General features: G+C 41.2%; 1 protein-coding gene across 1 annotated transcript; it reads right to left on the bottom strand.

Annotated features, from left to right (window-relative positions):
• Positions 1-28,499: 28,499 nt before the first annotated feature.
• On the bottom strand, positions 28,500-70,806 carry Slc17a6 (solute carrier family 17 member 6). Its single transcript, XM_057756160.1, has 12 exons — positions 70,025-70,806; positions 67,150-67,402; positions 65,657-65,775; positions 48,550-48,664; positions 47,421-47,508; positions 46,238-46,324; positions 42,742-42,884; positions 38,122-38,271; positions 33,565-33,697; positions 32,161-32,271; positions 31,475-31,602; positions 28,500-30,615 (listed from the first exon to the last, which is right to left on the bottom strand). The coding sequence occupies exons 1-12, from the start codon at positions 70,108-70,110 to the stop codon at positions 30,280-30,282; spliced, it is 1,749 nt and encodes a 582-aa protein (XP_057612143.1). The 5' UTR covers positions 70,111-70,806; the 3' UTR covers positions 28,500-30,279.
• Positions 70,807-72,089: the final 1,283 nt, after the last annotated feature.

Below are 72,089 nucleotides of genomic sequence, written 5' to 3'. Positions count from 1 at the left end.
ATTATATGCCATTAAGAATCAAAAGCTCAAACTCTGAGCAGGCAAGCTTGGTTTGATTTCCTGGTTTCTCATTTGTGATATATGTGTGTAAAGGGTATATCTTCTTCATCTGTGATGTAGAAGTAGTAACTTTCTCATTGTTACCCAACTGGATACTATGTATAGAGCTTTGTATTTTCTATAGAGTAGCCCTCATACTTCATCAGTATTATAAAGAACCATGAATAGGAATCTTTCTGCCTTGTGCACCCCTTCCAGAAACTACCTCCACCATGAATCTTGACAGGGCTATTGTGTGGGCATGGTATGATCTCAGTCTTTGGCCATGGTTAGTGGGACAAGGATGGACACCTGATTGGTCCTCTTCTGAGACTTTTGGTACTACAGTTGACAAAGGAAAACTCTCTTTGAGTTAATTCTCTTCAAAGATGCAAAGCACAGAGCAAGCTCTTCAGAGAAAGGATCGTCCTGTCCTGGGAGTATAAAGCTAGTGTTCCATGGGAGAAGAGAACGATGCCTTCTTGTACACAGATGTAAAATGAGAAGTAGTGATGCTCAGTTTGTACTTGGATGTCTACTTTCCTTTGGTGCAGACTTGGCCACATCCCTAAATTTCTTCTCCCTTTACACCCTACATTGCTTTCAACAACTTCCCAACACAAAGCCTCGTACACTAAGACTGGATTGGAGTGCTAGGGATTTGAACATCACCCTAACATAGTAAAGCCATAATTGACAGAGGCATCTCTCAGCCCTCATCTTTTCTTGTGTTAGTCGTTTGTCTGATAATTTCTGTGCATGTTTTTTTATCTGCCTATTAGTCATTTGTAAACTCTTTCTTTTTTTGTTTTTTTTAAATATTTATTTATTATGTATACAATATTCTGTCTATATGTATGTCTGCAGGCCAGTGTAAACTCTTTCTTGAGGTATCTATTTAGCTCTTTTTGTTTCTTGCTTGATTTCTCTCCATTGTTCTGGTTGAGCTTCTTGTGGCCTTCAGTTACTTGTGGACAAATTCTATTGCTTATCAGGTGCCATGTTTGAAAATGCTCCCCCCTGCCATAGATTGTCTCTTTTCTCTCCCAGTTCCTTCCTGGGATGCTTAGTTGTTTTTAGTATGATATAATGATCTGCTTGTATGTGTTTTGTGAACTATGAGATTAGAATCATGACAGAAAGAGCCCCCTACCTCAACCAGTGACACAAACTGTTCTGTTCTCTACAATTTTTCAAAACTTATTTTAAGTCTTTAATACATGTTGTGTTGAATTTTGCATATAATGTGAGACACTGGCATGACTTTGGCTCCTGCGTGTGGATATATTTTTTTTTATAACATTATTCATCAAAGAGACTTTCTTTCTCGTCTTCTAAGTCTTGGCATATTTGTTGAAACTCAGTTGACCGCAAATTCATGAACTTTCTATTCTGGGCCTCTTCTACTCTGTTATGTCCTCTTTGATGTCTACAGTTTCACTGGATTTAGAAGTAACACTGTGTGTTGCCTCCGGCTTTATTCTTTTTGCTCTGCAAGGCCTTGACTTTTCAGGATCTTTTATAGCTCCACATACAATTTAAAAATTAGTGTCTTTCTATTTCTGTGATAAATTATTTTCAGATTGCCATAGACTACTTGCATTGAATTTGTAAGTTGCTTTACAAGATGTGTCCATAGTGTTACACAAGACATACTCTTTTTTTTTTTTCATTTCTGTGTGTCTTAGACCTATTTCATTACAAATTTACTATCAGCATTCAGTTTTTTAAGTATTTATTGACCATGGTGGGTGAAATTATTGTATTGATTTCTTTCAGGGGTGGGTTATTCGAGTGTATTCATTAAATGCTGACTTTTGTATGTAGACATTGTATTCTGTAATTTTCCTGAATTTATTAGTTTTAACATTACCCTTTCATGGAGCTATTGGGATTTTGACATAAAGCTATGTCACCCATAAACAAATGGTTCAGATTCTTCCTCTGGCTGTTTAGATACCTTTGACTTCTTCACTGCGTTAAGTAGAAGTGAGAATAATGAACATCTGTGTTACATTGCTGATCTTGGATTATTTTCCATTTTTGCCTTCAAATTTGATACTAAACATGGCCTAATAACAGTCAAATTTTATTACTATCTCTTTTATACCCAACTTACCTAGGGTTTATTTTTCTTTTTCTCATGAACAAATGTTGAGGTTTTTAAAATATGCCTTTCATAGTCTATTGATATAAGCAATTGTTGGCTTTCTTCCTGTGATTTTGAAAGTATTGAACCATCTTTTCATTCCAATGATAAATTCTATCTGATCATGGTAAATAATCCTCTTCAGCTTACTTGTATTTTCTTACTATTTATTTTTTTACATGTGTTTACATCTGGGATATTGACTATTCTTGTATATTTTTATTCAGCTTTTATATAAAGGCAATATCAGTCTCCAGTAATATCTTTATCTGCATTATCTCAAATCTCTGGAAGGGGTTAAATGTTTGGTATCACATAGCACAGAAATCATCTGACACTTGCCTTTTCTAGATGGAGTACTTTTTATACAGTTGATTCAGTCTCTTTGCTCATTGTTGATCTGTTCATTTTTTGTTTACTCTTAATAGATCATGATAGACTGTGTGTGTAGCCATTTGTGTATTTCTTCTAGGTTACACATTTAGCAAGGACTTCTCATCATCCTTTCTTTTGCAATGTTTTCTTTTACGTATTTGATTTTATTTGAGCCTTTTAAGTTTTTTCTTTGTTAGAACATCTTTTCAAAGTGTAATTATTAATTTAATTGACCTTTTCTTTTTTTAGCCTCCATTTTGTTTATTTCTGGTGTTCTCTTTATTATTTCTGATTTTCTAATACTTTTTGACTTAGCTCTTCTCCTTTTTTCTAGTTCTTTGAACCGAAGTGACAGATTGTGTATTTGAAAGTGTACTTGTTTAGGATGAAGGTATTCATCATCATAAGCATCCCTCCCAGAACTGCTCCAGATGCTTCCTAACATAGTTTGTATCCATTCTGCCTTGAATTATTTCTTAGTTTCTTCTTGTGTTTTCCCTTTAGCTTACTGTCCAGGTGCCCTGTGTCCATATAATTACAGGTTTTCTAAAATTATGTTCCTAATTTCTTGTTCCCTCTTCTTGTAACCAAGGGAAAAGTAAGATAATTTAAATCTTTCTAGCTATAGTGTCTGTGTTCTTGTACATGATCTATCTTGGAAAGTGGTTGCTGTGCTTTGTTGAAGTGTATGTGTTCTACTGCTGTTAAATGATGTCATATATGTGTGTCTGTGGGTCTCTGGTTTGAGGATATGTTGAGGCCAATGTTTCCTTATTAGTTTTCTATTGGGTGATTTGTGCATTGATATAAATAGACCACTACTCTCTTTTTCTCTCTCTTTCTCTCTCTCTGCTCTTTCAGTCCCTCTAATGGACTACTGCTCTCTCTCTCTCTCTCTCTCTCTCTCTCCCTCTTTCTTTAATTTTTTTCATATTTTAGGCATTTCCATGCTGTGTACACATGTATTTATAGTAGTTCCATCTTGAGGAAAGATTGACCTCCTTATTACAGAATGGTCTTCTTCATCTCCATTTGCCGATATTAGTTCAGTGTATTTGATCTGAGAGTTGTTAATTCTCTTTTTGTTTCCACTTGTGTGGAAAATCTTTTTCATTCCTTCACCAGTTTCTATCTAGAGGCATAGTGTGTTTCTCATAGGCAACATATTAGGAGATGCATCTTAATATGTTCATTCACCTTATAGTCTTTGATTAAAAATTGAATCCACTTGCATGTAAAGCAATTTTTGATGGACGATGACTTCCTGCCACTGATTTGTTAATTGCTTTCAGCTTGTTTGTAGATACTTCCTGCTTCTCGTTCGCTCATGCTTATCTTTGGATTACATGTTTTCTCTGGCGATGTGCTTTGATTTCTTTCTTTCTTTCTTTTGTGTAGTTTCTATAGCTTTTGCTCTTCTACATGGCTCATATAAAACATGGTACTGTGGTGTCATTCTCTTTAATCCAAAGATACCTTGACCATGACCACATTACAAAACACAACACCTTTTCTCCACTTTGTTGCTTCACTTTCATGCTTTTGATTTTGTTATTTATAGATACTTGTTCTGTATACTGGTAAGCAATTAAAATGGCTTTTAACATTTTGAAGAGTTTTGTCTTTTGTCATCCATGTGAAACATATAAATGTTTTATGTATCTCATCAATGGAATATTGTGCATTTGACAAGTAATTACTTTTACCCATAAGTTCATTTACTTTAAGAAAATTAATTTTTAATGAACATAGTTTCCACCTAATTAAATTTTATCCCCAGAAAATTCCTCTAGCAAAAGTATAAACTCTGAAATCTATAGTTTTTTTTTTTTTTTAAAAAAAAAAACAGGTATGGAGCTTTTGTATGTATGTGTTTAATTTGGTGCATCTCACCTCTCGGCTGGATTTTGAAAAAGATAGAAATATATACCTTTTTTATCTGAAGACCATAGTGAAATGCTTTTGAATTACAAGATTTCTGGTAAAATGTGCCAATTTCAGACAGGACACTGTTCTGAAGCTGTGAGTCTGTCACCATCCTCATTAAAAAAAAAAATCTGAAAAAATCAAATCATCATGCAGTTTTGGACCAGAAATTTTCAAACAGCTGCTGAGCAGCGAGGGGTCTACTTTGTGGCCAACAGCTTCCCAAGTTGCTCTTTGAAAGCATTGTCTCCCTGGAAAATACAGAAAATAAGAGCTCTTCAGCACCGCCCAGGAGAAGGCTTTTAGGGCACTGCAGTGTGGCTGGGGAACACTGGGCTATCGCCTTTCCTTGTGGGGAGCTGGCAGAATAGGGAAACTACAGAAGCTTAGAGAATTAGCATAACAAACCAAGGCCAGATGATTGGAAATTGAATTTGATCAAGGAAACCTAACCCTCCATCTCAGCCAGCTTTATTTCTGCAGGAAGATTCTTAGACCCTCAAGTTTGCAGGACTTGCATAGGACATCTTCCCACGCTGTTTTCACCATTCACTAGCCACTTTCTTTCTTAAAACAAAAAACAGAAAAACACGAAATCTCTATTTTTAAACTTTGATGCATTCAAAAAATCTGGTCAAGTGTAGCTTTTCATTTGCTGTGTCTAACAAGAAAATGGTTAGTTATTTTAAACATACAGTTTATCTCAAAGGTGCTAACTACAAGGGCTAAATTGAATGGATGCATGTATTTATTACCATGAGGATGAAAAGAGGTGCCTGGAAATAAGCTGCAAACCTGCTCCCCAATCAACAGCAAGTGAAAATCAATAATTCATCTTCCTGTGTCTGCCTGCCCTTGGCTGGCAATGCAGACAAAATTAACAGCAAGCCTGACAGCTGGAAGGAATGACTCCACTGTGCTGCATTCCCTGGGGCGGGGTGGGAGCACCGTTCCCATCCCAGCAGCACAGTCCCCCATTTATCATACTCTTTATTCTGGGTATGAATGACTCAGACATTCTGTCTGGCTAAGCTTAATCTATAGCCTGGGCAGCTACTGTTTCTTTTTGCAAGACTAGGTCATCACTTAAATATACCTGTACCAAAATTCAATAAAACCGAACCAGAAAAGACCAATAATGAGCTATGAGAAAAACGTATAAATACTTTGCAGGATCCATGGGCTATTGTAGAGGACCACTTGAGTATTATAATTACACATCATTTTGTTGTTGGGAACTAAACACTTTGAAAATAGTTTTGGTAAGGCTAGAGATGCAGTCTTACAAGTATTCAAGGAAAGAAATGATCTGTATAGGGCTGGAGAGATGGATCAGTGCCTAAGGCACTCAATGCTCATGCAGAGGACTTAGATTCAGATCTCCACATCTACTTGGTGTCTCACAGGCATCTATAGCTCCAGGGGTTCAACACCCTCTCTGGTCTCTGAACACACACACACACACACACACGTAAATAATAAAATATTTAAAAAAGAAAAAAAATATGATGTGTAGGTATTCTCTGCAGTGAAGTAATGTTATAAAAAGTTGGAAAATTGTGTTGTTCCATCTCATCCCCAGAGAAGAATGAGCCTCCTATTCAAAATTTGGTTCAGAAATTTAGACTGCTAATACTTTAGGCACACGCCAAAAGATGATGAAAACATTTGGTCACAAAATAAGACTTTTCAGTAGTAAGGCAGGCTCTTCCATTAGCATTTCCAGAATGGCTTGAGGAAGCAGAGGAGTGGTTTATCATGATTGGGTGGGGCTGAGATGATGTTCTCTTCCTCAGCTGGAGACTTGCCGGGTCTGAACTAACTCCCAGTGTCCACAGCATGGGAAGCCGGGTTTTGTTGTCAGCTTGCTTCGATGAGCAGCTAAAAATGAAAGGGTGGATGTGGGGTTTGAAAGCTGTCAGCATCTGATCCTCCCAGCATGGCTATACTTTCACACAGCCTTTCTCTCTAATGTGGACCAAGTACTCTGGAATATTGGATTATCTCTGTGTATTGTTTTCTGTTTATGTGTAGAAGACACAAATGCCTGTAGGTCTCTTATTTCTGCTATCCCTCAGGGCAGTGTATTCACTCTGCTTACGTCTGTTTAAGTAGGCAATGTCATATGATTCAAATACAGAGGCAAAGTCATGGCCTTTCTTTCTAAAGTGGTTGAGGTCACATCCAGTAAAGGCGAAGAAAATAAGACATCAGAACAACTAAATAAGATCCAAGAACACACATCTCTGAAGGCAGAAGTGCGGTAATGCTGCAGTGGGGATTCAGGGTGCACAGACCTTGGAAACAGACGCAGGAATTAGCAAATTTAGCATCTCAAAATAAAACACAAAGGGGAAAACTGATTGAATAAGCTAATATTTTTCAAAATGATAAATAAGAAGACATGCTGTCTACGGGCAGCATCTTGGAGTTATTTTTCAAAGATTTGCAGTTGGATTTTGTCAGAGTTAGAGGGAGCAGTGAAGATAGGATAGGAAGGAAGCTTCCATGGTAAAGACTCCTCCCTGCACCCTTTCCAGCTACAGAGTAGAACAACTGAACCTCTTCACCAAAGCCAGGCTTCCGTCAGATGATCCTTCTAACTGGACCTCCTCCCACAATCTCAGTGGAAGCTACTGACTGGAGATGATATCCCCTCATCTCGCACAGGTGTAGTGATGGTAACAACTTCTCTGGTCACTAAGGCTACTAACTCAAAAGTGCCTCACTATTTCTCTGTAGCTTCATTCTTGAGAATATATTGGTTGCTCCCATTGTCCCCATTTGATTACCTGGCTCTGTGTATCCACATATAAAGATGTCCTTTGAATACCTTTGCTTAGTAAAGGCAAATGTAGTTTGCTTTCTACACTGAGTGGAATCAACAAAAATCAGTCAATAGTAGTGAAGTGCTTTCTGATATAGCCAAGTGACAATTTTGGAAGCATCCCCGTACTTAGCTCTTACATCTAAGGAGTTAATTCGTAGGATGTAAAGTGGAAATTTGGTAAATCAGCATTACTGTTCTGAACACTGAAAATGCTTGATTCTTGATTTTTTTCCATCCCTATGCGACCACACACAAGATATCTGATTGATGAAGTTTCCATTTGTTATTAAACACTTTTCCCACAAACATAAAGAAGATATATCTTAATAAATGGCATAATATCTCACTGGGAATGCTGGGAAGAAAATACTGAGAAAATGAGAGACAAGGAGAGTGAAGATCACTGTCCTACAAGGAGAGTGAAGGTCACCATCCCAAAAGGAGAGTGAAGACCACAGTCCTATAAGAAGAGTGAGGATCACAGTTCCACAAGGAGAGTGAAGACCACAGTCCCAAAGAAGAGTGAAGATCACAGTTCTACAAGGAGAGTGAAGATCTCCATCTTACAAGGAGAGTGAAGATCACAGTTCTACAAGGAGAGTGAAGATCACAGTCCACAAGGAGAGTGAAGATCTCCATCTTACAAGGAGAGTGAAGATCACAGTCCACAAGGAGAGTGAAGATCTCTATCCTAAGGAGAATGAAGATCACAATCCTACTCAGACTTGGCTTTTGTCTTCAGAGCAGTTGTTTGACAAGGTCTTCCCCATTAAACTTCCTTAATTTTTATGCTATATGCCTAATAGGGTTCATGTGCCACTTTTTTTTTTTATCAAATCCTGTTTCTGAATTCTATATTCTCATTCATATTCAGCTGGTCAGTTTTGAAATTTCTATGGAATAATGTTTTCAACCTTTTGCCTTTGGCTTCATGTCTAGTTTTCTGGACCCCCAGAGACCATCAAGGGCAAGAAACTATTTTGTTACTGCTCTATCCTCCAAACATAGCTCTATTTTACTTTATTTTTATTTATTTATTTATTTTTGGTTTTTCGAGACAGGGTTTCTCTGTGGTTTTGGAGCCTGTCCTGGAACTAGCTCTTGTAGACCAGGCTGGTCTCGAACTCACAGAGATCCACCTGCCTCTGCCTCCCGAGTGCTGGGATTAAAGGCGTGCGCCACCACCGCCCGGCTGCACTGGCTTTTTAGACATGTTCTTACACTTCATTCCCACAACCCCCAAGCTGGTCTTCTTAGTACTCCAAAATCTCAGATATGGGTTTTTGAGACACCAGAAAGATTCTTTGTTTAGGCTACACACTTTGTACCCGGTCTAGTAAGGGAACATAGATGTTGACATGGGGGATTGAACACTTAAGCCTGGGCTCACCTTGCAGTAACTAGAGGATATACAAAGTATATTTGGTTAGTGCATAAATTCAAACAACAATTACCATGTCTCCCTAAAAAGCAGTTAGGGACAATGCTAGGGAACAAAATCTTCTCTTTCTGCAGCATCTGGATTTTTTTCATTTTAGCTTTGTTTGTTTAGAAAAGACAAGACAATCCATGAGATAAAGGACTAATCATGAGATTTCTCTTGAGTTTGACTTTACAAGGAATATCATTCACAGCAAGTGGACTTGAAAAATGGATGAACTTTAAATCATCCATCTTAATCACACCTTTAAGAACAGAATCTTCGGCATTTAAACAGAGCATATCACTGAGGCTGTACACTTATTAAAAGGTCACACTGAGATGAATTCTATGAGAGAGGAGGCAATGACATAGGAAAGGAGTAAGCATTTGTTCCGGAGGATAGCAGCAGGCTGAAGGCATTTCTTGGTGAGAGCCAGGCAGGGCTGATGAATATAAAGAAAGTAATCCAGTTCTTATAAATATCCATGTTAGCAGAAGTGAAAAGGGAAGATTCTAGGAGATTCTATGCCCAACCCCTCCAACTGAAGACCTTCTGAAAGACCCACCTGTAGCAGCCTGAATCTTCCTGTTTGGTCTGACAATACCTCCTCCACAAGCAACTGCTTCTCACTGGATAGAAGGTCTGGAGCAGAAAGCAGAGGCTGGGGAGCCATGGTCCTGGTGTGGGAAACCTCTAACACCACGAGTGGAAATTGGAGTTCCCTTCATCACAGTGTCTCTATCAGACATTCGTCACAGAGGTTGAAAGCTGACAAACATCACTAATGAAAAAAAAAAGTTTGTTGAGAGAATCCTTGAAGTGGAAAATTAGGAAAAGTGCCCAAGAAAGTATTAAAATAGTGAGTAAAACGCTCAAATAGGGCCAGGATAGACAGGACAAACCCCAAAGCTGGGAGAGTTCTCCATTCCAAGACTATAGAGCATCTGCCGTGGCATCCTTTAAGCATAGCTGGGCAACTTCCAATGGAAACTGCAAACCCTAAGCTATCAGACAAACAATGCATGCTGCATCCATTTCTGTGAGAGCTAGGTTTATCTGGGGGAGGGCCAAAACCAAAGAAAATGTACAGAGTGATCTAGCTCAACTAGAGCAAAGATTGGGTATCAAGCTGGCAAGAACAGCAGAAATTCTGAGGGACAGGTTGGGAAATGCTACCCAAGAAAGAGGAGTGAGAGGGATACAAGATAGGATAATGGTGGGTGGAAACACATACAGTCCATTGTATGAATGCAACAAATTATCAAAAATAAATTTTAAAAAGCATTTAACAGAAAGAAAATTTAAAAATTGAATAAGTTTATAAATGTTGAGTCATCTTGATCATGAAGAATTGACAAAAATGTCTGAGCTCTATGAGTATTTATTTGACATTATTTCTGTACAGGGCCCTCATTAAAGAGGTATAACAATCCTTTGAAGTAACTTTCTTTTTAATTCATTGGAGTATTTCCTACAGAAGATGCATAAGTATACCAAAGTCAAATTATAGATTTCCTTTTATTTCTTTTATTTTTTAACTTTTCTTTCTTTCTTTCCTTCTTTCTTCCTTTTTTTGTTTGTTTTTTCCCCTAGGAAAAGTTTCTCTACCGTATCCTTGGCGATCTTGGAACTCCTTCTATAGACCATGCTGTCTTCGAACTTATAGAGATCTACCTGCCTCTGCCTTCTGAGCACTGAAATTAAAGATGTGAGCTGCCACTGTCTGGATTAAAATTTTTATATTTATGCATTAATTGCATACATGTGCATGCAACTATACACAAGTGGGAGCCAGAGGACAACATGTGGTAGTCAGTCCTCTTCTTCCACCATGTGGGCTATGGGCATCCACCCCAGGTAGACAGGCTTGGCAGGCAGTGCCTTAACTAGCTGAGCCATCACTGGGTCTCCTTTGCTTTCCTAAGTAAAAAAACCACCACCAACAACAAAAACCTCCACCCACCCAACCCCCACCTTATCAAAATGAAAAGGATTCAGTAAAGCAAAATATATTACCTTGCTATTTCAGTGCCCATGAACTTTAAAAAATATATGCATGTTTTGCTTGTGTGGATGTATGTGTAACACACATGTGCCTGGTACCCTCAGAAGTCAAAATAGGGCATCAGATTCTCTGGAACTGGAGTTACAGATAACTGGGAGCAGCCATGTGGGTTTGGAAACTAAATTCCAGTCCTCTAAAAGAGCATCCAGCATCATTAACTGCTGGATCATGTTACCTGTCCAGAGTTTTCTTCCTGTACAGATTCTAGATGATCCCAAAGTAGCTCATAATCTCTTATGACGTACACATTGATAGGACTGGTAGAAATTTATAAAATTTTCAGGACAATTAATCTTTTTCTTTTTTATTGTCATCACTGAACATTTATCTGAAGTTTCAGTATAATATGAAATGAATGTATGTGTGGGACAATTTTATTCTGTTAATTATATTTTACATAAATGCTGATTGGTCGATAGCCGGCAGGAAGTATAGGTGGGACAATAAGACAGGAAATAGAGGCAGGTCAAGGAGAACAGGAGTATTCTGGGAAGAAGGAAGCTTTTTCTACAGTTATGAGCCAGCCACAGAAGAAACAGATGTGACTGCCATGCTGAAAAAGATACTGAGCCATGTGGCTAACATATACTAGAGTAATGGGCTAATGTAAGTTATAAGAGTTAACAAGAAGCCTGAAATACAAGGCCAATCCGTTTATAACTAATGTAGACCTCTGTGTGATTTCTTTGGGACTTAATGATTACAAGGACTGGGCAGGACAGAAAACCTTGGCAACAAATGTAAATATCTAATGACTTAAAGATTTAGTAACATGAAAATTTTTAGGAAAGTTAAATATATATGCTTGTGAGCAGTGACCTCAAAACAACTAATTCCCCAAACTGTACAGTGCTTTGATGTTGCTGTTGTTTAATTGTCCTGATGAAGTGCATAATTCCTTCTACAGTTTAAATAGGTCTCTTGCGGGTATTAGGAGTGAATTCAAAAAGCATTGTGTAACTACTCGTTTTTGATTCCTGGCCACTACCAATACATCAGAATACTGCTGCTTATGATAAGCGATGGTGTATTCAGATTCACAATAAGATTCCCCCAGTTGGATAACGGTTTGAAACACCACCACACAAATTAGCCAGTTTTACAAACAGAAAGAGATCTGTCCACTTCTTGGGTTCTATGTATTTTATTCTATTGATTGGCATAGGCTTTGTCCAGTGGGTACTTATCTCCTGTCCGGTCCATAAAAACTCAAAAGGAGGAGGGTGGTGAAGGGTTCAAGGTCTGCATTGTTTGACACGAGAAACTGAGTCTGTGCACGTAGAATGCAATGCTTGTTATCTGTCCCCATCAGGCCTGGGTTCTGATCTGGGACTCATGGATCCAAGAAAACAGGTGGGCAGGCGTATGAACAGTCTCGTGTTCTTTTATTTTAAATAACAGGGATGATGGTGGAGAGAAAGGGCTGGCTGTGGGAAAGGGTGTGTCCTGTATGAACAGCAACAGCTCAAGAGAAGGATTCCCGTAGAGTGTCCTTGTCAAGCATATAACTCTGGTGGATCAACACTGATTTATTTTGTAATTCCTCAACTGAGCCTCTGAAGAGCAGCTATCAGGGACTGTGGACACAGTTTATGGTAGAATGCCTGCCTAGCAAGTACAAATAAGTGAGGTGGGTGTGTCTTATCTTCTGGAACATGGCATTTTCAAAAGAAAGCATTGTGGTCTAGCATTGTGATTTCGATGCTTTAGAGGGTTTCATCTGAAATCTTACCAGGCTGCTACTTTCCATCCTTAGGACACCCAGACCCATGCTTGGATCTGGCTAAGAAGGCCTTGCCTGCAGTCTTTAGGGTCTTTCTGATTTAGGTTTATTTATTTTTTAAGGTTCAGGATTTATAAGCTTGTTAATTGTTTCCAAGTCCATGTTTATGTTGGATGAGTACAGAACTACCTTATCCCTCCTCCTCCTCCTCCTCCTCCTCCTCCTCCTCCTCCTCCTCCTCCCTCTCTCTCTCTGTCTCTCTCTGTCTCTCTCTCTGTCTCTCTCTCTCTCTCCTTTTATTGAAAATAGATTCTTTTCTCATACAATATATCTTGATTGCACTTTCCCCTCCCTCTATTGCCCATCTCCTCTCCACATCCACTCTCTGTCTGTCTCTCATTAGAAGAGAATGAGCTTCTATAAGATGACTTCTATTGCACAGCACACAGTCGTTTTTGTGACCCTTTTGTGGTAAGCCATTTCTCATTTTGAGGGTCTATTTTACTTTTATGTATGTGTATCTGTTTATGTATGTGAATGACTGTGCCAGTGCCCGCAGGGCTGGATTGCAGGTGGTTATGAGTCACCCAGTGTGAGAGTTAGGAACTGAAATCCAGCCCTCAACAAGAGCAGAAGCATGGATAACTGCCTAGCCATCAACCCTGCCCCTTTGCCAGATTCTTGGAAAATCACACAGTGGGTCATTTACTGCTGCAGGTTCAGACACTAAAACCAGTGTCACAAAAGCTGTGGCGCTTAAGTGCTAAACTCTCTGACGTGCGAATGCAAATCTGTGTGGATGCTGGGTAGACGTGCATATTTGAATAGTGTTTCTTTTTTTTTTCATTTTTTCTTTTATTCTTTTTTAATTAATATTTCCACCTGCTCCCCGTTTCCCATTTCCCTCCCCTCCTCCCAAATATTGCCCCCTCCCCCTATCCCCACTCCTCTTCTCCACCCCCCACACCATTCCCCCTCCCTTTCGATACTGAAGAGCAGTCCAAATTCTCTGCCCTGCGGGAAGACCAAGGTCTTCTATCTACATCCAGGAAGGTGAGCGTCTAAACAGGCTAAGCTCCCACAAAGCCAGTTCATGTATTAGGATCGAAACCTAGTGCCATTGTCCTTGGCTTCTCATCAGCCTTCATTGTCCGCCATGCTCAGAGAGTCCAGTTTCAACCCATGCTTATTCAGTCCCAGACGAGCTGGCCTTGGTGGGCTCCCAATAAATCAGATCCACTGTCACAGTGGGTGGGTGCATCCCTCCTGGTCCTGATTTCCTTGCTCATGTTCTCCCTCCTTCTGCTCCTCATTTGGACCTTAAGAGCTCAGACCGTTGCTCCAAATTGAGTCTCTGTCTCTACCTCGATCCATCGCCAGATGAAGGTTCTAAGCTGGTACCTTGGGCAACTGAGGAGAGGGATCCTGAAATGACCCTATCCTATACTGATGAATGTCTTACATATCACCTTAGAATAGTGTTTCTTATAGAAGAGTTTCATTCTCAAGTTTGGATTTAGATGCGTGTTAGTCTCTTTCCTGTTGCTGTAAGATAATACTCTGACAGAAAAACAGCTTAAGGGAGAAAAGCTTTTATTTGCGCTTACAGATCCAGAGGGAAAGAGTCCAGTATAGCTGGGAATGGAAGGCACGGTGGTGAGTGTGAAAAGCTGGCTGTGACCCGGCAAGGGAAGATGGCTATTGGAGTTCAAAGCCCACCCTATTTGTGTACTTCCGCCATCAAAGAGGCTCTGTCTCCTAAAGGACCAGCCTAGGACCAAGAATTCAGACAGGAGCTGATAGGGGGTGTTTCACATTCAAGCCGAAAGTGGTACACCCCCACACTTACAGTCTTGTGTGACACTATAAGCTTCTTCTGGACTACTTTTTCATGAGAGGAACAATGATTTAGGTCATTGACATAAACACACTGTAAAATCCAAGCATTGGCTTCTGCCTTCCTCCAAACAACCTCCAACAGCATCAGAAAAAGTCTTTTTCCAGAAATAACTCCAGTTTCTGAATAAACTAGGAAGCCATGGACTGACAGTTATGGAACACTATGCAGTGTGGCTTAAATAAGTAGGGTGTGTTGCACTTAACAAATGAGGAAAGTTGAAGAGTCACATAAACTAGACAGAGATAGTGTTAGACCTTAGTAGTAGTCCCATTGATGGGCTCCAACATCTACAAATGAGCTTCTTTCAAAAGTGTGCTGGTAATAGCTACAAAGTAGCTTATAATAACTTCTAGGGAAAACTGTTTCCTCTCTGTATTGGCCTTTTTTGTGTGTGTGTATGTGTGTGTGTGTGTGTGTGTCAACTTGACACAAACTAGAGTCATCAGAGGAAGGAGACTCAGTTGAGGAAATGCATCCATGACATCCAGTTGTAAAGCATTTTCTCAGTTAGTGATCAATGGGAGCAGGGGCAGCCCACGGTGGGTGGTGCCATCCCTGGGATGCTAGTTCTGGGTTCTGTAAAAATGTGAACTGAGCAAGCCATTTGAAGCAAGCCAGTAAGCAGCTCTCCTTCACGGCCTCTGCATTATCTCCTGCCTCTGGGATCCTGCACTGTTTGAGTTCCTGTCCTGAGTTCCTTCTGTGATGAACAGCAATGCTGAAGTGCCTAACAAACCCTTTCCTTCCCAACTTGCTTTTTGGTCAAGGTGTTTCGTGGCAGCAATAGAAACCTTAGCCAAGACACTCTCTGACAATCAGCAAGAAGAATGACTTTTGTTTGACAAAGGAAAGTTAGTTGCTAGTTTCACATTGATTGGTGCAGGCTAGAGTGGTATCCTATTCTTAAGAGAATCAAAGCATGAGAGCCAAGGCTACAAAGTGAAGTATTCATAATCAAGAACAAGTTCATACTAATTGGGGCCCTTCCTGGAGTTGGAAGGACCACATTCACTTTTTCAGCTCCCATACCAGGAAGAGGGGACAAAAAGCAAGACACACAGTCAGGTGTCAGGTCTGCCCACTACCGTCCCATCCACCTTTTTCTTGTATCCATGACTGGTTCCTTTCTTCTGTCTAAGCTGTGCTGAGTCCTAGATTTTCATCCCTTTTCTCTAAATACCCTGGCAAGTTTCTCTATCTCCCATGACCCTAAACGTTATCAACTGGAATGTGATTCTCAAAATAATTTCCATGTTTTTGATCTCACCACCAAGATTCAGGCTCAGTTAGCCAGTTTGTTAAGCAACGTATTCACTTCTATGTCTGATAGCAAATATCCCTTAGTTAGTACAATTTATCATCCCCACATTTGAATCCCGCCCCTGTATTCTTTATTAACCCAAAATTTTAAACAGTAGTGTCATCTCCACACGTTCCAAAATCCAAGAGTTTACCCCTGATTCCTTTCCCTTCATTGCCTCACAATAAAATATATCATGAAACTTGGTCAGCATTTTCTTCAAAGGATTTTATAACTCGCCAATATTTCATGTTTTTGTTGTTGTTTGCTTGTTTGTTTTTGTTTGGTTGGTTTTTTTGGAGGGGAGTACAATTTCCTTGGACCAAAAACTAAAGAAGATCGTCTCCTGTGTCTATTCCTTCTTCAAGTGCATTCTCTTCCCTGGGAGAACCTTAAGTGAGTTCTCACCCTGAAATTTAAGCCATTTATCAATTTGGTCTGTTCAAAAGCTGCCAATGGTCTCACCCAAACCTTGAAAATTCAAATAGTCCCTGACTTTCTCCACACTCTTTCAGGCATGATTCACCCCGCATTCACTTCCCACCCGGTTTTACTAATTCAGCTGGTTTTTATTCTTGAAAGGCTCTTCCTGCTGCTACTGGCTCAGCTGGCTCTTTCTTCCTTGAAATGTCACCCATGCTATTAGTCAGGTTCTCTAGAGGAAGGGCATAGATGATTGGATTACATGGTCAGAGCCTGCAGGGTCTCACAGTAACTATCTACACCTTAGAAAGCCAAGAAAAACAAACAGTGCTTGGAGAATTCAAGCCCCAGAACAAGAGGGACCAATGCTACAGCCTCAGGATGGAGGCGTGGGCTCCTCAACAGTCGCTGATGTTAGGTCTCAAATGGGGTGGGGGAGGTGGGGAGGGGTGCAGCAACTGGCTAACTGAGGTGTTTATGTATCGTATCAAATAGAACTGGCCACCAAGTTCTCCAAGCATCCCTCAGTCCCTACCTGTTACAGGTATGATTGGCATACCCTACCCTCTACCCTGAAATTTCCAGCCCAGGATCTGGGCTGCCCTCTCCTCTGTGGTTCTTCTTTACATAACCCAGCCATTCGGGCTACCCTTCCTGCTCTCCCCATTTTTTCCTGCCTTTTTGTCTTTTTTTACCCTTTACTCTTCTGGCCTTTTGGATCCTGGCTCTCACCCTCCCTTCCTCCTTACATGGCCTGATTCAGGGCCATGTTCTCTGTAGGCTTGCCCAGATGTCTCTGCCTCTGGCTTTGCTGTCTCTCGTATCTACAATAAGCTTTCTCCTCCACCATGCCTAGGAACAGTCATGTTCTCCCGTTTTATCTCTTTTTTTCATTCACCTGATATGGGCCATGTTGAAAGGCTGAAGAACTTGGAGTGTGCTGTCCATCATTCTATCCATGATGGAGACATGCATCCCCTAAATTACTGTCCCACATGCCAAGTCTCTCTGGGAGCCCTCACAAACTCAGACAGTGTTTCACTAATCCCAGCCCTGGGCTCAAGTCTAGCCAACACTCCCTCTTGTGGGAGTGTCTGTTTCCCTGACCAGATCCTCTTAACTCTGTGGGTTTGCCTGTCTCTGGCTGCTAGGCACACTGGCTCATCCCTCACAGCCTCTGCCTTTCCCAGAGACTTGGCCTCCACCTCGAGAGGTGGTACGTTTTCCTGCAATAACACACTGGAAGGAAGCAACAAAAGGCCAGCCCTCTTGTTTCAAGCTGGGACTACATGGTGAAACTCATTTTTTTTTTTTAGAGCTACTGGTGATGATACTAGCCCGAAAGGACCTGCACTGGGGACCAAACGCCTCCATTTGCCTTCATTTTTCCTTGTTAACTTTCCCTGAGAGCATCCCTCAACTCATTCAAAACTCACATTGGGCTCTACTTACCCCAATTAAGATTCCTGTCAAACCATTTTGGAAATCAGTGTGGCGGTTTCTCAGAAAAATTGGGATCAACCTACCCCTGGACCCAGCAATACCACTCTTGGGAATATACCCAAGAGATGCCCTATCATATGACAAAAGCATTTGTTCAACTATGTTCATAGCAGCATTATTTGTAATAGCCAGAACATGGAAGCAACCTAGATGTCCTTCAATGGAAGAATGGATGAAGAAAGTGTGGAATATATACACATTAGAGTACTACTCTGCGGTAAAAAACAATGACTTCTCGAATTTTGCATGCAAATGGATGGAAATAGAAAATACTATCCTGAGTGAGGTAACCCAGACCCAAAAAGAAGATCATGGGATGTACTCACTCATAATTGGTTTCTAGCCATGGATAGGGGCCACTGAGTCTATAATTTGTGATCCTAAAGAAGCTAAACAAGAGAGTAAACCCAAGGAAAAACATATAGTTATCCTCCTGGCTATGGGAAATAGACAAGATTGCCGGGCAATAAATTGGAATCTTGGGGGTGGGGTGGTATGGGGGTGAGGGGAGATGGGGAGAGAAAAGTGTGAAGGAGAGGATGAGGGGAACTGGGGGAATCGGGGTGATTGGGGATAAAGGAAGTTTGGATAGGGGAGCAGGGAAACTCACATCTTAGTTAAGGGAGCCACCTAAGGGTTGGCAAGAGACTTGAACTTGGAATGGCTACCAGGTGCCCAGGGTAATGTCCCCAGTTAGCTCATTGGGGCACCTGAGGATAGGGAACCTGAAATGAACCTATCCTATAACCATACTGATGAATATCTTGCATATCACCATAGAACCTTCACCTAGCGATGGATGGAGATAGAGACAGAGACCCACACTGGAGCACCGGACTGAGCTCCCAAGGTCCTAATGAGGAGCAGAAGGAGGGAGAACATGAACAAGGAAGTCAGGACCATGAGGGGTGCACCCACCCACTGAGACAGTGGGGCCGATCTATTGGGAGCTCACCAAGGCCAGCTGGACTGTGACTGAAAAAGCATGGGATAAAACCGGACTCTTTGAACATGGAGGACAATGAGAGCTGATGAGAGGCCAAGGAGAATGGCATGGGGTTTTGATCCTACTTCATGTTCTGGCTTTGTGGGAGCCTAGACAGTTTGGATGCTCACCTTCCTAGACCTGGATGGAGTGGGGAGGACCTTGGACTTTCCACAGGGCAGGGAACCCTGACTGCTCTTGGGACTGGAAAGGGAGGAGAAGAGGAGTGGGGGGATGGGGAGAGGGGTGGGAGGAAGAGGAGGGAAATGGGAGGCGGGGAGGAAGCGGGAAATTTTTTTTTCAATAAAAAAAAAATTAAAAAAAAAAAAGATTCCTGTCAAAGGTTAGAGAGATGGCTCAGAGAGTAAGAGCACCACTTGTTGCTCTTGCAGAGGACCCAGATGTGATTCCTAGCACATGATAGCTCACAACCTTCTATAATTCCCATTCCAAAGGATCTGGGATAAGAACTGAGAGCGAGGGTCACACTCATGCTCTCTGGGACTGTGAGGGCTTGGAGTTCCCCTTAACTCTTGAGGAAGATGTTTAAGTGTAGCAGTGGAGAGCCAGTTCTCCCTCAGGATTGGAGGAGTGGATGGAGGTATGATACTGGACTTCTTCTGTTTTGAAATCACTGTGCACAGATTTTATTTAATAAGAGGTAAAACAGTCTTCAGGATGCCCACTTTAAATATGACCATGCTCCACAGGGTGTGTGAACAACACAAAACGAACTTGGTATTTTTTTTTTCCTTTCTTCTTTTTTTCTAGGAGGAGGTCTCAAGGGTGATGGTGGGGTAGACCTGGGAGGACTGGGAAGCGAGAGTGATTAGGGTGCATTACATGAAATTTAATCAATAAAATGCTATGTTGGATTTAAAAAAAAAAACACGAAGAGGTTCTGTTTGTGCTGTGCAGGTTAGGGTTTCTGTTTGTAGTTAAAGAATAAGTTCCTGTTTGTCCTGTGTTAAGTAAGTCCTTGCAAGTTAAGGTGTCTATTTGCAATTAGGAATAAGTTCCTTAGCTAGGCAGTGGTGGCCCATGCACACCTGTAATCCCAGCACTCAAGAGGCAGAGGCAGGAGGATCTCTGTGAGTTCAAGGCCAGCCTTGTCTACAAAGCAAATCCAGGACAGCCAGGGCTGTTACACAGGGAAATCATGTCAAAAAAAAAAAAAAAAAAAAAAAAAAAAAGAAGAAAGAAAGAAAGAAAAAGAAAAAGACAAAAAGGCAGTTTCTGTTTCTTAGACCTGTTTTAAACTGTGAAACATGTTTCTCAAGTGACACTAAACTTGTGACCCCATTCACATGGTGCATAGCCTTACCTTTGTTCCTTCCCTGTCACTGTGTCACTGTATCTTTCTAACAGTGTAAGCAACCTCGCCCCTGTGAACGCCTTATCCCTCCTATAAAGAAGACTTCAAAAGGCCTGCAGGGACTGCTCTCTCAGATCTAGACTTAGGTTAGATAGTCCTAGGTGCACCCCAAAATACAGCTTGCTTTCGTTGGACAGTAGTGAATTTGATCTTTTCTTCTTGCAGTTCTCAGGTTTAACAGTGCCAGGCATGCAGACAATACACTTACACACATGCCAGCAACACAGTCATACACATAAAATAGTAAATAAGAACATTTTAAGATTGTTCTCAAAAGGCTCCATCACAAACCTGCTCTAACCAGGTCCTTAGTCCTCTGTCCAGTTTTAAGCTATAATTTCTTTCATTTTGGTTCTAATAGGCCATAACGAAATTATCTTTTTTAATTTCCTTTTTAAAAATTTTGTCTTCTAGACTTCAGACAAACCCCACAGAGTGCACACCCACCCACATTTGCCCACAGACAGATTGGGTAGACTGGGGCGCAGTTTTAGACTGATAGGAAGTGTCCAAGCCTTCTCTCTGTATGTGGTTTTCTCAGAATTGCTTCCTCAAGTGGGGAGGTTTTATTCTTAATAAGACAACCAATAAGAGGAGCAGGTGACCCACGCCCCAGGGAGTCAGCCCCGAATCTCACCATAAAATCTGACTGACATTTATAAGAGATGCCTGAAGGAAGCCTGACAATGGAGCCCTTAAAATAATCAACCAAGATATTTCCAAGTGCTGACCTGAGTAAGGACTTGTCCTTGAGGCATTAGTTCATCTTGTGCTAAGTTTTTTTTCCCCCCATTGGGTGCCAATACAAAAAGGATGGCAAATGTCACACAAGTAACTCACTTTGGGGTCTCTGGGGGAAATAATTAAAAGTCAGTATCTAGCACACATGGCTATGATCTACTAGGACCAAGGAGCTGCATGCTGTTTCATCTGAGTGTGGGCTTTCCTCATGGCTACACACTCCACCAAGGCTTCTTTTGTGCAGTACACTTGGTTTCTGTAAACCTTCGAGTCTCTAATCCCCAAGAAAAAGGTGGGAGTTGCTTATATATCTGGATGCTTTCTGTAAAGACTGTTTTCCTTAGTTAGGGTTACTGTGATGAAACACCTTAGCTAAAAGCAACTTGAAGAGGAAAGGGTTTATTTTACTTATGGTTCCATATAATAGTTCATTCTCAAAAACAGTAAGGGCATGAATACGTGCAAGGCAGAAACTGGAGGCAGGAGTTGATGTGGAGGCCATGGAGGAATGCTGCTTACTGACTTGCTCATGGCTTACTCAACCTGCTTTCTGACAGAACCCAGGACCACCAGCCCAGGGATGGCACCACTCTCAGTGGCCTGGGCCTTCTGCCATCAATCCCTAATTTTAAAAGTTTCCCTCTAGGTTTGTTTACAGTCAATATTAGAAAGGTAATTTCTCAACTGAAGTTTGCTCCTTTCAGATAACTCTAGCTTGTGCCAAGTTGACATGAAACTTGCCAGTCTGCCTTTGTAAGAGCTTTAGCTTGTCTAGAGCTCTGCTGTAACTGAAGATTATCTCAAATATCACCATACATGTGTGCGAAGTGAGCCCTATGCAAAAACCAAGAAGGCTGAACCCCACGTAGAACTCTGTGTGCTGAACAGCGTGGCCTAGAATAAAGCAGCTTCAGTCAGAAGGCAAGTTATCCTCATCCACCTTCATCTGCCTCTTTGTAACCCCCTGGCCACTGGTACCATGTAGAAACTGTGTTGGTGGGTGAAGACAACAAAGCCCAGAGCATCATGGGAGATTGGCTGAGTTCCTGCTGTGACTTTAAACAGTGGAACAGGCAGTGGATCAGCTCTCTGGCACCTAACAGGGCAGATGCACAGAGAATGGTGGGTGGATTGTGGTTTGACTTGATTTTCAATTTTCTACACTTTGCTGATCTCAGATAGGGGTGTGTATGTATGATTGTTTATTTCTTAAATAAAACAACACTCCAAATAACCACCGCAGCATCAGCAATATCCAAAGTTGCTAATCACACTGAATGGCCTCCTTGAATTCTTTAAGTACATTAAATATAGTAACAGTCACTGAATCCTGGAAAGCAGGCTCTTGAGTGATTTGGGATTCAAGTCATACTTCCAAGATTTGTTTCATGCTTTGTCTGCCACGCTCATCTTATTGCTTGCCCTTTGACTCCGAATTTCTGCCAGCTGATCCTTGAGGGAATCCACAGCATGCTTTTCAGGCAGCTTCTTGCCAGCCAGACCTCAGCTAGGCGTCTCTGTGATGTCTTCCTTTCTATGTGGCACCTGCGTTCACTTGCCATTGCTGACTGGCACTCCACATGCCCTGTTCTGGCGTTCGAATGGTGGGGTCAGATGGTCACATTCCTTCACATCTTGGAAGCAGTGTTGGGAGACCAATGCCTGTGTTTAACCAAGTCTGACTGTGTTGGCCAAGAATCTCTTTGTCCTTAATAAAAGGAAGTGAAAGATTGACATTAAGAGTAGATGCTGTGGGATTGGCGAGATGGCTCAGTAGGTAATAATGCACACTGTTCTTTCAGAGGACTGGAGTTCAGTTCCTGTACACATGTGGGGGGCTTACAACTGCTTATACCTCCAGCTCCATGGGGTACAGTGCCCTCTTTTGGTCACTTGGACTTGTATTCATGTACCCACACAAATACACATATTTTGAAATGAAAATTTTTAAAAATATTTTTAAAAACAAAATAGCTATAATTTGACTAACATATAATGATGATGATGATGATGGTGATGATGATAATTTTAAAACTGAGACTTGGTTATCTTTGAGACCAGAGGGAAGTTGTTATAAGTTAAATGTGTTAAATTATGTCTTCCAGAAATGTTTATGTTGAAGAATTACTGCTTTAGAATGGAGATGATGGTCAATTGCAGAAAATAATTGCTGATATGAGGTCATGGTAGTTGTTAGAGATCATAATCAAATATGATTTTTATCTCTATGAAAAGAAAGCCATGTGTAGAGATAGAAACACTCACAGGGAGAATTCTGCATCAAGACTAGAGTTATGGGGACTGAGGAGATGGCTCAGTTGTTAAAAGATTTGCCATGAACATGAAAGAATCAGAGTTCAGGCCACCAGAAACCACATAAATGCTGGGTGGACTTTGCAGCCTACCTCTAATTCCAGACACAGATGGCAGAATCAAGGGATTCCCCAGAGCAAACTGACTAACATAACTAGCTTTATATTTGATTGGGAAATCCTTCCTCAATGAATAAAGTGGAAGAGTGACCCAGAATGACTCTTGAGATCAACCTTAGGCCTTTGCATGCATGTGTACAGAGGTGCACACACAGCGAAAGCATGAGCACACACACACACACACACACACACACACACACACAAAGTGTAAAAAGGGTTAGAGTTCCATTACTTCAAGCAAAGAAACTGCCGGAAGGTAGGAGCCAGGCCTAGAACAGGGCCTTCCCTTGAACCTGCTAATACCTCCATTCCAAAGCACGCTGTCCACAACTACAAGCCAACTGTCTGCTGTTCTGAGATATCTAATTTGTGGTGCATTGGGAGTTGTAGGAAACCCACATAATGACCATCTGGGTTATAGATTTTGAATCGTACATTACTCCATTCTTGTCAATTGTGAATTTTTTTTTTTTTGGTTGGAAAATAAGAAGAGACATAGATGTAATTTCTGCCTTCACAACTTTGCTGATCAACATAGCTAGTTGATATTTGTCTTGGGGTTCATTTAATGATAGTAAAACTCAAATGCAAACCTCAAATGCAAATACTGGGTTCTAGTTACAGCCAGGACAGATTTCTAAAAAGTATAGCAAAGAGAGAGAGAGAGAGAGAGAGAGAGAGAGAGAGAGAGAGAGAGGGGTGTTGAGCTTGTGAGCTTTCTGTGGTGTGTAGTTTCCATATATGTGTCTACCCTGATCATAAGGAGCCATGCCCTCTCCAGAGCAAAGAAAGCACTCTGCTGAGAAAGCCTGACACACCTGGGAGGAGCCACACTAGACACCATATGCTCTCTTCTCTTCTTGGTTGCTTTTTTAAAAATAAGCAACAACAACAAAACTTACTCATAGCCTGTGTATAGCCCTTTCCCAGATCTGACCATCTCAGCCCTATTTAAAACGATTTTAATATATATATTTTAATTATGAATCCTACACTTAAGGGAACGCCTGACAGGCTCATCCTGTCCAGCTTACCTGCTCCCAAGAGCATTTGTACTGAGACTGTTCTTCAAACATACTGGAGTTCCCTCACTTACACCATGGGTTCCTTGCTCTTGCCCTGTCCTCTGTCTATGAGGTTTTCAGGGACTTGCCCCACCTTCAAATTCAGCTCTGCACCATCTCTGTATCTTCCTAAGGCCTCTTCAGGGACGCAAATCCACTGTTCAGGTAGCCAGGCTGGCCCTACGTATTCTGAGTAAGTTAGTCTGGCTGCACATCCTTCCTTTCATTAATATTTGTTGAGCCCCTGGTCTATATCTAGCCTCCCATGTGGTACCACTGACAAACTGTATCTTTTGCATGTTGTGGGAGATAAAGCTCATTCATAGCTGTTTTAAAGAGAATAGAAAAGGTAGAAAGTGTGTAACAGCCTAGCTGTTTCAGAAATGTTAATAGCTGTCCAAGGTGTGAAGAGTTCGCTGTCCAAGATTACTAGTTTGCAACGCTCCCTCTGCTTGCTCTGACAGATCCTATTAACTTAACTGTGTGTAGTTTCTTCTCCTATATTAGACTTCTTAATAGCTGAGAACGCATCTCATTCATTCTCCCTTTTCATATTTCCAATGCAACTCTATACAGCAATGCTCCAAGAGAAGGAGGGCAATAATAGATGAAAATCACAGACATATGTGAGTTTTCTATATTAAACCTTAGTAGGTCTGATTTTTCTCCTAATTAAATAATACCCACCACCACCACCACACACCCATAATTTGTGTAGTTTTAACATTGGGAAGGTTAACATGCACACCCATCCTTTCCACCTCGTGTCCTTTGCACCTGACTATCACTCCCTTGCTGTTACTCCACACCAAGCTAATTTGCTCACTTGGAGGGGAATGGCGCCTATCACATCTGCAAGTTACTTTCTCGAGCATTCTCTTCCCCCTTCTCCCTTCAAGTCCCCATCTCCTTCCTGTTCCCTTTAAGTTTAATAGGCCACTAGAACGTTCTACCTTTCACGGTTATCTGTGATTTGTCATTAGAACTCACACCTGTGTCGTGGCATGAGCACATTCCCACTGCAGGACCTCAGTTAGCAAACGGCTTCGTGAGTTCTACAATGCAACGCTGTAGAACAATAAACGATTTCCTCAGCAGAATTAGAAATAAGAACCCCAGAAAGAAGCCGGGCAGGACAAAAAGGGCCTTCTCTGTTTTAACTACCTTTCCAGAGATGAAGAATAGGTGCTAATGTTTTTAAGGTAAAGGAATGCAGACAGAAAACAAGCATCCATCTCTCATGGAATTCTGAGAATAATTTTAACAGTCAACTTGAGGACCTCAGTAATTTACCAGAAAGGCCAAGATAAAATCAGAAAACATTGGAGATGAGAATAATTTATAAACCATCTTGCAACATTTTTAGATGCCATTAAGACCGTCCAACTCTTTTATAGTACAAGCTGGGACACTCAAGACCAAGCAACGAGGCCTGGCTTATACTGGAGTCTGTAAAACAAGAAGCGTATTTAGGTTCAAACCCAAACTGTTTTCATTTCCTCTGCTAATCCATTGCAATTAGAACTGAGAGCCATTGTGTTTTCACATTGATGATGATGGCCTAATTTGATTTGTTGTTTTATTACAAGACAAGTCTCACTGTGTAACCCCTATTGGCCTGGAACTCAAATATCTGCCTGCCTTTGCCTCTTAGGTGCCGGGATCAAATTTGTACTAATTTGTACACTGTGGTCTGGAGGTAGACATGGGCTCCATAATATCATCATAATTGCCCCTTTATGTTCAAGTATTTGCAAGCAAACCTCAGACATGATGAGGTCTCTCACAAAGACTGGCCTCACCAATGACGTTGTCTCATGCCTGCCTTGGTCGCCTTTGTGCCGAAGAATTTTGGAAATGTGTTCAATCTCTCTTTTGTCTTGACTTTATAAACCAGAAGCATTTCCCAGAACTGATTACACTGAATTTTTTAGATTTATAAAAGTGTCAAATGTCCTTGTAGAACACTGTGTCTCCATTGGCAACTCAGAGTGAAAAATAAGTAAGGAAAAAGACGGAGAGAAATCGGGCTTGTTTTCATGGGGAAATGATATATCTAGCTTGATAATTCTTGCTTATAAAACTACTAGTCAAAAAAAATGTAATTAAAAATTGTATGTGAATTTTCAGACCAAATACTGACACTGTCATATTTCCTGGAGTTCTAATAAAAATGCCAAACATGAAATTTGATTTATGCCCTGTTTTCCTTCTCTGCAAATGCCACTCTGAATATCTACAAGTCACATCTTTGTCTTCTTCCTGTACCTTGTGAAGATGGCTTAATGAATATTTATTATCTGGCATCAGTCATATTGTTCGGTTTATATATTTGCACATATGGGGAGATGAGAGAAAAATTTGAGGGAATCAGTTTTATCCTGTTGGGAGGCTCCTTGTGTGGGACGGAGACAGTTTGTGGACTCGGTTCAGAGAGCTAGGGCTTCAGGTTTGAAGCAATCCTCTTGTCTTGTGTTCCCAAGAGCTGGGATTTACAGGCTCGAGAAATTGCTTTGAATAATAACTGTTATGTTATAGTAAAAATGGTAATAAAGGGACTTTGAAGTTAAAGAGAAATTCTTGCAGTGGCCCCAGTCTAAACTCTTGTATAGAATCTTCAAAAAGTTAAGTATCATCATAAGCACAATTTCTTACTTAAAAAATAGAAACACTAACAACAGAAAGATCCTTTCCAATTTCAGAATGAATGGGAATGAAATGAGGGAAAGGGTGGGAAAGGAGGTCAGATATGCAGAATGTGTATCATGATGATGAGTAAAATACAGAAAAGAATGGGTGACGAGGAGAAAGGAAGTGACGGGCTTCCTGACCAAGAGGAGAGAAATAAAGGCATCACAGGTGACACTTGCTTGGAGACAGCAGTAGAACCATATTATTAAAGATAATATAAAGCTTGTGTCATGAAATTGGGCTAATGTAGGTGCTAGAGTTGAGACATTGCTGTCTTCGAGGTATAAAGAGATGGTGTGTGAGCCTCCATAAGCATCAGGCTAGATCTGGTGTCTGTTTCCTCATGCAGATGATGCCGGGAGGGAAATCTATATTCCATCGCTTCTAACGCCCACACACTCAGAGTTGGTGGGCTTATGGTTAGCATTTGAACTGACAAATACTGATTTAACTAATCTGTGCAATAAAAAATGGCTAAAATATACCATATTCAATTATAATTTATTTCAAAACATAAGACTTCTAGCAATATCTACGCTGCCCTGACCAAGTCTGATCTTCCTTGCAGACTCTAGTGTCCTCATCTATTAAACAAGGAAATGTCAGCTAACAAATCACACAAGTCCTTTAAGAAGTACAGCATCAGAAGTCCGATTATATGTTCATTTTACACGCATCTTAAAAATTTAATTGAAATTTGGGGTCTGTGTGTGTGTGTGCCCGCGCGTGTGCGTGCGCAAGTGCACATGCACAGCCATTCTGACATGTGAGTGCAGTGCCTATAGATTCCAGAAGAGGGTGCCACAGCCCCTAGATGGAGCTTAAGTTCCAGGCAATTGTGAGACACCCAACATGGGTGCCTAGAACAATACTGGCCTTCTGGAAGAGCAGGAGGTACTCTTAGGCACTGAACCATCTCTCCAGTTCCCCCAGCTTCAACCCATCTCTACCAGGTTGCCTATAGGTTACAAATCAGAGCACAGGTTTCTGTTTTCACAGCCGTGAAACACAGACTTTGAGCTCTGACTGCGTTTCCAGTGATAGATACATTCCATCACTGTCCTGCTTACCACTAAATAGTTTGACTGACACATTTAATGTCATTGCTTTATTTTATTTTGGCAAAGTTGGGCTTTCCAAGCTTCTTTTTAAAAAATTTCCAGACCTAGAATAAGTGGAGACCTGCTTTAGAGAGTGACTGTGGGTTTACATAACGTCAGTGACAGGCACTATAAATGACGGGCAGTGTCTAGCCCAGGCCATGTGAGCAATGGAAAGGAGATGGCAGTGTGGAGCTGACAAGCGGAAGTTTATTTCCAAACTTTGCTTTAAATTTTGCAGCAGTTGTGATGACACAGTCTTGAAAAGAGTTTGACTCAGAGACTTATTTTTCAGCTTTCACTCTCTCTATAGAATCAGGTCAATCAGGTCTTCCCATCTAAGGAAGAATGTTGAATTAATCCCAAGGCACTAACCAGCAAGGGTTTTACTGTGGAGTCTATATTTGGATTCACTGAAGCATCCATAAACTACATATGTCCTAAAGTTGAACCCCGAATCAAACTGAAATTAACGTATTCATTTTACAAAGGGATAAATAGAACATTTTATTAACACTTGTTTTGCAGCAATGAAATGACAGTTCACATCTTTTTATTCAGCACAGCAAAGGTTATGGTCACATGGCCGTACTTCGAGACACAAAGCAGGGGGAGTTTTAGACTCCTAAGGTCAGGAGTGGTTTGCATTTAGAAACAAACTTCATCTTTTATATTTGCAGTAGCAGGACCTCCAGTCAAGAGCACAGGACACGGAACAGATCAAATACCCAGAAGAGACACAGAAGCACACCAGGTGACATTTTGCGTTAGATTGGGATATGCATTCTTATCACCGCGGAACATCGTAAAGGATTCTGATGTTGACTTTTTTAAAAGGAAGAAATCATTGCTACCACAAGCAACACAGGGATAATTTACAAACGGGAGGTTTTATGCTTTGCACTTATTGCTTGGTACACAAATGTTGCAGTTCTTGTTGAAATATATTAAGAAATGACGAGCAAAATGCCTTTTTTTCCATCTAAAATTCTATGACTCTATGAAAGTAGAAATTGCAATCCCCTAACCCAACATTAGGTGTATGCTGTTTTTGGTTCTGTGTGAAAAGTATTTGTTATGTTTGTGTGAGTGAATATGTATAAGATATACAGGGATATAGATATAATTTCAATATATTTTGTTCTATATACTCAAGACAAATATCTCGTAAGTGGGACGTTAGGTAATAAAATTGTCTACATATAGAATCTCTATTGTTTATCTTTTCATATATTATATAGCTTTGTGATATGAGTTTCATATAGTCTCTAGTTTCAAGGAAGATTATCTAAATCATTTTCTATATATTTTGTTGTTAATATTGCATTTTAAGGGCTACAGCTTCATAGCAAATTTTATTAGATTCTTTATGATTATATATATATCAATCATTTTCTCCTAATGCAAGTTACAACCAGTACAAAGTTGTAATAAAAAATACATTGAAGTCTATTTCTTCTTTTTTTTTTTTTGCAAAAAAAGTTATGTGATATGTTACATGGAAGTTGAATGTTACTGAAATATGAAGGGTTTGATACTGTCAGGTAGTGAGTGGGAGGGCTTGGAGCATACTCCTCCCGTTACAAGCTCTCTTTCATAAAAAATAAGTGTTTGTACCCAAGCATTTCACAAAACACTGCAAGATAAGCGCTGTGAAGATCACAAAATATCACACACTGTGCACTCCTAACAATAATTCAGTACGAGTTGCTAGCAGCTAGTATACAATGTATTTCTTCAATTAAAAGCTAAAGCCAATCCATGATAAACACGTAATGATCATAGTTCATACCTGATCTAGCCAGCTTTCCATTTTCACCATGTCAGTAGACAGGATTTCCCTGGGATATTTTGCAGTCCAATGTAATAAATAAATCAGTGCAGTTTGCATGATCAAGTAGCTTTGGCTTCCTAACATCTGTCGGATGACATGTGCCAACTATGTCCGTTGTGCCCACTCACAAGGCGGTGGGGCCAACGAATACCTACTTATTTCTACAGTAAACCTTTAAATCACAAACGAAAGGATGAACGACCCGGATGGAAATTACATAACACGACAACTTCCACAGATTGCGCTTGATGGGAATCTCATGGTCTGTTTTGAATTCATACTTTTTAAACAGCGAGACTTGCTTGGTTGATGTGTTTACATGTTTACACCACATTTTTAAAATTATTCTGTGCAATCACAATTAATCACAACACTAAAAATGTATCCAGTGACTAGCTTCGTTATGAATAATCATCTTGGTCCTTAAAGGTGTATGCATCTTGGGATTCTTCCTGAACAAATTCTTCCTTTTTCTCCCAGCCATTAGGCCAGCCTCCGTTCTCCTGTGTGGTGGCGCCGTAAGACTTGGTGGTACCGTAATTTATATAATTCTGCGTGATGTCCCCTGTTTCTTCATCCAGTTCATCTTCATGAATGAAGCCACATTTTTCTTCACTTGTTTCTTCAGGGTCTGCCCAAGGTTGCTTCTCTCCGGAGGCAAATATTGCATAAAATATGACTCCGCCATAGTGGACGAGCGCAGCGATGAGGAAGACGTACTGCCACTCTTCGCGGGACTGTGGTGAGAAAAGCAGGGCTGTGAGAGCGAACTGCATGACTGGGAAGCCGCCCTGTGAGCATGCTCTTCCGCCATGTTTCTCGTGATGCTATTTTCGGGGTTACCTATGCCGTGCAAACACTTTCAAATAAAACTATTTGCTTTGTTATTTAAATTTTTAGGATAAAAGTTTTGAAACAAACTCCTGAATACATCTCCAATCTGCTGAGTTCAAGAATATTCTCTTTTACATTTATTAATCATTCTTCAGCTTTTTGTCTTTTTCTGGTTGGGGGCATCCACTATATAACTGAGGCTAACCTCAAACTTGGTTCTTTCTCCTCAACATTAGAGTGACAGGCATGTGTCATCCCAGCCAGCTCTCCATTGCTTTGTCTTTCTCATTCATTTTCTTCATTTCCATCTATAAAACCTCAAATCTGAAGCTCTCTCTATATATATCTAAGAACTGCTAAATAATAATATTCCTCATAAACTCCTCAATTCTGAATTGAGATTGATGAATAAAGTTGGGAAAGGCTGTTTGTCTATTCTATAATCTAGGGGCAAAGGGTTGAGGGGCTTGGGAATGACATTCTTGCCACAAAGGTGATATCAATAATAGGCATTTCTTTTGTATGTAGCTTGTCTACTTAACATTTCTAAATAAAGAAACAATCTGTGGGCTATTGGAAGTGCTTGAGAAACACCTTGCTTGATGATTGGGGAGGCTGGACCTTCCAGAAGTTACTATAGAGATCTGTCCCTTTGTACTTCATTTGTGCTTCTTACTTAGAAGTGAATGGAACACCCCGAGTACAACAAAGCCCCTTCCCAACCATAAGAGAGAATGTTCTACAATGTAATTGCTCTCCTACCTTGTTCTTGGTCATGGCACCGACAATGATAGGGCAGACCATCCCTGACAGTGTGCCAACGCCATTGGAAATGCCCATCAAGATACTGGCATATCTTGGAGCAATGTCCAAGTGGTTCACATTGAATCCTGAAACAAACACAGAAACATTGGCTCAAGATGGCATCACCTTGAAGAAGCAAGATAGAGAACATCAGAACACATCTTCCCAAAGATACTGGGTGCACACCATGTGCTTTTCATAACTCCATTCAAGGGCATCAAGAGAAAGAAAAGATGTGCCTTTTCCAATACTTATTATGGCTCACTGCAAACATTCTCTTAACAAATTGATCAAGTACAAAGAAAGAAACAGTCAGTCGTTAATCCCAGCACTCGGGAGGTAGAGGCAGGTGGATCTCTGTGAGTTCGAGACCAGCCTGGTCTACAAGAACTAGTTCCAGGACAGGTTCCAAAGCCACAGAGAAACCCTGTCTCGAAACAAAACAAAACAAAACAAACAAACAAACAAAAAACAAAAACAAAAAAAAAGAAAGAAAGAAAAAGAAAGAAACAGTCAGTCGGAGGAAAGGTGAGCAATAATAATTCTAAGTGATGTCTCTGAATGTTATAACCATTGTCCAACACATAGATAATTGCTAGCAAAATCAAGATGTAATATAGAGAGGTAAAGAGGATAACTCTTACCAGAGATAGCAAATCCACTAAATCCTACTGCAAGCACCAAGAAGGAGATGGCCACTCCTCTAGTGTGAGAATAGCCAACAACCAGAAGCAGGGTGGCTTCCATGCCAAAACCTTTGGAGGCAAGCACAGGAGAGTATTAGTTTTCTGAGAATTGTTTACAATGTATTTTAATCATATTCATCTCCTCCCCCAAATCCTCCTAGAACCACCCTTGCTTTCTTACTCGTTCAATTGTGTGTCCTTGAAAAAAAAAAAGAAAGAAAGAAACAAAAAAAGCAATCAAGTCAAATTTGTGGTGTCCATATATTCTTGGGTATGTGGCCTTCCACTGGGTTATGGTCAACTTATTAGGGGCTACACTCTTAAAGAACTAATTCTCCTTCTCTCATCAACTACCAATTGCCTATGGCTCCTTACCTAGGGGAGCCTCTCCTCCCAGTGCAACAGTGGCATAAATATAATTGGCTTAACAACCATTCATATAACTTTAATCCTACTCCACAAGATCAACCCATATGTGGCAGGCACCAGGCCAAGAACTTGAGCTTAGACAAGTCCTATATGAGAACTTTCTAATATTCCTCTGCTAAATCAATATTCTATTAATGACTTACCTTTAAACACATTTATGAACTTATCTCTGAACCCACATCAGAGAAGTTTCTGCTTACAGTAGGTAATGATCAACACAGAGACCCACAATTGGCCAAGGTTTAGAGAATAAGAGACTACAGAAATCTCAGCACCAAACAGAACATAGGTACTGTGCGTGAGTGCACGCGCGCGCATACACACAACAAGGCTCAGGGATCATTGTGGAAGAGGGCACAGAAAGAGTGTAAGAAATAGAGGCAGCAGATGACTACAAGGAAACAGCCTTCTTGACACAGGAGGGCAGCTTCACATATGAACTCACAGACACTGCGACAGTATGCATAAAACCTGTACAAGCCTAAGTCAGACTAAACCCAACAAAATTGCTATAACTTTTAAAATTATAGTATAAAATTATAGTAAAACTTTTTATATTATAAAATTATAGTATAATTTTTACAAAGAAACCAAGACTACTAATATTTCTCATTCATACCAATATGGACAATATACCTCAGAAACACATAAGGCTAATAATTTATGCCAGAGATTATTGGGGCATTCATTATGTGCTTCTTAAGTCCAAATTAACCTGAAGTTTTAGTGATTAGAAGTTTAGTGACAATGTATACAAATGACTTTGTTAAGTGGGGGTCTTAAAATGAGTGTTGAAAACCTTGGCCATGGGAAAATGATTTGAAATGAGCTATGAAGGTGTATATCTACACACGTGTAGAAAATCAGATTCATGCATGTAGATCACAGAGCCCTCAAACAGGAACATATGCTTGCCACTCCACAGGTACTTACCACCACAATTCATGATCTTTCTCACGGTAGTTGTTGAAAGAATTTGTTTGCTTCTCAGAAAATCTGCAATTTGCCCCCCGATAGGCACAATGATTGTCATGACAAGGTGTGGGACTGCAGACAGCATGCCAACCTGATCAAAGCCAGAGGGGGAGAAAAGCAGGAGAGAATAAAGAGAGCGGGGAATTGAGTGACCCTGGCATTCCGAATCTGTCTTCATCTGCTCCTTGAGTCAAGAAAGGTGAAACACTGTTTCCAAATGCAAACTCGCTCTCCTAGAGTAAGCAGTAATGTTCACAGAGTAAATCGGGAAAGCTAAGTAAATTTACTTTGATCCTTTCTCTGTGTTCTTAAAGAAGGAAAACTTTTATTGCTACGTTATGATTCAGTGTGTTCTGCATTCATGAATCAACCCTTCTGAATCTCATCAGTGAGTCACACTTGTTTATCATTTCACGTCCTTAAGTATGTTCGCACAAATGCATCATTGATAAGAGGAAAAATGCGGAGGAAGGGATCTCGGGAGGAAAGAGATGCCTTCGGCCCTCAGCAAGGCTGGATTCAAATTTTCCATTTTATTCAAAAGGTGAAAGACTACACATTTACATTTTAAGACACCTCTTCTAAATTTCATAGCATAGATTTCATTTATGAAAACCTCATGTGAGTTCTTCAATTTTACTCATTTGCAGTCAAATGCAGTCACATGGTTATACTGTGGTATGCAGCCTTTGAACATTTCACAGAAATTAGGACAACCCCAAATCTAGCATGCCTTCAATATACGTTTTTTTTTTTTTTGTTGTTTGTATTCTGAGACAGGGTTTCCTTGTGTAACAGTCCTAGCTGACCTGGAACTAGCTCTTGTATACCAGGCTGGCCTCGAACTCTATGCCTCTGCCTCCCGAATGCTGGGATTAAAGTCATGCATTACCACCACCCGGCTCAATACACATTTTTAACAATTAACTATGAACAAGAGGCAGTTCCCTAGGTATTGAGGGAGAGGGTATATGAAAAGAAAATAACACATCTAAATAGGCTATTGCCACATGAATAAATGGCCTCACTTTGGACAACGTTGGGCAAGGGAAAGACTGGGATGGATTGTTTTGTGTCTAAGCACATCTTCCATGTAGATTTTTTGGAGATATGAAAGGCAGATTCTGTTCTTTGTTTGGAAGTGGCACACAGAATGTTGTTCACACTCACAAGTGAGGGTCATGGCCATGCCTAGTTGAGAGAGAGAAGTGCTCCAAGACAGATTAAAGGTTTCAACGGTTGGGTTCTCTCTTCTGCTTAGGGTGGGAATTTTTATACTTTTATTATTGAATGAGGAAGCTGATATTGAAAGGGGCAATTTTTAAACAGTACTACACAGTTCTAAAGACCGAGCTCGTATTGTGGATATGCTCAGCAACTGGGCCACATGTGGGGGAAAAAAGGAAATTTAAATAGGGCATTGCCGTATAAACTGCTTGTTTGCTTGCAAGTGGGTGTTCAGCAAATGTGGCATAAATAAAAATAAAAGGTAATTGAGTGAGTGGAAAATATCATGATTTTGAGAATAGCATGTTGGAAAGCTACAGCGGTCCTTTATTCTTAGTCACCAGAGATATATGCCAGAATACAACGTAAACCAGGAGGCTGCTGCAGAGAACACACCCCAGAGCACACAAGTAAAGGTTTTCCCAGAAACCCAGTTCATGCTTTCATTTCACAGATGCAGGCTACCTGCTTGAGAGTGACGTTTTCTGTCCGTATGAAAGGTGTTGCATCTGAAAAGAGCCTTACACTGGGCAGCCTCAGCTACCTACTGTCCACTCGGATAAACATTTTTTCCACTTTGCATTAGCAAGGAGCAAAGATAAAACCTTTACTTATTACTCTTTCAGCAGAGTCAGGAACACAAATGTAAGGATCTAACAGCTACAGACCACTGAGAGGTAAGTTTTGGTCTCTGCTTTAGTGCCTGGAAATATGGGATCCTCTAGTTTCCTAGGCAAAATTTCCTGAGACTTATCCATGTTTAGGTCTTCTCGGCTCTGGTGCCTTATTATTATGAATAATTAGTTCTTCATACAGTATCCGACTCATCTGTCCCCTCTTGGATTGCCTTTAGTTTGCTCATCTTCCGAAGGTTTTAGGAGAGTAAAATGTGTATTTAGCACCTACAACCTATTCTTCTTAGTAGGTCCTTGAGCAATCCTCCTCCCTCTGCTGTGCCAACTGTATCTGAACCATTTTCTGACTCTGTCAAGAGGCAGAATGAAACACAGCCTCTCCAACTGAGGAACTCAAAGGAAACAAATGTCTCCTCTCATTTGATTGGTCCCTGTATTTTGAGGTTTAAAAGTGCTCATTAAAATCCTGGAATTGACTGCGCTCTGATTTGCCATTCTCAGAGGATCTGAAAATACGTACATACTATTAGGAAATACACACACACATACACACACACACAAACACACACCCCCCCACACACAAAGAGTTAACTAATATAGTTCACTTACATTCATGTACAGTGTATGCACACATTAGGTCCTATATATGACTATGCAATACTGTATACGGTGTGTATGTGTGTGTGTGTGTATGTATGTGTGTGTGTGAGAGAGAATGCATGTGAACTCATTTTGTCTTAACTAAGGAAGCATTTTGGAATGAAGATTAAGGTGTTCCCTGTGTGGCTCTATCTATAGGATATCCACTTTAGTGAGGTTTAGGAAAGCCACCTTCTATGCAAGCATATCATTTTTTATAAAATTTGTTTCACTTCTGAAAGATAGTATTAAAGCTCTCACTTATAGATAAGGAAATTAAGGATGCTAATTATTCAAAATTCAACCCCAAGTTGTAGGTCAACCCTTCATTGTAAAGCTTGGGTTCAAAGCCACAATCACCTGGACACACCTAGATTTCCTACGTCCACCATGATTTCAAATTTTTTTTCAAGTAAGTTGGAGAATTTAAAACATTATTTATTTATCAGCTTAATAAAAAATCTTCAGTTCACACAGCATGGAGAATGTAACTGCAGCTTTAGCTTAAAAATAACAAGCTAATTAATCTATCCATATGTAAGTTCATTTAGTTTGTGCACACTGCCCCTGATTTGATTCAGGTGTTTTCAGCTAATTGGAGACAGGAAGATCATGTTATTACCGTCAGTTGGCATCTCTCCCCACCCCCACGAGTCCTGGCTTTATTAATAGTCTCCGAGTGCCACATTTGCCCTAGATTGTGAAAATGGACTCACACCTCCAGCAGTCTTTGTTGAAAGGTGTGACACTCTCCGAGGTCCCAAGGCTGCCCTGCGATGTTTGATCAGCTCCAGGGAGAAGAGGCTGGTCTACAGCAGCCATTCTTCTCAGGGAGAGGGGAGCTGTTTCCTTAGAAACGGCCGCTTCAGAAGAGCTCTTAGGCCAGCCACTGCCAGGCTTAGGCTTTCTCTAGCCCAGCTCTCAGATAGCCTTTCAAGTAGAGACACAATATGAACAGCCCGAGCCCAGCTGGACTTATGTAACAACACAAGGGGAAATGGCACGATCACTGCCAGCAAAGATAAATGGATTCAGAACTCAGCAGAGAGCTGCACACAGAGCTCAGAGCTGGCTCTCAACATTGACCTGCTAAGTGTGTGGCTAGATGTACAGGTCCCCTGATGTATGACACTGTACAGGGGTTTGAAACAGAAATGAGTATCCATGCCTTAAGTGTGTAACTAGTTAGTATGCCTTTCGGCAATTTCAATAATTACCCTCAGTTCTGTTTTGTCAAGTCAAACAGGAATGATGATAGCTATCCGCCTGTTCTACCAGATGAGGTTATTCGTGAGTAGGAAAGAAACTTCTAGAATTTCCTATCCCTACACAAAAGGAGTTTTTAAAGTTGAGTTCTCCCTTATAGAAAATCTGGAAATACTTTTATTTCTGTACCTATAAACAAATTGTCTTACACACCCTGTGTGTGTGAACTGGCAACACAAGATTTTTTTTGTCTATATGTACAAAACTGCAAATATTCAGGGAAGAAAGAGTAGTGCTGCATTTGTGAATAAAACAACGTATCCTATAAAAGACTCAGCAAATGCTTGCTAGACTAAGCCATATGAACAAAGTATAAGGATGTTTTCAGCTTTTTGATTTGCTAAGTGTTTCTTTCAACTGGACAGGTCTCTGAGAACACAGAAGGAAAGGTTGATAGTAACTGAAGCACAGTTCCATTAGAATGGGTTGTCTTTTTTGTAAGCAGTTTGCTTGCCTTGGACTGAAAGTTGTATTATTTATGTATAGGAAACGGGCTGCATTGTTGCTCAGAATCACTGAGATGTAAGCTACAGGAAGGCAGAGATGAGACTCTTTTTGCCTGGAACCCCAGAAATAAAGAGATATTTCTATCAGGGAACAGTATAGACTAAGGGAGACACACACACACACACACTTTTCGGGAAATAAATCATGAAAGTTTGAAGACAAAATTTTGGCTAAAGAAAAAAAAACATTCACTTAAATATAGATATTATCTAGTATTTTAATAAACTGAACTTGTACATACTTTGCTGATTTCGAATCCAAAAACTTCCTCAAAATAAGCTGGCTGACTGATGAGCAGTAAGTAAAAGGTCCAACTTCTACAGAAGTTTGCAACGATTATCGCATAGACGGGCATGGACGTAAAAAACTTCCTCCACGGGGTCTTGAATTTCTGGAAGTCCAAAGAGAGTGTTACTCTAGCTCAGGAGCATGGGCTGGAACAAGAGTATGGGATGAGATGGCAATGGCAGCTTTTTCAGTTGACGTAGGCATATGAATAATCATTAAAAGAGAAAACAGCTCCAGTCTATTCCTCGGGTTAAACAGTCTGGTTTTTAAAGTATGCAAGATTTTTAATTAAATTAAAAAACTGTGGGTTCTAGTTAAATAAGATTTTTAAAGCGGTTTCCCCCCAAGCAAAATATTGCCAAGTCAGTGGCTTTATGAAATCTAAAATCTTGAAAGTTGAATGTACTTGGACAAGAAAGAAAATAAAAGAACACGTTATTGCCCACCCTCTCTGTCGCCTCAACCATCATCTATCTGTGAATTCCCTTGATAGTTAGTGGGAAGTGATACATTTTATGACACTGGGGTATAAGTTCCAGAAATAGTTCTGTGGTGTTGAGATTCACCAGGTACAGCCCAGGACATCATGGCCAGCTAATTATGACATTTGAGTCTCTTCAAAATAAAAACAAAATACCCAGAGATGATTTGCTGTGGTTATAATACCTTTAAAAACTAAACCTCATACACTTAATATTTTAGACTTCAAACTATTTATCATTATCACAAATACTTTCTCTTGAAGATCAAAGCTATAGCTGCCAAAGAAATGATCTCCCAAAATAACCTCATTCACTGTTAATTGTGTCCTTGTCATGATAATATGATCAACAGAGGAAGCAAATTTTCTCAACAAATTTAGTAATTACTCCTGAGTGTCGAACTCCATAATTGTTAGTATTAAACTGTCTGTGCTCAGATATTCAAAAATCACTTAAAACATAGAATAGCAAGAACTCATGTTGTGGTGATCAGGAATGTATGTGATACGAGAGAGAGAGAGAGAGAGAGAGAGAGAGAGAGAGAGAGAGAGAGAGAGAGAGGAGGGGGGGAGGGGGAGGGGGAGAGGGAGAGGTACCAGTAACCCACAGTAAGCAAGGCAGCTTTTGGTAAATGCTTGTTTTGTGAGAGAATGATAGGTAAGTGCAAGAGATAGGTATTTTTGTTTTAATCCTATATGTCACAAATGATGAAAATACTTTACAGATAAATAAAAATGGCCAAAGACAGTAATATGTGCATTAGGATTCCTCCGTGTGTGGAATGGATAAGATCAGCAATGTTTATTCTTACTGGCAGAGTATGTCTTTGCTCATAGCAGGATTATCTTCCCTGAAACTGTATTCCTCAAATGGTAAAGCATTTCCCCAACATGAAGAGAAAAGTCTTAATTTGGTAAAGATATATTTATTTTATCTTGTATATATACATATTTTGCCTCAATGTCTGTCTATGGACCACATGTGTGCCCAGTGCCCACAGAAACCAGAGAAGGGCATCAGATTCCTTGGAACTGGAATTACAGATGGCTGTGAGCTGCCCTATGGGTGCTGGGAATTGAATTCTAGTCCTCTGGAAGAACAAACAGTCACTGTTCTTTCTTAACCACTGAGTCATCTCTCCAGCCCCCAACTCTCTTACTTTTTGCCTAAAAATCACCGGGAACTACAGGCAGATGTATGGCATTCTGACAATGTGCTGTTTATTCAGCAGCCTTGTGAATGTGGTGACAGCAACTTGCCCGAATATGATCCTCACGTTGTTCTGTATCTATATCACCTTCAAAACTATCCCTTAGAGAACAACATAAAAGATTTAAGTCAGACAGTTGACTGGAACCTGTGATCTTTCATTGGATCCACGCCCAGATCAAGTGACTATAAGAGACTATGCAGGTAGGGTGATTCTTACAGGGGTTAGGTGGAAATCTGAATGTGACCCCCGAGACCCTGATTTGGGCAGTGTCAGTGAGTCACTGCTGGTTGTGTTAAATCTGATAGATCTCTATGGAAGAGAATATGGCACATTCGTGGGACAAAAGCTTGAAACTGACCAGAGAAAAACAAACAAACAGGAAAAGATGTCAACTGTGGATGGACCTGTCTGGAGCCTTCTGGGTCCTGAGGAACATAGCCCTCATGTGTGGCCCATACTGCATGCTTTTTAATCAGGCTATAATTTATACGCAAGCTGTGAACATTCTTGGGCTAGTCTATTGCTCCCAAACTCTGAAAGAAATGAACCACATCCCTGAGACATGTTTCTTAAACTTTCCTACACTCCCTGGTTTCTTATCCCCTTGCTGCTGGTCCAATATACATAGCATTCTCCTGTTCACCTGAGCATTCATTGCTCTGGGCTCCTTTAAGAAGCACCCTGGTCTGCTGTCCCTGGTACTCTGGGTATTCTCTCTTCCCTTTTTAGTTATCTCTCTGGGGCATTTTGAGTGCTCTCTGTGGGAACTCTCTGATCACAGATTTCTGGGGCAGTACAGCTGCTGATGTCAGAGAGCCATTGTTGGCTGTGTTAGCAATGTTCAAACAGAACAACTGTGACCGTGCCACCTGCTCTGTCATATGAAGACTTTGGTCCAATAACAAAAAAAAAAAAAAAAAAAAAAGAAAGAAAAAAAAAACACTTGAAATACAAGTTCTAACCCCACTAGAAAAAAAAATCTTGAGTGAGGTAACCCAGACCCAGAAAGATGGTAGGTATTCACTCATAAGTGGATAGTATCTGTAAAGCAAAGGATATTGAGCCTATAGTTCATGATCCTAGAGAAGCTAAGTAACAAGGTGAACCCAAAGAAAAACACACATAGATCCACCTGGAAAGGGGAACTAGACAAAATCTCTTGACAAAATTGGAAGCATGAGGTGAGGGTTGGGGGAGTAGGGAAGACAGAAGGGAAAGATGAGGAAGGAGGGAAGGGATGAGGAGAACTTGAGGGAACTGGATAGTTGAGATGGGTTAAGGACAGATGAGAGCAAGGAAAGAGCTATTTTTGATTGAGGGAGCCATTATGTGACTAGCAAGAAACCTGGCACTAGAGAAATTCCCAGGAATCCACAAGGATGACCCCAGCTAAGACCTTAAGCAATAGAGGAGCAGGGGCCCCAACTGGCCTTGTCCTGAAGTCAGACTGATGAATATCGTAATTATCACCATAGAACTTTCATCCAATGACTGGTGGAAACAGAAGCAGAGACCTGCATCGTAACACTGGACTGAGCTCCCAAAGTCCAAATGAAGAGTGGGAGGAGTGAGAATATGAGCAAAGAGGTCAAGACCATGATCGGTACACCCACTGAAACAGTCTACCGGAGTTAATGGGTGCTCACCAACTCCAGCTGGAAAGAAAGGAAAAAACATATGACCAAACTAGTCCCTCCGAATATATGTAACAGTTGTATGACTGGGGCAGACTGAGGGACCGTTAGCAGCGACTGCAGGATTTATCCCTACTGCTTGTACTGGCTTTTTTGGAACCTATTCTCTTTGGAGGGATATCTTGCTCAGCTTATTTATAGTAAGGAGGGCCTTGAACCTTACCCAAAGCAATATGCCTTACACTCTCTGAGGAGTGGATGGGGGCAGGGTGAGGGGTAGGTGGAGGAGATGGGAGGAGGAGCGGGAGTGGGAACTGGGATTGGTATGTAAAATGAAAATGATAGGTTTTTTTCCTTTTATAAAATAATAAAAAATGTCAAAAAATGTATTCTAAAAAAAAACAAGCTCTAGTTCCATTTGATCTTATTTTAAAATTTTTTGGAAGTAACAGGAACATGTGAAACCTAGTAAGAAGAGAGATAACATAAAGCAAAGAAAACCAGCCTACAAACCACAATTCCAGAGAACTTAGACAACAATGAGGAGACTAAGAGAGACTTACATAGATCTAATCTACATGGGAAGTAGAAAGTAGAAAAAGACAAGATCTCCTATGTAAATTGGGAGCATGGGGACCTTGGGGGAGAGCTGAAGGGGGAGGGGAGAGTCAGGGAGGGAGCAGAGAAAAATGTAGAGCTCAATAAAAATCAATTTAAAAAAAGGAAAAAAAGGCAGTGGGGTAGAGGAAGCGGAAAGTCAGACTATCCTGTTCCTCTAACCCACTGGTTTTCAACCTTCATAATGCTGTGACCCTTATTACAGGTCCCATGTTTTGGTGACCCACAACCATAGAACTATTTTCATTGCTACATCATTACAGTAATTTTGCTATGATCACAAACTGTAATGTAAATATTTTTTGAGAGATAGAGGTTTGTCAGAGGGCTCACAGCCCACAGGTAGAGAACTACCTCTCTAACCCATCTGCTTTTCGTTGGAAAAAAAAATGAAGATAGCAATCATATCGGAAGAAGATCAGTGAGAAGGGATGGGAGTAAGGAGAGGGGGGGAGGGAGGAAGAGAGAGAGAGAGAGAGAGAGAGAGAGAGAGAGAGAGAGAGAGAGAGAGAGAGAGAGAGAGATTGGTGCCAAGCTTTTACTTAAAAATGAACTGTAGCACAGTTAAGCCAGGAAGGTGAGGTGAACAGCAAAATTAGGTGTAGGCACCATAATGAAATGCTTACTTCCATTGCGCCTAACAGATTCGCGCTCTCTCCAATGCTCTCTTCTATGTACCTACGTTCTTCGTCTGTAATGGTAGGATGCTTTGCAGGACTCTCATAAGACACCAGAAGCCAGAACATGTACCAGACCATGCCAAAGCTTCCTGCAAACAAGCAAACCAAGGATTAACAAGGAGGGGATCAAAGACAGTCTCAGAAACAGAGCTAACAGTTAAAGGTTGAAGAGACACAGTAATCTCCATGAGGATCGTTTGGTTTGGTGTGGGCACTGACTTTAGCTACTGCTTCCTGTCCTCTGTCTCTGGACATCAGGTTTCTCAGAGGCTGACACCATGGTTCGTATCTTTGTCTCTAGTTAGGTAGTACTGATATCCAAAACACTCACAAGCAGCTACTACAGGTTAGAAGTTGGGAGCTTAGTCACACATCTCATACTCTGTTCCCGAGCTGTCCCAGGCTAGACACAATGCCAGACAGTGGAAGAGTAAGGAACAAGACCAAGTTACTCATTTTGGAGGATCCCCATAGAGTGAGAGGTGAATCCTTTTCTTATTTACTCAGAAAAATACAGAAGAGTTTGCCAGCCTAAATGACCACATTAGATAATTATGGACCTCCACGACTAATACAGAAGCCCTTCACATGATGTGCCCATACACTGAATATTCTAGTTCAGACTTCATTGACTTTTTTTCTTGGACTGGTAGGTTACATTCCTGTGTCATAAACTGTTTTCTCTCCCTTCCAATTTTCTTCTTAATTTATCACCCTCACCATGAATGTGCATTCTTGCTGTACACTACAAATCTGTAAGCATTAACAGGAGGAGGAATTCCAAGTGATTTATCCTGCTTTCCCCACTACTGGCCATGCATTTTTCTTTCAGCCTCTTCCTCTTGTCCCTTGGGTGCCAATCTGAAGGCTCCTGAGCTCACTAATACTTCTTGCTTCTCTGCTTAGTCTCTAAGACATTTTCCTTAATGCTGTCAGTAGCTCCTGGTGTACTCTCTTCCCTTTAATCACCGAACATGGAAACAAATGTGATTTGAGGACAGATGTTGTGTGAATCTCTAAAAGATGCAGTTGCTACTGCAGGATTTTCCTAGTCTAAAATCTTAACTGTGTCATTCGTTGATTGCACAAATCCTTGAAGAACAGACCACTCCAGACATCTACTACAAAATGAAAAAGGTTTTAGTTTTGTGAATCAGGGTCATCCTGCTTTATGCTGTAGTCTGACCTCTAAGTCAGAATCCTCTTGCCCCAGTGTCCTAAGTGCTGGGATTTCAGGGTGTACTACAAGGCCCAGTTTTGGCACTCCCACAAAAAAGGAGATGCTGTTTACACCTCAAAGGGCAGTGGGTGTCACACACTGAGCACCTACTAACTGAACATTCCATACCTTGACGCTCATGCATTGAGTTCCTCCTGATGTTCCAGTCTAGTATGCCTGGAACTGCGCGTTATGCTCACTAGTTGAACTTATCAAACACATCCTGGGTGTTACTCTCTTCATCATTACCACGAACCAGAACCAGATTCACGTCCTGTGTCCTGAGCCACTTGGGGTTTGTGAAGCTATTAACTTCTTCCATTTACTCTACTCTCCAAGTTTTACCACATTAATTTTTAAAACAAAAACAGAATGTTTTATTCAAGATCCAGTTTCTGTCACAGACAGCAAGCTAGCATGCTTTGTATGATTTTTCAAATATCTAATGCTTATCCTTTGATTCATAATCAATGGTAAATATTAAATGAGATTTAAGGAGACACAATGGCATACTTGAATTCTCATTTCTTTTTTGCATCATATTTTTGTTGAAAATAATTTTTCCTTCCATTTTCTCATCATAGTTTCCACTCACCTGAATCCTCCCATATCTTCCCCACCTTCCCACTCACTCAACCCCAAGCCCTTTCTTTCTCTCTTTAGAAAACTTCCTTTCAATATTAAGGAACAACTAATATTTGAGATGTGTCTATGACTTTAGAGTCCCAAAATATCTTCAAGTAAGTCATAAACTAAGCCAAATCAGGGTAGCAAGTAGCCATACGAAGTACAAACTGTGTTGAGTCACAGACCCTTGTGGAAACCTAATGGAAAAGTTCTGTCTAGGGGCCCAGTGAGATGGCCCAGCAAATGATGACAACTTTTCTAACACAGCTGAGTTCCAGTCCCAGAATTCACATGGTGGAAGGAGAGAACTGACTCCAACAAATAGTTTTCTGTCCTTCATACACATGCCTTGGCATACATATGATACACATATGCACACACATGCGTGTGCACACTTACGAGAGAGAGAGAGAGAGAGAGAGAGAGAGAGAGAGAGAGAGAGAGAGAGAGGCAAACATATAAATGGTTTACACTACAGAGCATTCACAGATCCAAAAATCTATCAATTAACCACATCTTCATTACCCAAAGGCCAACCCCTCATGATAAAGCACTGTTTGTCAACATTCTCTAAGAAGATGCATTTGCCATTTTGAGCCTATTTCAACATAGAATAAGAACAAGTGGTTGTGGCCAAACTCAGAGGCAGCCAGACACTGCTCTACAGCACCATGTGTTTAGTCTTTCAGATCCTTGTGCCCACACCCAAAGACGGTATTAGACACCTTGGAACGAGAACCTCCAGGGCAATCTGGAAAGCCTTCAGCTTCTTACTAGTACATCTTCAGTAGGATTTCATCTTAATTTCAGTGTGGGAACTCAATGGATTTAATTTCTCCTTCCGTGAATGGCTGTTATTGACACTGTATCAAAACTGATTGATGAATTAACAGGACTTCCATCTTCCTGCCGCACATACTCACTCACTCTGAGGAGGCAGAATCAGGAAAGTGGCCAAGAAACAATAGCAGCACGGTTAATAAAAACTCAGAGACAGAAGTTGGGGTTCAACCCACAGGTAAGAAACGCAAAGCAGCCATTGGTTCTTACCTCAACCTCAGTCCAAAAAATGGCGATTCTGCCTCCAGCAATCTTAGAATGAGACTGAGAGTGTGAGCTGTCTCCTCCTGTCTTATATTCCCCTTTAGGGCTGGGATTAAAGGCATGTACCACTGGGACTAAAAGCATGTACCACCCAGTTTCTATGGCAACTAGTGTAGCTATTGGGATTAAAGGTGTGTGTCACCACTGCCTGGTCTGTAAAGCTGACCAGTGTGGTTGTTTTACCCCCTGATCTTCAGGCAAGCTTTGTTTATTAAAATACAAATGAAAGGCACTACACCTTAACCCTCAGCGGTTTCTGAGCAGGAGCCTCTTTTTCCCCTCACATTCAGAAGCACATTACTTAATATCATATCGGATTCTTAGTTAACACAAGAGACAGCAATGGTGGGAAAGTAACAGGTAAAAGCTTTCTTTTCTCTCTTCAGAACATAAAGAGTATTTAAAATGAGAAAATCAATATATAAATACATTGTAAGTCATCAAGTTCATCTTAGCCTACACATAACTCTGTTGTAAACACATGTAACATACCATACACATAAAATACCGAAGACCATCCAGTGTACTGCACGAGGATGCCCGCTAAGGGCATCGCAATGACTGCTCCAGCATAGGAACCTAGAGGGGAAGAGAAGGAAAGTAAGGGAGAGCAAAACAAGTTTTCTCCTTGCATGTGCCAGGATTGGCTCACACAAACACATACAACAGCTTCATCCTTGCACGCACACACACATACACTCTACTCCACCAAATACATATTTACCCTATGCATCCTTACACAAAACCACAGGACCACACCTCGAATCACACCTGGGTAGCTAGGGCATAGCAAATTTAAAGAGCTGTAGCTGGGTGTGTAATGGAGAGGTGGTTAAAAGCACTCATTGTTCTTGCAGAGGACCTGTGCTCTGTTCCCAGAACCCACACAGTGACTGACCACCATCCATACCTCCAGTATCAGGGGATGTGGTATTTTTTTCTGACCTCTGAGGGCACTAGACACTAGGTGCACTTACATACATGCAGACAAATAGTCCCACATCAGAAAAATATTAATAAATCTTCTTAGAAAGACATGTATTGTCTTGTACATAACCATGCAGTTTTATCTTTGCATAGTGTTTTCTACTTTTATTTCAAAACTTATCAAGAATGATTGTGAAAATAGTATCTCAGATAGAGACAAAAGCTAGAATATTTTAAAGTCCATGCCTTAATGTGTACAAATTCAGCATTTATAGGTAATAACATTGCTGATAGTTTATTATTGGTGGGTTATTTATAGTAGCTCTGAATTTTAAAATGAGCTTTATTATCTCTTGGTTTAGAAATGAAAATTTTCTTGCCTAACTATCTGGTACTCAAAAAAAAAATCTTTTAAGATGGCCAGGCCTTCCTTCGCAGCACTCAGGAGGCAGAGGCAGGCATATCTCTGTGAGTTCAAAACCAGCCTGGTCTACACAGGGAGTTTCAGGCCAGTCAGTTCTATATAGCTATCTCAAAAGAAAAAAGTAAACAAATAGGACTAAAACTACTAATTCCTGTATTTGAAAATGCTCCAACTTCTAAAATAATACAAAGCACAGTGAAAAGCTGATTTAAAGATGCCACTGAGAGTTACAGAATTAAAATAGTTGTCAAAACCCATATACTTTATCAAACGTTGACTCATTATCTATTCCCTGTTAACCCACCACAAGTATGCAATGCTCACCACAAAAGGAGGTGGTAGCCAATCTACTCCTTTCCAAAGGAGGGGCCCACTTGCTCCATATCCCGTGACAGGCTGGATAGGTGACACCCTGTGGTGGGAAAACAAATATGTCTGCTTAGGATGCAGGGGCACTTGGAAATTATACCCCCTCCCCAGAGCCTGATTCTAATCAAATGGTACCAACAGGCTCTTACTGAACCCATGAAATTCCGTCTGAGACATTTTTGCCCAGACCATGACTGCACACAACCTCTTCCGATGCCCTCATCTATCAGGCTTTTCTCTCATCCTAATTTTCTTATTATTAAAGCAGAAGAGAAGACGCTCCCCCAATCGGTTTGCCTGCAATTCTAAACACTGTGAAATTTGGACACCTTTTGTGAGGCACTACATTGAGTGGTCCCCAAATACAAGGACCCTAAATCGGAGTTCAGCTATCTAGAAATTGACGTTAATAATAACTGGCCCTTTCTATAATTTTGATTCTATCATATTTTATTTTTCCATTTTGGGAGAATGATCCTCTTGATGTTTTTATAATTATCTACTTCTATCATATTCCATGTAGAGAAGGGGCAGTTTCTAGGTCAAACTTGGGTTTTTTAAAGACATTCCTTCAAAGTCTTCAGGATACTTTATCAAGAACTGATTGTATAGTTACATGACTAAGAATATGCTAAACAAACACATCAGTGTATAAAAGGAAAATGGGCACAGGATAAAATTCTCAAGGTGACTGGAGGGATGACTTGGCAGTTAAGTTGAACCCAAGCTTCTATCCATAACAGTCTCTGACTCCAGCTCCAGAGGATCCAATGCCTCTGGCCTCCTCTGGTACCTGCCCTCATGTGTACATGCTCACATGCAGACATGCACACCTACACATAATCAAAACATAATTTAAAAATTAATTTTTCAAAAAATGCTTTCAAGTCCTAGGGATATGGTTCATTGGTAGGGGGGCACTTGCCTGTTCAGCATGCATGCATGGAGCCTTGGACATGAACCCCAAATAGATTGATCCCCTTACATTCCCATGCCTCACTTTTTATTTTAACATTGTGCATTTCAGTTAGCATCTCTTTATCCACGGAGACAAAAGTGAAATGATGCCACCTGTAGTTCCTACCTCCACAAGCCCTTGCAATATCCTAACAAAGATGACACATCCATAATGGACTCTGGCTGCTGACGGAATCAACATATTGAGGGTCGAGGTGAGCAGTATTGCAGCCCCAAAGACCCTGGAAGACAGAGATGGGAAGATATGGGACTCAGTAAGACTTGGACAGCCCAAGACTCCTTGGGTCAACTCAAGTGGTTAAGAAAAACTACAACCAGTTTTAAAGTAGATCGTCTCCTAAAAGAAGAAAATAATTCTTATGTAGATTGCTTAGCTGTCATAGATGGATCCTTAAATTACCTTAAAGTTACACATTATTTGATGTGTAAACAAACAAGCAAACAAACAAACACAAGAAAGGGCCAAAAGCAATCCTAGTTTAATGCTCCAGACATCACAAGGTTGGATCTCACAGCAGATGCTTATCTTACTTAATGTACCAATGTCAATTTTCTTTTTTTCTTCCTCTTTTTCTTCATTGTGGGATACAGAAGTGAACAGATTTTGTCTGAAGTACACCCACAGAATCATATATCCACAATAACTAAACAAAAGGGAGCAGAGAAAAATGTAGAGCTAAATAAAAATCAATTTAAAAAAGAAAAAAATGGAAATAAAATGGTTAAAGGGTTTTTTCTTTTTGCAACTAAAATTCTCGTTTAACTTAATCACTTATAAAGATTCTGTACTTTTCTCACTAAGAGGTAAAACACATCAGTGAGAATGCCAGAACTGACCCCTTGCAGAGAAGTTTGAGAAGCACACTCTTCCCAAGGCTCTTACCCGGTGTCACCAAGTCACACTTGAATCTTTCGGTTCAGTCTGGTTTGGTTGCCTCATTGATGCTACAATTTTTCCAGAGATGTATTCAATATTCAGAGATGTATTCAGTTAAAGTCAAACATCAAGGCAGATAATTTTACTTTTTTCTTTTCTTTTTTTCTTTTTTAAAGAAAACAATCTTTTTTTTTTTTAATTGTACATACCAATTCAAGTTTCTACTCCCTTCCCTCCTCCCTTTCCTTTCACTTACCCCGCCCCCATCCCACCCCCATTCACTCCTCAGAGACCATTAGGCACATTGCTTTGGGGAAGGTCCAAAAGCCAGTACAAGTCACGATAAATCCTGGAGCCATTGCCAGTGGCTCCCCAGTCTGCCCCAGCCTTGCCACTGTCAACTCCATTCAGAGGGACAAATTTGAACCTATGCTTGATAATTTTCTTAAGATCTGTAACCACATCTGCCTTCCTTTCCTCCTCACTGGAGATAGGTTAACCCACATCATGCAAACACTCTGCCCCCTCTTGCCTCAGTCATGGCATGTTCCATTTGGAGTCAAAGATGATACATTATGCTAAACTTTGGGGTGGGTGGCAGTAAACAATTTTATCTGGTTTGTTCAACACATTTGTCTTCTTGTAGCTATTTTGGGATAATTTGGATTGAATTTGTTTTCTATGAGCATAACTTCCTGCCATGACCTTCTCTCTGCTGTGAAGAGTTTTAAAATGGTACTGTCCATAAATTAGTAGGAAAAAGGTGAATTCTTATACCTCTCATTAGTTTGGAATCTCGAGTTCAGGACTACTGACATTCTGGAGGGATAATCCTCAATTGTAGCATGTTGGCTTATGCATGAACTGATGTTTAATTCCATCCTTGAACTTGACCCAGTAGATACCAATGGCATTCTCCCTCCCAATGCCAACAGACAATGTCTGCAGCAACTCTCAGAAATCACATAGCGGACAAAATCAGCCCCAAAGTGGAATTAGTTATAAACTATTTGTTGAATGCCAACCACAATCAGAGCTAAATTTAAATCATGCTAAGACCTCATAGGCTACAACTCCACAACCACTAAAGGTCACATTGACACAGGTATTAATTCACCCACATCATTCCTTGTAGGTGTCCTTTACTACAGAGTCTATATCCCAGAGTGTTTCTACTTCTATAACCACACACAATCTCTGAATGCTTCTAAGTTAGGAATATCCCCCAACCGTCATTCTAAACATTATCATTGTTTCTGGAACGACACTAACTTTATTCTAACTTATTAGAAGTTAAGTGTATCAAACTTTTTGAAGGTAAATGAGATTAGGATCTTATTTAATTTTAGACAATTGCTATGCAACTGAGTATCAAAGTAATTGCATGTTGAAGCAGCAGGAGTCTTACCCTGTGTGGAAAGCCTTTGTGCTTCCTCTTGTCACTCTGCCAGGACTGATGAAGCTTTTCCACTCCCGGTGCACCTGTGTACACTGCTTCAAACCCTTGCTTGGCTGCATATAGAGGCGTGTATTGTACTCAGATAGGGGAGGAAGATTCTCAGAGCACTTGCTATACTGCCTCTAACTCTGATTTCAGCTAATCTTCTGAAGAACAAACTGCCTGAGTTAGACTTTCTTTTCCTCCTCTCATTTCTCAAATAAGGAAAATGCCTCAGAAAAACTGGCAAAGGAAACAGCAAGTAATGAGACTGTGATGTGAACCTAGGCCCTGGCTCTTTTGATAAGGTTATTACTGAGAGTCAAGAAGCTTGAGGAAGGCTCAGAGTGCACCCGGAGAAGGAAAAACAAGGAACCTGGAAGCAGTAATTGCCAAAGTGTAACAGAAATACAAGGGAAAGCATACTCTACTGAGGGTGACCAGGAAGCTAAGCTTTTAAAGGAAAGCCTTCTGTCCATGTCTTGGACGTGAATACAACAAAGGCAGAAATTACAAAAGGAAAGAATGGACCACAAGTGCTATGAATTAGAAGTGGTTATATTATGAACAATCATACATATAAGCCTCCTGTCCTATCCATTGTTTTCAATCCTCTTCAGTCATCATCTGATCTGTTTCTCTTGGGTCTCTAATACACTGTCCCACATGTTCGGCCATCTTCAACAATGCCCTGTTTTCTGGTCTAGCCATGTGTCCTATAGTGGTATTTTAGTCAAAGATGGACTATCTACTATTTGATCATGTTGCCTAGTGCTGAAGCCATTTTTTATTCGTGTAGGTGTGTTGTCTGTTTGTAGGATGATAATGCCAAATCATGCAGTTCTCAGACAGCATCTGCTAAGGCATAGCACATGCACAATACATAGTAAATTATGTATGATTGTTCTTTAAAGACGTAGCCCTTGCTTGATTGACTACACTCTTGAGTGGTATAAAAGGTCCTTCTGTCATGTTGCTTTCATTGGTTAATAAAGAAACTGCGTTGGGCCTGTTGATAGGGCAAAGCTCAGGTAGGCAGGGAAGACAGAACTGAATGCTGGGAGAAAGAAGGGTGGAGTTGGAGAGATGCCATTGATCTGCTGGAGACAGACGCTGGGAATTTTCCCCAGTAAGCCACTGCCTCATGGCGAAAAACAGATTAATAGAAATGGGCTAACCTAAGATGTAAGAGTTTAGCCAATAAGAACTTAGAGCTAATGGGCCAGGCAGTGATTTAATTAATACAGTTTCTGTGTGGTTATTTCAGGGCTAAGCTAGCTAGGTGTCCTGGATGAACAAGCAGCCCTCTACTTGCAACACCAGGGGAAGGCTGTATACCTGCGGTTATATGAGCAGCAAAAGTTGGACTTGGTGGGTTGGGGAGAAAAGAGAACACAAAGCTGGCTCTCTTTTGGTGTATCTTTAAGTGTGGAAGAGAAGATGCATCTGGGAAGAAATTAGGGGAAGGAGACAAATATGATTGAAGTGCACTGTACAAAATTCTCAAAGAACTAAGACAAAATAAAAATAAAATGTATGGAAGAGTTGATAGCATAGCAAGGAAGAAACTGTGAGGAGGAAGAACCGCAGAACAACAGAAGACAGAGGGTAGAAGGAAGCTGGATAGCATCAAAGCACCTTGGATACGCGCATGGAGACTCAAAGCAATAACCATGTGTTTACAAAATTAATACATACTCAACAATCACTGTTTAATAAACAATAAGGAACCGTGTTGTAATTACAATGAGAATATTAGCACCTTGTCATGGTTAAGATGGTTGGCTTCAACCCAGACCTACAGGGCCTGGGTTCAAAGGTCACCTTTGTCATTGTCACCAAGAGATGAACCTAAAGCAGCTTGTACGTGGTTCTGTCATTCATTCAGTGTCTTCAAAACAGGGATGCCAACCAGGCTCAGTGGTACAGATTTGTGATTATACACAACAGACACAGTTGAGTGCATCCTAAGCATTTAAGGAGTATCAGTTTATAGAAGGCGAGTGTGGAGCCAGTGGGTAGACATAGCTCCTAAGGTTGCTCTGGATGACAGTCAGGTGCCTGGCACACAAGAATGTATCCACCAGTATGAGCCAGTCAGCTATAATGTGTGAATCGGCTCTAGATTCTCATTTTTTAAATATTTATTTATTATGTATACGATATTCTTTCTGCATGTATGCCTGCAGGCCAGAAGAGGACACCAGACCTCATTACAGATGCTTGTGAGCCACCACGTGGTTGCTGGGAATTGAACTCAGGACCTCTGGAAGAGCAGGCAATGCTCTTAACCTCTGAGCCATCTCTCCAGCCCTCTTTAGATTCTCATTTTAACCCACTGACAATGACATTAAAAAAGCTACTCCTGGGACCAGAGAGATGGACCAGAGGGTAAAGGCCCTTGCTGCCAAGACTGATGACCTGTCTCTGACTCTTGAGACTCACGTGGTGGGAGGAGGGAACTAACTTTCCCAAGCCGTGCTCTGATTTTCACATGTGCACATGGCACACTCCCCCACAGATAAACAGAATTTTTTGAAGAAGAAGAAGAAGGAGGAGAAGAAGAAGAAGAAGAAGAAGAAGAAGAAGAAGAAGAAGAAGAAGAAGAAGAAGAAGAAGAAGAAGAAGGAAGAAGAAGAAGAAGAAGAAGAAGAAGAAGAAGAAGAAGAAGAAGAAGAAGAAGAAGAAGAAGAAGGAAGAAGAAGAAGAAGAAGAAGAAGAAGAAGAAGAAGAAGAAGAAGAAGAAGAAGAAGAAGGGAATGAAGGAAGGAGGAAAGAAAGGAAGGAAGGAAGGAAGGAAGGAAGGAAGAAAGAAAGAAAGAAAGAAAGAAAGAAAGAAAGAAAGAAAGAAAGAAAGAAAGAAAGAAAGGAAACTACTACCACTAGCCTTCCCGCACAAATAGTACAACCAGCACAGGAAAAGCCTCAACAGCTCCTCAGGTCATAGACACAGAAAGCTGAGAATGCTGGTTTGCGCTTGCTGGGTCGGTTGTAGAATTCAAGCATCCTATCACTAAACTCAACAGTAGCCTAAGAGCAGCAGCGGCATGCTAAACAGTGCCAGAAGCAGAGGAGTTAGCAAAACCTTTGAAAAACAACAGTCTTATTGAGAGATGGGTGGTATCAGCAGTGGGGAATGAGGATTGGAGTCTAGTGTACTCCCCCACCCCACCACACACACACACACACACACACACACACACACAACTGTCCCTGACTGGGTTCTAAGAACATCTTGAGATCACCATCAGTCAGAACAGATCATTATAAATACAGTTGACATTTTGTAAAGAAAGTCTAGATTTCAATAAAGAAATTGCAGGTGTAGAGCTGACTGGGAAAAGAAGCTACAAACCAAGAAGAGTTTAGCACTGTGGAGTCTCCACTCGGGCAAACGTAATGATAGGTGAAGGACTTGCTAAAATAAATTCTGAGGCTCAGTTTCAGACTCAGTGGGAATGTGTGGACCTGAGAATTGCATGTCTCAGAATCCCAGTGATCTTGCTGGTTCTGCTCTGAGCTTCACAGGTTTAAAAGTATTAGGTAACCCCAGTCATCACAAAAGGGGGGGCCCATACAGAGGAAGGTCTATAGTAGGGCCTTTCTTTTTTCACAGAGGGCAGAAACAAGGAAAACCAGAAGCACATGCTGGAATGAAAGATGTCATGTTTGTGTGTCTGTGAAGGCCTGTGCATACAAAGGCCAGAGAACAACCTTGGGTGTCTTTCTGCAGGAGTCATCCATGTTTTGGAAGACAGAAATAGCCTAGAACTCATCATGTATGCTAGGCCACTGGGCCAATGAGCAGGCTCCAGGAATCCACCATCTCTAGCTCCCCAATGCTGGGATTACAAGAGCCTACTGTTACACCTAGCGTTTTTACCTGTGTTCCAGGGATCAAACACAGGCCCTGACGCATGCAAGCACTTTAGCAACCAAACTGTCTTCAAGATGCAAAAATTAACACAAAGTAAAAGAGGATCAAGAGCCAAATTCTTCAGCCTGATTTTGCCTACGCTGCTAGTCAGAATGGCTAAATACCAAGCATGTTTTGCTTGAGGTATTTAGACAGGCAGACATTGTGCCAGCTAAAAGTGGAGCTGGAGATACAACTCAGTAGTGAAAAGTACTTGCTGTTCTTCCAGCGGACCCGAGGTCAGTGGTCAGTATCTAGCATCCATGTCGGTGCTTGCAAGCACTGTAACTCTGGTTTCGGGGCATCTTACACCATTTCTAGCCCGTATAGGTATGCATGTACACAAATAAAAGTAAGTAAATCTTTTTTTTAAAGGAACATAAATTCAGTAGTTACAGTGAGAGAATTCAAATACCAACTGGCTTCCTACAGAGGATGGCCTTGGGTGAGTGGTCATCATTGACATTTGGAGGTCTCGCTTTTTGCACCTGTAAATGTATACACTGAAGCTCCAGCCAAGGGAGTAGTGTGAAGATTAAATGAACGTGCTATGGAAGAGGACAGTACAGTTCAGAGAGCCATCACTCCTCACCCTGTTCCTCCCATAACAACTCTGCCCCAATTAGATGGTAATGCTATTTCAATGACTGCACAATGCCCAGTGGTTTCATGTCATATTGAAATTCTAGAAGCATAAAGTGCGCAAAACAAATGTACTAGGAATACTATCTCCCATTAAGCAACACTGGATTGATTGAGATCCATTAGTCTTTTAATCGATGCCCCATCATCCCTCAAACACATAAGGAAACAAATAATGATATTAGGATGTGAATAACACTCTGTAACCCTCTACCTACCTTAATTCCTTTATTCGTCAATCCTCCTCCTCCTCTCTCTCTCTCTCTCTCTCTCTCTCTCTCTCTCTCTCTCTCTCTCTCTCTCTCTCAAACACACACACACACACACACACACACACACAACTACTTTGATTTCCAATTAGTCTTCTTTGACAGATGTCCCTAAAGTTGTTAACAATACATTTTTATAAGGCCTACTCCAGAAATTCTTTTTATCTCCATCACTTACCACATTTGTGTCTTGGAGAATGGAGCCAGGGTATGTGCTTGTTCAAGCTATGTGGTACTAGTAAAATGTTCTGGGTAGAGGCATGTTCTTATGAAATGAACATTTAATACATTTGTGCAAAGACGCTAACAAACATGTACCAATGGCCTGGCATGCAAGCAATAACAAATTTTTGCTGTTTGCATCTTCTCTGCCTCGATGCCTTTAAACCAGTTGTTCATTTTTCTGTTTTTTGACTTAAAATTCTAGGCTGTAGTTCTAACGCCTTGTCAATTCTAGGAGACTGAACTACTTTTCCTAGATGGCTGCAGCTTGCCAGCCCTGGATTGGAATCTACGGTGTTCCTGGTGACAAAACCTTAGTTGATATAGTTGCTGAGTTAAAGTACAAGCATAAAAGCTTGAGTTCAATCTCCAGAAGCCAGAAACTCCAGGGAGTGGGTCTCAGAAATGTCATCACACCTATGGTGAGACAGGAAAGTGCCTCATAGCTTGTGGACCTTTATGTGAACAGATAACAACAAAGCGATCGTGTCCCAAATGCTATAGAGGGTGAAGGCTGGCACCCAAGCCTTTCCTCTGACCAGACCTTCACTCATGCACATGAGTGCACACACACACACACACATTTCAAGGAAGTCCATATAAACTGGGCATGAAGGCACAAGCCATAATCCTACACTCAGGCAGCAGAGGCAGAAGGACCTCTTTGGGTTCAAGGCCAGCCTGATCTACACACTGAGACTCTGTTTCAAAACAATATCAACAAAAACAAACCAACCACATGATTAAGTTGAGAGAAACAGTGTGCTTAGCAAAGAGCATCACTCGAAATCAGACCTCCTGGGGTCCATCTCTTAATCTTTGGTTGTAGTACAGAAAATAACTCAGCTAATCCTGTGCTTGTTTCTCTCATGAGCAAATGAAGCGTCAAGACACTCTTCATACGGGGCCATGTGAGAAAGGAAGACAAGAACACACAAGTGATGTGTGCAGTTGGGTTTGCCTCTAATTCAATGTGTTCCTCTTGGGAAAAGCATAACAACTAGGAAGAAGGTTTGTAAACTGCATTCCTTTTGCTTCCTACCCTTCTATAGCCCTGTATAGAAGGGGGTAAATCCCCCTGCTAAGTAACCAGTCACACACCTGGAAAGTTTCCTGAACACACTTGCTCCCTCCTCCTTCCCAGAGCTCCTGTGCTCCAACTCAGAGGGGCTGACTCCACCTTTTCTTGCTTTTGACTAAAAGCTAGATTCTTTATAAAAACGCATGTACGGGCTATTTTTAAGTGTGTATGCCTACTGGAGTTTGTGTGCATGGCTTGTGTGCAGGAGTCCTTAGAAGCAGGCAGGTCACTTGTGACTGGAATCCCAGGCCACCTTGAGGTGCCTAGGGTGGGTGCTGGGAGCCAACCCCAGGTTCTCTGCTGGAAGAGCAAGTGCTCACAACTTTTGAGTCACCTACCTCTCCTGCTCCCTAAAAGCTAGATTCTTGTTTATATTTTATTCAACTGTGAAGTCTCTTTCCTTCTTCAGTGTTTACATTTAAGTGACATTACTGTCAGGCATCCTCAGACCAGGAACAGATTTTTCACACATAGGAACTGACTTTCACAATCCTGGTGTTTTTAAATTCCTTTAACGTGTGCTTTCAATGTTTTTCCATCAATAAAATGCATTTAACAACACGAAACAAGATAGTTTATCTAAAAACATTTTAATCAATTTGTGTTGCAGAAGAATATCAAGGTAATATGACTAATCAATTACATATTTATAAGTTAATCTTTGAATTTGAATTTATATTCAAGGTCTTAGCTCTTTTTTCTGTTTGCTTGGTAATCCTTCTAAATAAAGAAACTAATTTAATGTTGACTGTCTTTTTCTCTATGTGAGGGTGAAGAATGAGCAAGGAAATATTCAATTTTATATTAAAAGTATTTGTAAAAGAAAGAAAATTTACTTGAAATGAATGTTTGCCAATTTGGTTTATCTTTAGTTTTTGAATTGTAAAAGTCATTTCTCCACAGCATGTAAAAATGTATTTATGTTACTATCATTTATTTAAATATATACTGGAATCCTAAACTGTAAATAAAAGCTTCCAGTAAATACACATTTCGACAATGAACTAAAAAATTTTCTATACTAAATAAATTTACAAAATATAATAGAAATATATATTTAGAAAAAAATATATAATACATATAGAAATATATAGTGAGATAGATCTAAATTAGACATTGTGTGCTGTTTAGCCTTCTTTTTGATAGCTCATAGCTAACTTCTAACACAGGAACCCACACATGGTGTGGTTATCAGTCAGAAAAGGCTGTGAGAAATTGAAGTGGAACAAAATGGAATGAAATTTATCAACTAATGCGTAATTATTTTCTTTGCTCTACAAAAGCATTAGAAACTTATGGGTATAGCTGGGCGATGGTGGCACACGCCTTTAATCCCAGCACTCGGGAGGCAGAGGCAGGCGGATCTCTGTGAGTTCGAGACCAGCCTGGTCTACAGAGCTAGTTCCAGGACAGGCTCTGAAACCACCGAGAAACCCTGTGTCAAAAAAAAAAAAAAAAAAAAAAAAAAAAAAAACTTATGGGTGCTCTTAATTTTTTCAAAGTCCAATATGAGAAGGTATGACACAAAATGAAGGACATTTGCTTATTTAAGTTGTTTTTCAAAATGATAAGTTATACAAAAACAGATTAAATTTGATTTTCTCATTATTTAGCTCAAATAACACGGACAAAATGAATTCTCTGAGTCCTTTCAGGTGAAGAACTAATTTTTGTTTGGTTCCCTTCCATGTTACACTTGTAAACATACACCCCTACAGGCACTCACACACACACAAACACACGCAGGCGCGCCTGCACGCGCACACACACTACTGCTATTTCTCTTTTGTTTAACAGCGTGTTAATTTTTTGAGAACTTCATGCAAACCATTTTGATCATATTCCTTCCCTTCCCCACCTCTCCCCGCCCCTCCCCCACATTCCACTTTCCCTTATGCGTGGAATGATCACCTGCTCTACTGTCTTGCGCAGGACTGGTTGTGAATAACGAGAGGAGGAGACTCTGCGCCTCTAAGGGGACCGAAAACTTTGCAAATGCCAACAATACCTACATCATAAGCGACCCATGCGTGACTAACATGCACTTCGGCTGCCAGGAGCAAGACATCAATTTTTCATTTTATACATTTCTGTGATCTTCTGCTCTTCTGCCCCCAATACCCTGGAGAATCACCTGTACCCCAGAAAGATTTGCCCTGCAGACAGGAAAAACTGGTGGCTTGTCACCCTTGCAGTGGACATCTGTCTTCCCTAAGTCAATCAACTTGCTGCCATTTGGCTTGTTACTTAAGAGGAGACGCGTGTTCTCACCCCAGGTGTGGGACTAATCCCCTCCTGCAGAGTTTGCAAGAATAGACTGATTCAGGCAGTTTTAATCTATTTAATCTAATCAAATTGGGGCCTGGGCCCCTCCCTTTGTCACATCTGATGCCTGTTCTCATATTTAAAAGAAAAAAAAAAGAGGATTGCACAGGCTGGAGGCAGCCCTCTGTGTCCCTTGGTACATCATTAAGTTGTAAAAATGACTTCATCACTCACGACAGAGAAATTAGACTGCCCCAATGGTGGCATAAAGCAGCAGGAGAATTATCCTACCAGCTGCCTACCTGACTTTCTTGCAAAACGCCCCGCGCTTCCCCCACCCAGAAGCTGCAGTGCGTCTGCAGACTGGTGCAACGTAGAAACCAGAGCTAGGAGGGGGCGAGGGGTTTGTAGAATGGAGAGAGAAAGGCCTCTGTCAGCAAAGCACATGCAAGTCCTTGGAGACTCCTCCCCGCTCCAGCCTATCTTTCCATCATTCGTCTTGTGGTAAAGGGTATTTTCTTTTGTTAGAAAAAATAACAAAAGGCTCCATTACCCCAGATACCTAACCTATCGGGCTCACAATGGCAAAGCAGCTAGATGTGTGATCCGCTACTAGGTGAGTGCGATAGTAAAGCTAACCTTTGGCCACAAAAGACTGGGTACCTAAAAACCACTTCCGCCACCAAGATTGGTGGTCCACTGCAGCAAGCTCTTTGCTTGAATTCTAAATGATTTTGTCATGTAGAAGAGATTGAAAATATTTCTCACTGAGGGCAAAGAAACTGCATCTGGAGGTTGACATTTTAGTGAAAGGGTAAGTAGAGACAGAGGAAGAGAGACTCAGACAAATAATAGATATATGGTAATTTGATACCTATAGATGGTAGATAATAGATGGATGGAAGATAAAAATAGATGATAGAAAAGAAAAAAAAAGACACCAGTAGATGCATAGATAGATATATAGGTTACAGTGACTTTGTATGATTGGCATCAGATCTTAGGAACTCATTCCCAGAGCTCATTCTGATATGTTATTAGTTGAATATATCATTGATGCTTGATTTCTTAGAAGGAGAAAGACTTAGAAAAAATTGTTCAGACCTAGATCTGAGATAATGTGAAGTTGTTAACCCTAAAAATGTCATTCATCTCTTTATAAAAATCAAACTGACAAAATATTCTTTGTATAAGGAAAGCAAAAAAAAAATCTACTAAAAGTGTTTTATTTTTATTAAGGAAACTTCACATTGGTAAAAGTTCTAACGCAAGCATTTGGGTGTTTCATCTCCATGCTTTCAATTATTGCCTCTTTTACATTAAGAAAATGAATGAAGTTCTAGAGGAATCTTTTCTTTTTTACACATAAAACGTCTAAATTTCTTACAGTCATGGGGCCCAGCTGGGCAAAGGGATGAGAGAGTGGGGAGGAGAAATAAATGCCTCTTTTCATCTGCAGAAATTCAACCAATCCTCTGAGCCTATTGTCGACCATGAAATCCATCTCTTCAGAGAAAAGAACAGAATTACACTGTGGCAAAGGAGTTTAGATGCCAAGACACCTAGACACACACACAGACAGACAGACACATACACAGAGATAAACACTTACAGAGAGGAACACACATACACAAACATGCACACACAGATGAGAGAGAGAGAGAGAGAGAGAGAAGACAAAAGACACAGACAGACACATACACAGAGATACACACAGAGAGAAACACACATACACATACCTGCACACACACATGCACACACACGTGCACACTCTAGAGGCATAGATAGACATGTATACACAGATACACACACAGAGAGAAACACGTACACACAGAGAAAGAGAAACACACACTAGAGACACATAGAAAGACACATATACACAGACATACACTCAGAGAGAAACACCAACACACATACACACACAGCGTGTATGCTTCTGCTCAAAAAGAAAAAAAAAACTATACCAAGGATCCCGTGGGCTTGTGATCTCTAATTCATGGATTTATCCCCGGATTTGAGGCATGACAGATTGGAGTCATCATTCAAGGAGCAGATGGCTCAGTCTGATGTTGTAAGTGAGCCTCACAATGGAGCCCACAGTGGGTTGCAGAGATATCACACTCCTTGTAGAATTAGCTTGTGCTCCTGCAGTACAGGAGCCTGATGGGGTCTCTTTGCAAGATGGACGTCACCCCCTCCTTGGCTTTGTATTTCACATTTATTTCTGTAAAACGGGGGCCTGGACCTGATGAACTCTGTCCAGCTTTAACAGGACAGGACCCTTTGTCAGAGGAGAAGACCATGCTGCAAGAAGTATGGCTTGCTTTCTCTTAGCCAAACATTTTAAAAATTAAAACCTTTTTCTTTTCTCCAGCAGAAGTCATTATAAAGACAAAACAATGCACTGTGGATTATCTTTCTTAGAGAAATGACTGCAGCTTTCAAAGCAGAAGTCTAACCCCTAACTTCAATGAATTTCCCTACGTGTGCTTACCCCAGACTAGAACTCAAAGATAAGATGCACAGAACTCCCAGCACTCTCTGCCTGTTTGACTGAAACTTCTATTGTAAAAATAGCCATTTTCAAGCTTTCAGGTGAGGCTTGTATAATTTTAGTGAACAATAATCTAATTCTAAAAAATGAATTTGGGAGAATTGATTTTTAAAACAGAAATATAATACATGAACATGAATGTTACTGTCACAGTGGAAAGAATTCATTTACCTTACTATTTTAAGACAAATAAAATTAATGATCACAGAGTATGTCCTTCATTTTTTTTTTTAAATTTAAGTTTGTATCAGCAACAAACAGTCAGCAATTACATAGTTCTGATTACCTCCCCATATCCATATGTACCCTCTCTTTTAGCTGTCAGGACAGCAAAATGAACTAGGCACTTTGGTTTTGATAAGAAGATGAAAGAAGAAAGACTCTTGAGCCTGGAAGTTATTAATTAACATATTCAGAATCTTGAAGCTATATGGATTGGCTTTGGAGACTAAATCTCATTTGGTTTCTTTAGCAAATACACATCATGTTCAGATAATCTTCAAAATGGCAGAGATGTCACCATGAAAATACAAACAAAAAAGAAGCACAGATATGACTCCAAATTGGAAGGAAGAAGGCATTGGACCAAGGGAAGAACAAGACAGCCTTGTGATCCTGCTGGTGGCCATAGCTCAGTGAGAGGTGGACAGGGTAGGAGCAGGAGGGGGAACGTCTACAAAGGGTTTAAGTAATACTGGCAAGGACAGTTACATTGTTATACACTGAAAATGTTTCCACCAAATGTCCTTGGCCTTCTTTAGTTATGTCTCCAAAAAGAAAATCTGGTTATGGTCCTGTAATTAAACACTTGCCACAGCCGCTACAATAGCCTAGACACAGGACAAATACACCTGGGTGGCTCTACATTGTCAGCATCTAACCCACCGTCTCAGGTGCTCTGTACAGATTTGCCCCAACATTTTCATCACTGTTTTAAATATGTCCTCGTCTTAAAACATGGATTTTAGAAGGAGTCTCCCTTTGAGAGCTCAGCTTAAGGCCCTCTGTGGAGGTGACTGAAGTCGTCTCCCACTGAGTGCAGTAACTCCAGGAGAAACAGAGGGAGGGGGAGTGTAGGAAGTGCTCCACTGAACTGAATGTCTTCCCTCCTGACTCCCTCAGCAGCTCCTCTTAACGAACAGGAAAGAGAAAGACTTAGAATTTGATCAATAAAATGACCCAGAGTCAGAATCCTGACCAAGAGCAAAGCTGTTTTCACTTATCAAGAAAATGGAGAAGTCTAATGTGCTGTTTATTTTCCATTGAGAAATGAGCAGAGAGCATAGTTAGGAGTCTTGTCGTCGTGTTGTCCATCCCCCCCCCCGCCCCCTCCAACTGTCTCCACACAGCTCCTTCCTCACTAACAGCTAGGGCAAACACTTTCCAAAGAGCCTCTTTAAGGCAAGAGGGAAAAGAAGCTATCCTCTGTGTCCCCGGGAATTTCAGCCTCAGAGGAGGAGGAGATGAAGGAGGAGGAGGAGGAGAAGGAGGAGGAGCAAGCAGCAGCATGAATGAACAGGCTGGCAGGTCTCTAGATGCAAAGACCTGCCCCATGGTGTGTTGCTATTTCTGGGCAAAGAAAAATAGCAGGAGATATTCATTTTTCCAATCACTTCTACAAGAGTGTCATGTATCCGTGTGTAGAGAGCTTTCTGGGACAAAATCTTACGTACTGTTTCTAACGCCTGATGAACCTTCAAAGCATATTTAAAAACAGACGCATCTGGTTGGCTGCATTATTTATGATTTTGATCATCTTCCCTTAAGATAGGTTTTGCTTTTCCTTATTGATCAAGTAAAGCTTTTATCAGTAGAAAAGAAAATGTCCACGCCATTTGACCTATTTTCACAGGAAGCTTATGCCTGCTCAGAAGGTTTACTGAATTATAAAACTGAAGCGAATATGTCAAAGCTCTGGGAAGTGCGTCTCTCTAAATCTGTGTCTTCGTGTTACTTTGCTACATTGTGAACTTCCTCAGATTGGTAGGGGTTAAAATATCATGTTTGGAGGTATGGAGTCTGTGTTTTGAATATCCGTTTAAAGGTAACAACAATTAGATCCAAATTAGAATTCTAAAGCTTCCAAGTTTTTCCTTTGAAGAAAACCCCCCAGCTATCTGGTACCTAGTCAGCCGCTCATCCTTGGTAAACGGGACTCCAAAGTTTTCAATAAGCTTGCTTAATAAAATAAAATAAAATAAATTGGAAAAACCTGTTTTTCTGCTGTCCCAAACAGGAAAGACTGGAATCCTTGGTGTTTGTTCCTGACAGGAACTCCTTAGCCATTTACCTTTCACAACCAGAGAACTCCCTCTGCCACAACTCTCAAAGCAAGGTTATGGTAATTATGACCTCGAGTTGAGATTTTTGATATCATTTGGAACGATTTATTTATTTATCCATTTGTCAGTAAATTCTCTGTTGTTTTTTCCTGAATTAAAAATATTTCATATATATTAACTTTCAGAAAAATATACATTTTAAGCAATAATTTGGGGGGAAATTAAGAAACCTTTTATTACAGATTTGCAAAACGCAGAATGTTGCAATGTGTTCTTAATCACTAAGCGTCAACAAAGTGAATGTTTTCTTTAAAAATTTCTTCCTACTAAATTTTTCCTTATCGAGCCCATAAAACTGGGATTTTTATGTAGCTAGTCTTTTAATCTTGCTTTTTTTTTTACTGGGGAGGGAGCCACCTTCTGGGTTCGAGTGCTGGGCGCCCTCACTCCTTGTAGATCATACTCAAAAGATATTCTAACTAGCCTCTCTCCATTTGAAATTTTGGTCAGCCGCCCTGAAATCGCCACTGTACGATCTAAACGACTAAAATAAAATTCCAAGATTTCTGCTGGAGCCTGGGAACCACACAGCCTCTTCAGTCTGCATTGGAGAATAAGCCTGGGGATGTGAGCGCTGGAGAGAAGAAAGGTTGAACCAAAGCCTAGGAGCTGACCTACAGGTGCTGACCACTTTGCTGGTGTGGTAGAAGAGGGGAGGCGTTACATGCCAGAGGTCTTAAGAAAACCAGGGAATTTTTACGTGGCATCTGTAAGCCACAGAACCCGGGGGGGGGGGGGGGGAGAGGGGGGCGGGCAACAATGCTCAGCCTGGGTTCCGACGCAGAGAGACATTTAGCTTTGTTGGTTTGTTTTCTCATTAAAATACACTCAGTGAAGCAAGCTACACTATTTACTATAACAAATTACTATGCTAAGAAATATCTATAGTCCTCCGGTAGTCATGCCCTGTTCCTTGGTATCTCCACTCACAAGTCTTTATACCGCCGGTGTCTCGGTAGGTGAATCTTGGAGGAGGGGTGCCCATGAAAGAAGGCGCTAGGACCTTGACTCTCGCCACCACTGTAGGGCTGAAATTCTGAGGCCCTGGGACTTAGCTGAGCTGCTCAGCTCACTCCCGCCCCTAAGCACCGAGCTCATTAACAGGTGGAATCACACCCTGAGAGCCCTAGAGCCCGCCTGGCTCCATAGAAACAAATCCTCCAGGCTCACAACAGCATATGGGGCTCTGTTAGGGGCTCGCCTTTGCCGCGCTCTAACAGAGGTCCGCACCACCCAGGCACCTGTCTCAGCACTCCCTTCTCCCCCCACTTGTGTACCTTACATCACTGCCCCATTTTTTGCAGCACCCAACACAGATACCCTTACACACACACACACACACACACACTCGCGCGCGCTTGCCCACACACATGCAGTCGCATACAATAGGGACACTTCTCTAACAAGCCTTGGCCTACTCCTGTAGAAAGAAGGTCTTGAAAAACCTTAGCCCTTTCAGCCAGCAAGACTCCACTGGAGTTCTGCAGCGTGGCAGACGTGTCCAGAGACAAGGGGTCGCCCTCAGGGAGTTTCCAAATTCCCCAGGCGGTCTAGAACCTGCGCGAATACGAACCGGGAGACCCAACCACAGACTCCCGCAGCTTTACCGGTTGGCAGCCAGCCGCGATGCGATATATCCACCCGGAATCTGGGTGATGATGTAGCCCCAGAAGAAGGAGCCGTGAATCATCCCAACAGTTTCAGGGTCCCAGTTGAATTTGGCTTTCTATAGGAACAGAGGAAAACCACAAAGAAACAACAGGTCAGGGGTGGCAAAGCAGAGTCAGCGCTCCTAATTCCCTTTCGGAGGTTTGTGTGCCATGAACCTTTAAACACGCAGTACATTTTCTGCAATACCGAGGTCAGGGGCTTAATTTTCGTTTCGTAACAAAATAGCTGCTGACAAGAGGTGTTGTGATTCCCAATGAAGTACGGGTTCCCAGGCTTCTTGCTGACTGGACTGTGGTCAGTGGACCTGGGACCTCCATAATGGGACTAAGACATTTGGATTCTCCGAAAAGAATATTGGTTAAGGTATTTTCCCTGTTGCCAGCCAGTAAAAATGCAGTAGTGGGGTGATCCCCAGCATGAAATCCAACCCTCAAGAGGCATGCGGTGGGGGGGGGGGGGGAGACTTGAAGGGATCGGAAAGGGTGTCTCTTCTAAATCTGGGTTGGCAGGACAAAAGAGTTTGGGGACAGTCTAACAGAGAGTTTGGAGAAGGTTGTGTGGTGGTGTGGTGGCGGGGAGAGGGCAGCGTCTAAGTCAAGCCTTGACTGCGCCCAGACCACAGCGGTCCACAGCACAAGATGCGCCTCTCACAAAACTCAAAATATCTGCAAGTTACTGAATACTGTAAAGGTCTAAGCTTTTACCTTGCCCAGGTAATTGGAATGCCATTATTTGTCTTGCAATGAGAATGTCCTGAGGAATGTCCTGAGTATCCCGGGCTGCGGGGGGGGGGGGGGGGGGAGGAGGAGGAGGGGGACTGGGATTCTAGTTTGGCTCCTCAGAAGGTTCCCAAGTTTTGCAACCAAATGGATAGATCTCCGTGACCTTCAGCTCGCCCTCTCCCCAACCCGTGTCACTGCTGAATACGGCAGCACTGCAGCGAGCACTCTCTTAAACAGGGAATCCTATACCATCCCTAAACCTGTTAGTCAAACCTGGTATACATATGGTGATTTGACTGCAGGACTTATTGTTTGTTTGAGTTGGATAACAAAACAAGTTTTTTTTTTTTTTTTCCCTGGGAGAGGGTGATCTGAACGGAGCCAGGGGAACTTTATGATGCTACACTTTCCAGTTAAAGAAAAATATTTCTTTTTAGGTTTAACAGACATTTGTTAGCTCTTGGCTGGTCATTCTTTTCACAAATCTAGTGAGCTAGACGCTATTTTACTCCTTGCAAACGAGCGAGGAAAGGCCGGGAACCTAACGAAAAAGGGAGATAATAGCACTCTAGTGGTACTTTCCAGAATAGCTGGAGGAGGGAAGGTTTAGACAATATGCAAACCTTTCGGTTCCAGTGGGGAAAACAAGCTTTGACAGGTGGGTAGCTAGCGGAGGGAGTCCCCCCTAGGGCTTTGTCAATGCCCACCTCCTTGATAACTTTGCCTCCGCGGTGGATGGTGCTGTTGTTGACCATGTCCACAATGGCCACACCCAGGTTGCAGCGGATGCCAAAGGAGATGCAGAAGCCGAGGCCGCTCATGATGGCTATGATGTAGCGGCGCGGCAGGCCAAAGCAGGTGCAGTCACACAGTGGAGCCTTCTTTTCAGGCACCTCTAGTGGCTTGCCATCCTCTGTCAGCTCAATGGTCTCACCGGTGTCTTGCTTCTTCTCCAGTACCCTGGGCATCAGATTAAGAAGCAAGGATGCCTATGGTTAGGCGCCTCCCCCAGACAGATTAGGGGACAAAGATGCCCTAAGCTCAGCCAGCATTCAGTTTCCTCAACCCTCAGGAGCTGGGGAGTTGGTCTCTGACCTCTTCTGACTAGTTAGAATACTGGGAATACAGAGCTTAGGTACTCTTAAATTGTGTGAAATTCTACACTCCTTCCTGAGCAGAAGCCCCTACACCTTAATACCCTCAGGCCTAACTCAGGGAACCCCAGTTCTATCACCTTTCTGATCTCCATTCACATTCCCTTGACCCTAACTTTTGAGGTCACCAGGGTGAAAGGGAGAGGGTTGGGAAAAGAGGGTCCGCTGCTGGATGCCCTCCTTGGCTCATAGGTGCTTTAATTGAGGCTACTGCTGGTCCTTTCCTCAACTACAGGGCGTGAGAAGGGCCTGACAGGTTAGGGACAACTCTATTCAGATGCATCTCCTTGAGGACCATCTCTTTGATCCTACCCTGTCAAACACTTCCCAGTCCTCTACCTTGGGGAACTGCTTCATCACTCCCCAGCCTCCTCTGTCTCTCTGTCTCTCTGTCTCTCTGTCTCTCTGTCTCTCTCTCTCTCTTTCTCTCTCTCTCTCTCTCTCTCTCTCTCTCCTTCTCTCTCCATCCCGGTCTCTCTCTCTCTCTCTCTCTCTCTCTCTCTCTCTCTCTCTCTCTCTCTCCTCTTTACTCCTGTTAGAAACAAAGGCCTCCACAGCATATGTCTGACACTTCAGCTTCCTTCCTACAACATGAATAATTAATCAGTCACAATCTTGCGTCATTACTATCTCAGCTACAACACACAGAAAAATATTGCTGGCCCATTTCCAGACACAGAAAATTTGATTTCCGGATTTACCAAGGGGCACCCACACCACCTTCTGTACCACTAAGAGGAAATTTCATTTTATTTCATAAGATTTGACTTTTCTCAATCAATTCTGATCCTTGTAGGACTGGGAAAGGAAAAGAGAATTGGAGTGTTTGAATGGCCCTGAGAAGAGGATGTTGTTCTTATATCCACCGCATCCTTAAAAATGCTATTTTTATAAGAGAACAGGTTAAAAATTAATAGCTTTCTCTTAATGAGACTGGTATTTTTGATATATCAACACTTAAAATTGGCCAACTTTTTCTCAATCCCTCTTGTAGGTACTTTTAATTCTATATCCATCATTAAATGGTGCACCATTGATCACACACACAGACACACACACACACACTCGTGAAGCCTGTAAAATTTTAACATCAATTCCTGACATTATAGCTTGGACTATGGTTACCAAGAAACTTGAAGCTCTCTTCAAATTGTATCAAATTCCACTACAGAAATAGGTAATTAATGTGTCTGTGGATAGACTACGCCGGCATTTATCACAGATATGCAACCCAAGTACCAGAAACAAGGCATTTCTTTATACAAAGAAGAAATTTAATGGGTTTGATTATTTCGCCTTGACTTTGTATACCAACATTTACAAAGTTGAACTCTGCACCCGAATTTCCGACCTCACAGAGGTCTCAAACAGCTGCAAGACTGCAGGGTGCTTGCAGCATCTACTGCCGCAGAGGTGTGTGATGGTGTCTGCTGAAGCCCACCCGAACCAAGTCACTTGAAAAATAAAGATGTACATTGGTCATCTGGGTTACAACTCTCACTGAAGCCAAGGCTTCATTTTCCACATGTAAAAATGAATGCTTTTCAAAATTGATTTTCCTACTCTCTCTGCTGTCTCCTTTATTTTGCTTATATCACTAACAAAAAAAAACTTATATCACATAAGATATAATACATCTAGCAAGACCTGAATCATGCCAACTATAGTATGCTTAGTGGAATGATTATGAAAAGCACAGGATTTAAACATTTTTCTATTACTTTCAAAATAATTTTGCAGTTTACGGTTCTGTTTGTTCTTAAATTTTTGTGACATTTCCCACACAAGAGACAGATTCCTAAAAATGTGTAGCAAACAAATAAAAATGCATATGCATATATGTATATGGCATTTTAGGATCAAGAAAGAAACATCAATGACCAACTATTGATATATTTCGATCCTGTTTCATTCAATGCAAAATTTCCCATGAGAGATTCCTCCCTATGTTATTTGTAGCAGAGATCTAGTTTGTTTGTTTGTTTGTTTGTTTTTGTCATTAGTCTCTGACATTTACACTTTAAAGTGGTTTGGCTTTTGTTATTCACTGGTCTGGATCAAAGGGATTTAAATTTGGGGAATTTATAAGCAAAAGCAGCAAGCTTTCTGAATAGGTGCTGAGTGGACATTTCAAGATTGTAAAGGAGGCTTAAGAGTTGGGTTGGAAGACATGAGAATTCCCAGGTAATTACACAAAATCAATCACATACACACACACACACACACACACACACACACAAAACGACAGGTGCATTTAATGCCACATGCCTGCATTCACAAACAGGTTCTCAATGTAGCCTTGATTCAGCAATGAGCAAGAAAAATACTTTCCCACCATGCTACAATCTTGCTAAATAACCAAGCTTTACAGAAATGGCCTCTGTCATAGTGAGTGAGCCCTAGGTGAGCATGGGCTTTTTTCTCTTACCTGTAGATCTGGCCGAGGGATTTTCCAGCAAAATTCTTTATCCCCTCTTTCCCTGGGGCCAAAATCCTTTGTTTTACCGACTCCATTCTTGTAAAGACTGGTGTCCAACCTTGCCAGATTTAAATTATGGTGGCTATGAAAGGCGAGTTCTGCACATAGTCTTCGTCGGTTAAGGTAGGGCTTTTTCTTCTCAGCAAACAGAGGTGAGCTTTCCAGCCAGGCTGTGAGTTGAAGAGAGGAGAGCAAGAAAGAGAGGACAACAGAAGAGCTGCATGCAGCCCACGGATTTCCTAATAGGAGAATTGGTACACAGAGTCACAAAGTCTCATTGGAAGGGGAGGATCCGGTGGCCGAGGGCGCGCGCAGTGCCGTGGTATTTGGGCGGGTGCTGCTGAGGAGTGCTTGTTCTGGAAGTCAGCTCACAGAAAAACAATGCACATTCCTGGTTTTGAAGGGTTATTGCAATAAATCCGCTGGCTTTTAATCAGAGGGAACAGAAACGCTACGGAACCCTATGTTAGGGAAAAGGCAAAAGAATCCCTACTGTCTAAAACGGCGACTTTGCTGATCAGAGCTCACAGCTCTCAGAACCCTTGGGAGCTTCCCAGGCCTCAGGTGAGCTGTGCTGCTGTTAGCTTCCTGCCTTAACGTGGTCTCCTCCCATCGCGCCGGCGTAAGTGTGCTCTGCGGCAGAGTGGCAGAGTCGAATTGAGACTGAGGTTAGCTGCTTTTTGCGAACGTGAGTGAGTAACAGACACACAGTTGTGATTTAGGCAGCCTCAGGGGAGCCTTTCCAAAAAAGCTGACCGCGCCCTTCAGTGTGCGCGAGTCGCAGCTAAGCATTTCAGCACCACGGACAGAGGAAGTTCAGGAACCCAGAAGGCTGCTTTTGGCTAGCCAGCTTGCCAACTTCCTAGGGGAGCTGGGAGCATAGCCCTGACCAAGGGCCTTTCTAGGGCTCTTCAGGAATGGATGCTATGGAAACCGAGTGGGGAGATGTCATCGTCTGCAGAGTTCTCAGGAGGAAGACTGCATTTGGCTCTGCAAGGGAGGAGGGCTTTATTAAGCACTGACAAGTTACTCTGCTTGGCCAGCTTAGCCATGCCAGCTCTGACAGCATGGGGGGAAGCAGCACTGCAGAAGCTTCTCCTTAGGCGTGTGGTGTCCAGGGGAACACCCGCTATCCCTTGGATATAAAGCAAATGTTTATGGGATTTATAATAATATTGTTTGTGTTTGATTCAACCCCTAAGATGAACAACAAAGGATGTAGAGAGAAAGAAATGGAGGGAGACAAAGAAGGCAGGAGGCAGAAGGAGGATACACAGGAGGAAAATGACAGCTGTAGCCTTAGAGCACTCTGTTAAGTAAAGGACAGGCAGTTCGATATGAACTCTTCGGAATCCTAAGCTGTATTAAATGACCTAATACACAGCACACTGCTGAATTATCTCCATACAGGTAAAATTTATGCCTATATTTATATTTGTCAGCAAATAATAATTGATAATGTTTTAACATTTTATTTCAAAATACTTACATTCTATTGAAATTTTATCTTTTCCCCTTTATGATACCTTCTTCCAAGGGGGAGGTTATTTTTGCTTTGTTGTTTGTTTGTTTTGAGAGAAAATTACACAAGACCTTCCATCCAGGATGCATATGTATAACATGAGTGAGCTTATTTCATTAAGCAGAACAATTAAATAGTGCTGAATTAATATGAATTATTAATGCCATCCACATGGGTTATAGTCCTCTTAGATGCAGTTCAGGCAAGTGTTTATGAAACAGACTGGCCTTGAGCTACAACCTGAAGGTCAAACTTCGGATGCTATAGGGAGAATGGGTTTCCTATAGGGACTATTGGATTGCATCCCAGAGGTATAACTGTACATTCAGAATCTCATAAGAACATTCTCTGACTATTTCAAATGATGTGTGAAAAATGTATTTTCCAAAGGTAGGGATGACAAAAATCACAAAGAGAAAAACACCTTTGTAATTGTTAAATTTAATGCTGGCAAAATTATATTTAACTAGGCAGTATGGCTTGGAAAGGATT

The sequence above is a fragment of the Chionomys nivalis genome, chromosome 23 (assembly GCF_950005125.1).
Source record: "Chionomys nivalis chromosome 23, mChiNiv1.1, whole genome shotgun sequence".
Lineage (NCBI taxonomy): Eukaryota > Metazoa > Chordata > Mammalia > Rodentia > Cricetidae > Chionomys > Chionomys nivalis.
The sequence above is the reverse complement of the archived record's forward strand: the minus strand, read 5'-3'. Positions and strand labels throughout refer to the sequence as shown.

Excerpts from the sequence above, each read along its gene's own strand:
- Slc17a6 (XM_057756160.1), bottom strand. The coding sequence starts at position 70,110 with ATGGAGTCGGTAAAACAAAGGATTTTGGCCCCAGGGAAAGAGGGGATA. Across the intron at positions 65,776-67,149 it reads GAGGCAAAGTTATCAAGGAG|AAAGCCAAATTCAACTGGGA; the intron begins GTGGGCATTGAC and ends CTGTTCCTATAG. Across the intron at positions 48,665-65,656 it reads TCGCGGCTGGCTGCCAACCG|GGTCTTTGGGGCTGCAATAC; the intron begins GTAAAGCTGCGG and ends TCTGTCTTCCAG.